Consider the following 72,089-nt stretch of genomic DNA (forward strand, 5'->3'; position numbering starts at 1 on the left):
GAGACAGGGGGCGAGAGAGAGGGAGTGTGTGAGAGACAGGGTGAAAGAGAGAGAGGGTGAGGGAGAGGAGTGAGAGAGACGGGTGAGCGAGAGGGGGTGAGACAGACGGCGAGAGAGACAGGTGGCGAGAGAGAGGGAGTGTGTGAGAGACGGGGTGAAAGAGTGAGAGGATGAGGGAGAGGGGTGTTAGAGGGGGTGAGCGAGAGCATGGGGTGAGAGAGAGGGGTGTGAGAGAGAGAGTGGTGAGGGAGAGAGGGAGAGAGAGTGACGGGGTGAGAGAGTCAGGGGGTGAGAGACAGGGGGAGAGATAGAGGGTGGAGAGAAAGAGAGAGGGGGTGAAAGAGAGAGGGGGCGAGAGAGAGGAGGTGAGACAGACAGGGGTTGAGAGAGAGACGGTGAGAGAGAGGGGTTGGGAGAGAGAGGAGGTGAGAGAGACACGGGGTGACAGAGGGGGTGAGTGGGAGGGTGAGAGAGAGTGGTGAGAGAGGGAGAGGTAAGAGAGAGGGAGAGAGAAAGAGGTGGAGAGAAAAACAGGGGGCGAGAGGGAGGGAGTGTGTGACAGACGGGGAGAAAGAGAGATGGGTGAGAGAGGGGTGAGAGAAGGCTGAGAGAGAGAGATGGGTGAGAGAGGGGTGAGAGAGTGGGGTGAGAGAGAGGGGTGACAGAGAGAGATGGCAGAGAGAGAGTGTAAGAGAAAGCGGGGTGAGAGAGAGGGGTGAGAGAGAGAGGGGTGAGAGCTAGAGAGAGAAAGAGATGTGAGAAAGAGAGGGCGTTGAGCGAGGGTTGAGAGATAGGGATGTAAGAAAGAGGGGTGGAAGAGTTGTTTGAGAGAGGGAGGTAGAGAGAGAGGGAGAGAGAGTGGTGTAAGAGAGAGAGGGGTGAGACTATAAGAGGGGTGAGAGAGAGAGGGAGGAGTCTAAGAAAGAGAGTGGTTAAGAAGGATGAGGGAGAGGGAGAGAGAGTGGCGAGAGAGAGGAGGGGTGCGAGAGAGAGGGAGCGTGTGAGGGGGTGAAAGAGAGAGAGTGGTGAGAGAGAGAGGGGTGAGAGAGAAGTGAGAGAGAGCAGTGAGAGGGAGATGGGAGAGAGAGAACGGGCGTGAGAGAGAGAGAGAAAGGAATGGGAGAGAGAGGGCTGAGAGAGAGTGGGTGAGAGAGAGGGGAGAGAGAGACAGGGGTGAGAGAGAGAGGGGCGTGAGGCAGAGAGAGAGGGGAGAGAGAGAGTGGGCGAGAGATGGAGGGAGTGAGGAAGAGAGGGGGTGAGAGAGAGAGGGGTATGACAGGGAGAGGTTCTGAGACTGGGGGTGAGAGAGGGGTGAGAGAGAGAGAGACGCTGTGAGAGACTAACAGCGTGAGAGAGAGTGGGTGAGAGAGAGAGGGAAGAGAGGGAGGGAGAGATAGAGGTGTGAGAGAGAGGGGTGAGAGAGGGGGGATGAGTGAGAGAGGAGGTGAGACAGATGGGGTTGAGAGAGAGGGGTTGAGAGAGAGAGGAGGTGGGAGAGAGAGGAGGTGAGAGACAGGGGGAGAGATAGAGGGAGTAGAGCGAGGCGGGAGACAGAGAGAGGGATGAGGGAGAGAGGGGCGAGAGAGTGAGGGGGAGAAGAAAGAGGTGGAGAGAGAAACAGGGAGCGTGAGGGAGGGAGTGTTTGAGAGTCGGGGAGAGCGGCGAGTGAGAGGGGAGAGCGAGAGCATGGGGTGAAAGAGGGGTGAGAGAGAGGGAGCGTGTGAGAGAGGGGAGTGAAAGAGAGAGAGGGTGAGTGAGAGAGGATGAGAGAGAGAGGGGTGAGAGAGAGGGGTGAGAGAGAGAGATGGGGTGAGAGAGCGAGGGGGTGAGAGAGAGGGAGTGTGTGAGAGGTGGGTTAAAAGAGAGAGAGGGTGACAGAGAGTGGTGAGGGAGAGAAGGGTGAGAGCGAGAGAGAGAAAGGGTGAGAGAGAGAAGGATGAGAGAGAGAGTGTGTGAGAGAGGGATGAGAGAGTGAGGGTGTGAGAGAAGGGGTGAGAGAGAGCGGTGAGAGAGAGGGGTGAGAGAGAGAGGGGGATGAGAGACAGAGAGGGTGTGAGGGAGAGAGGGGGAGAGAGAGAGGGGTGAGAAAGAGAGGGGTGAAAGAGAGAGGGGGTGAGAGAGAGATGGGGTGAGAGAGAGAGGGTAAGAGGGAGAGATTGAGGGATGAGAGAGAGGGTTGAGAGAGAGAGGGGGGTGAGTGAGATAGTGAAGTGAGATAGAGCGAACGGGGGAGAGAGAGAGGTGTGAGAGAGAGGGGGTGAGAGAGAGAGAGGGAGTGAGTGAGAGAGGGTGTTGGGAGAGAGGCAGTGAGAGAGAGGGGTATGAGAGAGAGAGGAGGTGAGAGAGACGGGGGTGAGAGAGAGGGTGAGAGATAGAGAGGGTCAAGATAGAAAGGGGTGAGATAGAGAGGGGTGAGAGGGGTGAGGGAGAGAAGGGTGAGAGCGAGAGAGAGAGAGAAAGATGAGAGAGAGAGAGGGTGTGAGAGAGGGGTGAGAGAGTGAGGGGGTGAGGGGGGGTGAGAGAGAGAGCGGTGAGAGACAGGGGCTAGAGAGAGATAGGGATGAGAGACAGAGAGGGAGTGAGAGAGAGAGAGTCGGATGAGGTAGACAGAGCGGGAGAGAGAGGGGTGAGAAAGCCAGGGGTGAAAGAGAGTGAGTGGTGAGAGAGAGATGGAGTGAGAGAGAGAGTGGGTAAGAGGGAGAGATAGAGGGATGAATGAGAGGGTTGAGAGAGAGAGAGGGGTGAGTGAGATAGTGAAGTGAGATAGAGAGAACGGGTGAGAGAGAGAGGAGAAGAGAAAGACGGGGGTGAGAAAGAGTGTGTGAGAGATTGAGAGGGGTGGAGAGAGAGGAGGTGAGACAATCAGGTGGTAAGATAGAGGGCGTGAGAGAGAGGGGGTGAGAGAGGGGAGTGGGAGAGGGTGAGAGAGAGTGGTGAGACAGAGAGAGGGGTGAGAGAGAGGGGGATGAGTGAGAGAGGGTGTTGAGAGCGAGGTGGTGAGAGAGAGAGTGGGAGAGAGAGTGACGAGGTGAGATAGTGAGGGGGTGAGAGATAGAGGGGCTGAGAGACAGGGAGAGAGATAGAGGGAGAGAGAGAGGCGCGAGAGAGGGGGGCGAGAGAGAGAGACGGCGAGAGAGACGGGGGTGAGAGAGAGGAAGTGTGTGAGAGACGGGGTGAAAGAGAGAGAGTGTGAGGGAGGGGGTGAGAGAGGGGGTGAGCGAGAGGATGGGGTGAGAGAGAGAGGGTGAGAGACAGAGGGGTGTGAGAGAGGGGGTGAGAGAGGGGTGAGCTAGAGAGAGACGGCGATAGAGACAGGGGGCGAGAGAGAGGGAGTTTGTGAGAGACGGGGTGAAAGAGAGAGAGGGTGAGGGAGAGGGGCGAGAGAGAAGGGTGAGCGAGAGATAGGGTGAGAGAGAGAGAGGGTGAGAGAAAGAGGGGTGAGAGACAGAGTGATGAGAGAGTGGGGGTGAGAGAGAGAGGGTGGTGAGGGAGAGAGGGGAGAGAGTTTGACGCGGTGAGAGAGTCAGGGGTGAGAGACGGGGGAGAGATGGAGGGGGAGAGAGGGGGGAGAGACAGGGGAGAGAGAGGGTGGAGAGTGTGATGTGGAGAGAGAGGGGCGAGAGAGAGAGGAGGCGAGAGAGAAAGGGGGCAACAGAGACGGGGGCGAGAGAGAGGGAGTGTGTGAGAGACGAGGTGAAAGAGATAGAGGGTGAGAGAGGGGTGAGAGAGAGAGGGGTGAGCGAGAGCATGGGGTGAGAGAGGGGTCAGAGAGAGAGGGTTGAGAGAGACGGGGCGAGAGAGAGAGAGGGGTGAGATAAAGCGGGGGCGAGAGTGAGGAAGTGTGTGGGGGGGTTAAAAGAGAGGGTGAGAGAGAGAGGGGGATCAGAGAGAGGGGGTGAGAGAGAGGGAGCGTGTGAGGGGGGGGTGAAAGAGAGAGAGATTGAGAGGGAGAGGGATGAGAGAGGGGTGAGAGAGAGGGGGGTGAGAGCGAGAGAGAGAGGCGCTGAGAGAGAGAGAGAGGGGAGAGAGAGTGACGTGGTGAGTGAGGGGGTTAGAGAGAGAGGTTTGAGAGAATGGGCAAAGATAGAGGGGGAGAGAGGGGGGAGATAGGGGGGTTGAGTGAGAGAGGGTGTTGAGAGAGAGGCGGTGAGAGAGAGAGGGTGGTGTGAGAGAGAGGGTGAGAGAGAGTGGTGAGAGAGGGAGAGGTAAGAGAGAGAGGGGTGAGAGAGGACTGAGAGAGAGATTGGTGAGAGAGAGGGGTAAGAGAGAGAGATGTCAGAGAGAGAGGGGTGAGAGCGAGAGAGAGAGAGGGCTGAGAGAGAGTGGGTGAGAGTGGTGAGAGAGAGAGGGGTGAGAGAGAGGGGCGTGAGACAGAGAGAGAGGGGTGAGAGGGAGGAGTGACAGGGAGATGGGTGAGAGAGAAGGGGTGTGAGAGAGAGAAGGGTGAGAGAGAGAGAGGGCTGAGAGAGTGGGTGAGAGAGAGAGTGGTGAGAGAGAGAGGGGTGAGAGAGAGGGGCGTGAGACAGAGAGGGAGGGGTGAGAAAGAGAGTGTGGGCGAGAGAGAGAGAGTAACCAAGAGACTGTGAGCGAGAGAGAATGTGGGTGAGAGAGTGTGGGTGAGAGAGAGTATGGGCAAGAGACGGAGTGAGTGAGGAAGAGAGGTGGTGAGAGAGAGCGGTGTGACAGGGAGACGTTCTGAGAGTGGGGGAGAGAGAGGGGGTGAGAGAGAGGCGGGGAAGAGGGGGGAGAGAGGTAGGAGAAAACGGGGGTTGAGAGGGTTGAGAGAGAGCGCGGGAGAGAGAGAGTTGATGGGATGGGGAGAGAGGGGCGAGAGAAAGGGGAGAGAGAGGGATGAGAGAGTGGGGTGAAAAACCGGTGAGAGAGAGGGGAGTGAGAGAGTGGGAGAGACAAGGGGGAGAGAGGAGTGTGAGAGAAATGGGGTGAGATAGGTGGAGAGAGAGGGGAAGCGAGAGGGGGGTGAGAGAGGGGAAGAGAGGGGTAAGAGAGGGGAGAGGTGGGGAGAGAGAGGAGGAGAGAGAGGGAGAGAGACAGTGGGAGGGGGGAGACAGGGGGGAGAGCGGGGGTCAGAGAGAGGGGGAGAGAGGGAGGGGTGAGGGAGCGGGGAGAGATGTGGCGAGAGAGAGTGGGGAGAGAGAGGTGGGAGAGAGGGGGAGAGAGAGGGGGAGAGAGGGGTAAGAGAGAGGAATGATAGAGGGGTGAGAGAGAGGGGTGAAGGGGGGTGAGGTGGGTGAGAAAGAGATGGGGGAGTGTGAGGGGTGAGAGTGGTGAGAGAGAGAGAGGGGTGAGACAGAGGGGTGAGACAGAGGAGTGAGACAGAGGGGAGGGGGAGAGTGGCGGGCGAGAGAGAGAGGTGAGAGAGAGGGAGGGGAGAGAGGGTGTGGTAGGGGAGAGAGGGGGAGAGCGGTGAGGGGGAGAGAGGGGAGAGAGGGAGCGAGAGGGGAGAGTGAGAGAGGTGGAGTGAGAGAGGGGGAAGCGAGCACAAGAGGGGCAGAGAGAGGGGGAAGAGAGAGAGAGGCCGGGAGAGAGAGAGGGTGAGAGAGAGATGGATTGAGACTGAGAGGGAGTGTGAACGACGGGTGAAAGAGAGGGGTGAGAGAAAGGGGTGAGAGAGAAGGGTGAGAGAAAGGGGTGAGAGAGGGGAGAGAGAAAGAGAGGGGAGAGAGGGGGAAGTGGGAGAGCGGGGGAGGGGGAGAGTGGTGGGGTAAGATTGGTGGGCGAGAGAGAGGTGTGAGAGAGAGGGGAGAGTGGGGGGAAGAGGGGGGGAGTGAGAGAGGTGCAGTGAGAGAGGAGTAGAGAGCACAAGAGGGGCAGAGAGAGAGGGGAAGAGAGAGGGAGAGTTGGGGGAGAGAGGGTGAGAGAGAGATGGGTTGAGAGTAAGGGGTGTGTGAGCGAGAGGGGGTGAGAGTGAGAGGGGTGATAGAGAGGTGTGAGAGAGTTGGGTAGAGAGAGGGGCAAGCAAGAGAGTGGGGCGAGAGAGGGGCGAGTGAGTTAGAGAGAGGGGGGCAAGCGAGAGAGAGGTGCAACTGAGCGGGAGGGAGGGGATGGAAATGAGAGAGCGAGTCTGAGAGAGCAAAATAGCGCACGAGAAGGGAACGAGAGAGACAGAGAGAAAGATAGATAGAGAGGGGGCAGAGCGTGATAGGGAGAGATAGAGGGCAAGCCAGAGACAGAGGGATGAGGGAGAGAGGGACACGAAGGAGAGAGGGAGTCGGGTGAGAGAGAGGGTTTGGGTGGAGAGTGAGTGAGGGGGAGGGAGAGACAGAGAGGGTGAGAAAGAGAGAATACGAGTGAGGGGGTGAGAGCAAGGGAGAGAGAGAGAGAGAGAGAGAGAGAGATGTCTCAGGGAGGACCAGTACAGAAGAGGTGAAAGCAGGACCCTCACAAGATGATGTGAATGAAGACGAGAATGTTGCTGTACCTTGCCCAGCTCTGTGTCTATGTCCTGTCTTCCAGGTCTGAATACAGAAGGTCACTAATCCCTCCCTGTGCTGTTTACTCTGAGTGATCTTACTGACTGCAGTATTTACTGAAGGCTCCAGATCTCTCTCTCTCTCCATCTCTCTCTGACTGACCAAGCGTCTTTGATGTGGTTATGGATGAGACAAGAGTTGGGAATTCGGCTGAGACAGGAACATCCTGATGACATGCAGGAGACAGAGAAATAGACAGAATGGGAAATTAGACTGATGCAGTGAGGGTTACACATGGAGAATGGCACTGAGTTCCACAGAGACCTGGAAAATCCCAGTCTCCATCCCTGGCCTGTGCTGCTGCATCGCTCTGGTGTGGAGAATTCTATTGGCTCAGGATCTGGAGTAGCTGCAAGAGTGAGTAACACTGACAGAGGCAGCAATTAGACCCACACAGTGAGGGATACTACATGGAGGGATACTGAGTGATATCACCAGAGTGCAGGAAGGTATCAGGATCACACAATGCTCATGATGAAAGGGTTCGGATTCATGGTGCACGGGGATCAGTACTCAGTGACAGGTGAGCTACGAGTGGGACACGTGATGGCCTCGTGCTATTCTTACCCAACTCTTCATCCAGATGTTAATGCCGGTGTCCAGTATAACCCATCTAACTGCTTAATATCCTTTTAGGAAGGAAATCTATAATAGACAGCGGGTCTGGCCTACACATGATCCAGACCCAGAGCGATGGGGTTGACTCTAAACTGCTCTCTGTAATATTCCAGCAAGGCACTCAGCTCAAGGGCAGCTCGGGGTGGGTATGCAATGCTGGCCAGCCAGAGACAGCAACATCCCATGAGTGAATTAAACATAACATTGTTGGGAGCAGTGTCCTGGCCAATCATGTCGGTAAGCTCACGGGCAGGACTTTAAACTGACAGAGAGGATACAGGGCCAGGGTTCAGGTGAAAGGAGCTTTCCAAATCCAAACAGAAATGGCATTGTAGCTGAAGACAAGCAGAAAGGAACAGGAAGAGACAGAGTTTAACTGAAACTGTACATCAGTGAATTGGACTGTGACAAGAAATTGTGGAAAGAGTCAATCATAATGTTCTTTTTTGGACTGGATAAAGTCTCTGCAATAAGGTGGATGGACTGTGGCACAGAGATAAATGAGATTTAGTGGTGACAGGGTGAACAAAAGGGGGAACATGAATATTTTATTGGACACCTCCTTGAGGGGTGTCAGGGAGTGCAGGATGGGTAACCCTGACAGTAATGGGTAACAAAGGCATTACAGAGAAAGCATTTGGCCTCAGATGATGAAGCTGAATCAACCTGAATGCACATTCTGGGTAACACGTGTCAAAAACACAAGCAGGAGAACAGTTGATAGGCTGCCAAACAGCATTTCATTGCTCAACCCTGTTACACATTCCAATGTATTCCTGTGTACTCCAAAGGCACTGTGATAATTCTGAGAGACTTCAGTCTTTGTATAATCTCGGACAGTCACATCGGCAAAAGTGATGTTCTCCGAACTCCTCTTTGAATGTTTCTGTCAGTGTTTCTTTGAATAACACATTGTGCAAATGGCCAGGGATGTGACTATCTCAGATCGACCGTTGGATGATGACACTGAGTGAAGGAGTAATGTCACACTGAGATATCCCCTGGGAAATTTTAGTGTAGTGGAATTCAGCGAGATGACGGATTTTTAAAGTGACCATAAAGCACACCCTACAATCACAACCAAAGCCATTGACATGTGTTTGAGAGGAGAGCTGACCAAGGTAAACAGGGGAAACAGTGAAGTGTATGGCTGGAAATGGACAGTGGAAAACATTTCCAGTCATAGAGATGTACAGCACAGAAACAGAGCCTTCGATCCACCTTATCCACGCCACCCACATATCCTAACATCATCTCATCACATTTGCCAGCACTTGGCCCAAATCCCTCTCAACCCTTCCTGTTCGTATACCCATCCAGGTGCCTTTTAAATGCAGTAATTGTACCAGTCTCCACCACTTCAACTGGCAGGTCATTCCATACACGCAACACCCTCCACATCAAATCGTTGTCCCTTACGTTCCTTTTATATCTTTCCCCTCTCATCCTGAATCTAGACCCTCCAGTTCTGGACTACCCCACCCCAGGGAAAAGACCTTGTCTGTTAAACCTAACCATGCCTCTCATGGCTTTATAAATCTCCATATGGGTTACCCCTCGGCCTCAGACATTCCAGGGTAAACAGGCCCAGCCCATTTAACCTCTCCCTTTAGCTCAAATCCTCCAATCCTGTCAGTGTCTTTGCAAATCTTTTCTGAACCCTTTCAATTTACACAGCATCATTCCAATAGGGAGGAGACAAGAATTGCACGCAATATGCCAAAACTGGCTTATCCAATGTCCTGTACAGCCACAACATGACCTTCCAACTCCTCTACTCAATGCACTGATCAGTGAACACAAGCATACCAAACACCTTCTTCACTATCCTATCGACCCACAATTCTCCATTCAAGGAACAATGAACCTGCACTCCAAGGTCTCTTTGTTCAGAAACACTCCCTGGGACCTTAACATTAAGTGTATCAGTCCTGCGAAGAGTTGCTTTTCCAAAATGCAGCACCTCCCATTTATCTAAATTAAACTCCATCTGCCACCCCTCAGCCCATTGGCCCATCAGTTCACCATCCTGTTGTCATGTGATGTAACAATCTTCACTGTCCACGACAACTACAATTTTGGTGTCGTCTGCAAACTTACTAACTACACCTGCTGTGTTCACATCCAAGTCATTTATATAATTAATGGAAAGTAGTGGACACAGCACCGATCCTTGTGGCACTCTACTGGTCACAGGTCTCCAGTCTGAAAAAACCACCCTCCATAACCACCCTCTGTCTTCTACCTTCGTGCCAGTTCTGTATCCAAATGGCTGGTTTTCCCTGTATTCCTTGAGATCTATCCTTGCTCTCCAATCTCCCTTGTGGAAACATTTCGAACACCTTACTGAAGTCCATATCACTCACATCCACCGCTGTGCCCTCATCAATCCTTTTGTTACTTCTTCAAAAAAACTCAATATCTTGAAACATGATTTCCCACGCACAATTCAATGCTGACGATCCCCAATTAGACATTGCCTTTCTCAATACATGTAACTCCTGTCCCTCATGTATCCATCTTTCCACGTGCCCATGACTGACGTCAGGTGAACCAGTCTGTAGTTCCCTTGTCCTTACCACCCGTCTTAAACAGTGGCACGACGTTAGCCCAACCTGCAGTCTTCTGGCACCTCACCTGTGTCTATCGATGATACAAATATTTCAGCAAAGGGCACAGCAATCACTTCTCTAGGTTCCCACAGAGATCGAGAGTATACCTGACAAGGTCCTGGGGATTTATCCATCTTTAACCATTTCAAGAGATCCAACACCTCCTCCTCTGTAATATGGACATTTTGCAAGATGACATCATCTACTCCCCAATGCTATTTCCCAAACCATCATTCTATTCTACATCTTCCACGTCCTTCTCGACAGGAAATACTTGTTCGCTATTTTCTCAATCTCCTGCAACTCCACGTGCAGGCTGTCCTGATCTTTGAGGGCCCTATTGTCTCCCCAGTGACCCTTTGGCCTTTATGTTTTTCTAAAAGATCTTTGGATTCTCCTTAACCCTAATTGTTAAAGCAATCTCATGTCCCCTTTTTGCCCTCCTGATTTCCCTCTAACCCTACACGACACTGCAATCTCCCCCTCCCTGAGTGATCCCTAACCAACACTGCAACCTACCCCTCCCTGACTGATTCCTCCCCAACACTGTAACCTCCCCCTCCCTGACTGACCCAAACCCAACACTGCAATCTCCCCCTCCCAGACTGATCACTACCCAACATTGCAATCTCCCCCTCCCTGACTGACCCCCACCAAACAAAGTAATCTCCCCCTCCTGACCCATCTCTCCCAGATCAGGTCAGAGGGATGCAGGTATTAATAATTAATCCTGTCCTTTGTGTATTTGTATGTATTAGAATGTATGAATGTGGACAAATCTCCTGACCAAATATATCCAACAACACTGCAAGAGGCGAGAGAAGAAATTGTGGGGTCCCTGAGTGATCTTTTTGCATCAATATTACCTACGGGTGAGGTCCCAGAATTTGGAGGGCAGCAAATGTTTTGCCCTTATTCGAGAAGGGCTGCAAAGGAAAACCTGGGAACTATAGAACATTCATGGTAAGTAAATTACTTGAGAAGATGCTCTGCATTTGGAAATACAACATTTAATTGGGAGTAGTCAGCATAGCCTTGTGTGTGGGAGACTAGGCCTCACAAATTTGTTAGCGTTCTTTGATGAAGTGATCAGGAAGTTTGACGAGGGCAGGCCTTTGATAGGGTTCCACATTGTACCTTGCTCTGGAAGGTTAGATCGCATGGAATCCAGGGTCCGTTAGCAAACTGAGTACACAATTGGCTTGATGGTAGGAAGCAGAGGGTAACAGTCAGACTGGAGGCCTGTGACTAGTGGTGTGCCTCAGCGGTCATAGAATCATATAATCTCTCTTCTGTGGAAACAGGCCCTTCGGCCCAACAAGTCCACTGGCCCACTGAAGATTAATCCACCCAAACCGATTCCCGTACCCTGTTACTCTACATTCACCCCTGACTAATGCAACTTAATTACATATCCCTGAACACTATAGGCAATTGAGCATGGCCAATTTACCTGACCTGCACATCTTTGGACTGTGGGAGGAAACCGCAGCACCCAGAGTAAACCCACGCAGACATGGGAAGAACATACAAACTCAGTTGGGTTGGCATGGTGTCTCAGTGGTTGGCACTGCTGCCTCACAGCGCCAGGGACCCGGGTTTGACCCCAGCCTCGGGTGACTGTCTGTGTGGAGTTTGCACATTCTCCCTATGTCTGCGTGGGTTTCCTCTGGGTGCTCCGGTTTCCTCCCACAATCCAAAAATGTACAGGTCAGATGAATTGGCCGTACTAAGTTGTCCATCGTGCTCGGTGCATTCGTCCAGGGCAAATATTGGGAAAGGAGAATGGCTCTCGGTGGGTTACTCTTCAGCAGGTCAGTGTGGACTTGTTGGGCCAAATGGCCTGTTTCCATACCGTAGGAAATCTAACCCGAACAGGATCTAACCCACACAGACCATCCTGTGAGGTTGGAATTGAACCCAGATTAACAGTGCTGTGAGGCATGAGTGCTAACCACTGATCCATGTGCCACTGAGCTGGTCACTGCTAGGCCCATGGCTGTTTGTTATCTATATCAATGATTTGGATGAGGATGTTTAAGGCATGATTAGAAAGTTTGCAGATTACACTAAAATAGGTGAGGAAGGTTCTTAGCAATTGCAACAGAGCCTTGATCAGCTGGGGAATTGGGCTGAGAAACGGCAAATGGAGTTTAATACAGACAAGTGCGAGATCGAGCATTTTGGAAAGTCACATCAAGACAGGGGTTTCGTGGTGAATGGTATGGCCTGAAGGAGTGTAGTGGGACAGAGGGAGCTTGGATTCCAGCAGCACGGCTCTCTGAACTCAGGGAGACAGGGCAGTGAAGAAGGCTTTTGGCACACGGTGCCCTTCATCAGTCAGGGCATGGAATATCGAAGTTGGGAAGTTCTGTTGTAGTTGTGCAGGATGTTGGTGAGGCCGCACTTGGAGTATTGTGTTCAGTTTTACCCACCTTGCTATAGGAAAGATGTTATTAAACTGGAAAGAGTGCAGAAGAAATTTACAAGGATGTTGCCGGAACTCAACTAGACAGATATAGAGAGAGGTTGGACAAGTTAGGGCATTTTCTTTCGTGCGTAGGAGACTGAGGAGGTGTCCTTATAGAGGTGTATAAGATCATGGGAGGCATGGATAGTGTGAATGCACTCAGTCTTTATCCAAGGCTTGGGGAATCAAGGATGAAAGGGCATCAGTTTAAGGTGAAAGGGGAAGATTAAAAGGGAACCTGAGGGACAATGCTTTTCCCCAGAGGGTGGTACACATACGGAATGAACTACTAGTGCAAGTGGTCGAGGAGGATATATTTAAGAACATTTAAAATGCACTTGGACAAATACATGGAGAGGAACGTATTGGAAGGATATGGGCCAAAAGCAGGGAAACGGGGTTAGTGTGGTTGGATCAGTTTGTGCCAAAGAGCCTGTCTCCATGCTGTAGAACTCTATGACTCTATGAAAATACCCAGGTGTCGCATAATACCGAAGCAGCCAAAGCAATAGGAACCCGAGCCGGTACAAATGTGAAACAGTCCTGTAGAATTTGGCAGGAAGCCAGCCTGGCCTTGCAGTGAAGGATTCCTGGCACAGGAGCTGTGGTGAGAAGCCCATAGAGAACTGGGGAGGGAAGCTGGATAGCTTACTTTTCTGCCGATAGCCTGGACGACCCCTGGCTGGGATAAGGCAGCTGGGATCCGGTCACCCCAGGGAAACCTACAGGCTGTGACAGAGCTAGGTCTCCGACACAATGAGCAGGACAGAACGGGGCAGGAAAATCGCACCCACATGGGACTACTCCAGTTACAATTGGGAAGAGCCCAATCCAGTGAAAGGAGGGTCTCTGGGGATGGGGAGGCAGCCTTAGGTTACATTGACAATCTGGAAGGACAGTGTATGGAGCTCCAAGCAGCTGCATGGGTCCTGTACACCTGCAACACGGAGCAACACACATCAGGCCCTAGTAGGAGGTGCCAGGAGCAAATACAATCCCTAGGGAACTAGGACTCCTCCCAGAGTGGGATAATGTGTGCCTTTGGGGTTCTACCTCCCCAGGGAGATAATGACAGGCCCCACACTGACACTTCCACACCAGCTCACAGATGGGGACTCCCACTGCCTTGCTCCCAGGTAACTGCACCTTTTGCCCCCAGCCCTGAGCCACAGCCGAACTCAGATTCCATGAATTATGTGGTTACCCAGTGTAAAGCAGCTTATGGTCTCACTCCGTACACAACAGCCATTCCAGGCACCCAGCTGGTGGGCAGCACCAAAAAGATCCCGTCTCTGTCACAGATACTGACTGACAGTCTGTCATACACAGAGTGGACGCTGAGGAGCAAACCAAATGAATCGCCATGTGCCTTAGTCCAGCAGGCCATTCAGCCCACCCTGAGGGACAACAGCTAGGGAGGGGCATCCAAGATGAGATGAAGACAGCGATACTCACTGCTCGAGGGCAGGATAAGGCATATCCTGCAAAGGCACTACATAACTGCAGAACAACAACCAGTGGAATGCCCCTCCCCTCCCCCCGTCAGCTTCACCCGCAGACTCTAGGTCCAATTTGTCTGGACCTTTGGGGATATGACCTGCACGTCTCTTAGCGATGAGAAACTGGGCCCGATCCTTTGTCTCCCATGCCTCAGAAAGGAGGAGGGACACCTGGGATTCGACCCCTCAATCGCGCCCGTAATGAGGCTTGGGCCCTCTGCTAATTAATTGCTGAATAAAATATTGACTTTAGGGATTTCCACATTGTGTTACAGGAGCTCAGGGATCAGAAGCGATTGGTAGGGTTTCCCCTAGAATGGGTGCATAGTAGTAGGATACCAAGCACCCTGCCTGGACGAGGGGTCATTTTCGGACAGCGATATCTCAGGAAGCCCACCAGGGCGAATTCCTCTGAAACAAAATTAAAAACGGGCTGTGACCAGGAGGGAAGGCTCCTCCCCCAGCTTGTCCCACACATACCAGGCTCTCACAATAGACTAGTTATTAAACTCACAGGGAATTCCTTGTTCACGAATATTTATCACAAACTGACACTAATCATAATGAATGTATCAGGGATACAGTAATCAGAGTGGTGTCCTTCCCCATTAAAATAATCATGTTCCCAACTGACCCACAGGATAATGGGACAAAGGACAGGGAAATTTGAGGGAAAACACAGAACCCAGAAAAGTAATTAATAGACAAAAGAAAAGGGAACTCCTTAATGATTTAGCCCAGTATATGAGTCCACCCCCAGGGCAAGAGTGTTAGTGGTCAGTACGCTGACTTGGCTAATTTAGAGAATAAACTCAGGATCCTGACCCAACAACTCTCTAATGAGCCTGAGAAAGACTGAATACAGAAAACCCAGAGGAGACCATGGGACAACTCGTGGAGAATCAGGCTAACAATCACTTAGTGACCAAACTGGATGGTCACGCCAACACGATTAACCAGATCACCCACGGCCCAATCAGAGATGACGCTGAGCAGTAAAACAGCACCCTGTGCAGTAACGGGATGATGGAACAGCTGAGGGAGGAGCTCAGGCAGTCCAGCCAAGGGAAAGTCCCATCCCGGGTTAGTGACAAATAGCATAAATATTTGTTCCAGGAGAACACCCACACCAACGTCTCTCACTATCAGTGACAGCAGTTCACCAAGATCTGGGTTAATATCAGCTGTAAGGACACTCTCGGTGGGACACCTGGGCTTGGTATGAGGAATTCCACTTAACCCAAGTGACCAAAGTTAGGATGAAGTCCAAATTATCGGTGTTGTATAAAAACGGTATTTGGATGGGCTCCCGTGATTACCTCCCCCTTACTGTGGAGATAGAGGGAACATTGCCAGGGACTATACTTACGTAAATGGGTAGGGCCAGGTCATACCCTGACATTCCCATTGCCTGTTATCCAAGAATTCGGCTCCTCTCACATCGGCTGTGGTACGAACCGCACTCACCTTGATATATCTCACGATACCGGTGGTTAGGATTTCAGGCTGCAACAGATGGGTACGATCATGGTGAATAATGCCTGGACACACCCTCAGGGACTGGAAGGTAGATGGAACTCCCCGGGTGATCACCTGAGTTTCATTCATTTGCAGTGTTTGAGTGTTCCTGGCTGGGCCAGTCTTGATTTCCTGCCCATTGTTGCCATTACGACAGATTGGCCATGTTAAATTGCCCATGGTGTCAAGGGATATTCGGGCTAGCTGGAATAGCCATAGGAAATGCAAGGTTTCGGGGATATCATCGAGGGAGTGGGTCTGAGTTGGATTCTCTTCAGAGGGTCATTGTGGACTCAATGGGCCGAAAGGTCTGATTCTGTTCTATCAAGATTTTATGGTTTCACTTATTAGCTGTAAGACTTAGGGTGTAGGTTTGCTCGGTGATAGGTTTGATATCCAGACGTTTCGTTACCTGGCAGGGTAGCATCATCAGTGGCGACCTCCAAGTGAAGCTATAAGACCATCGGTTTGGAAAACGTACACAATGGTTTTGCACAGACAGCTGGCTACTCTGACAACAAGCATAACCAGCTTTTAGAATGACATTCGTAAGTTATTGCATAAGCTTCTTTCCTTTCCATTCAAGTGGATGAGTTGGGGGGAGATGTCACAACCTCCTGGCTAAAACAGATAGACAGCCAAGGTTTATTGGCCAAGGAAATCTCCCAAATCACAAACCCACACACCAGACACAGTGCAAACACAGCATAATGTAAAAGGCAACAGTTATTCTGGACAGACGTATCTACCAAACAAATGAGGGCCCAGACAGAAAGGCACCGGGTCTTGCTACACAAAGAAACGAACAGCAACAAACCATCCAAATGATTGGCAATGCTTCAAACTATTAACGGATTCTCCTAATTGGCCACAACGATAGAAAGTTCCTGAAAACCATCCAGAAATGAACAAAGACAGGGTTTATCTACAGACTGATTGCCAGAATCTCTGGAGTCCTTCTGAGGAGACCAGCAGGGAAAGAGACAGAGACCATCTGACCATACAGAGAGAGAGAGGGCGGGAGAAAACAGTTCCACAGATCCAGAAGCAGAACCAGAGAGAGAGAGAGAGAGAGAGAGAGAGAGAGAGAGAGAGAGAGAGAGAGAGAGAGAGAGAGAGAGAGAGAGAGAGAGAGACAGGCTGAAGCAAAACCCAGGGGCATGGGAGAGAGGGAATGTGAAATCCATTGAGAGAGAGAGTTGGAACCAACTGGAATAACGAGTGTCACCCCTTCAGTCTGTCCATATTTTAACTACTCATTCTTAGTCTGACTTCCCCTTCGCTCCCTCTCTCTGTCCCCTCTCTCTCTATCCTTCGGTCTGTCTGTCTCTCTCTCACATAACACATTCTTTCTCTCCCTCTCCCTGTCTCTCTCTGTCCATCTTTCTCCCATCCCCCTTCTCCATCCCCACTCTCTCCATCTCTGTCTCTTTTTCTCACCCTCCCTTTCTGTTTTTTGCTATTTCAGACCTGAAAGATCTCACCGAATTTTGTATCCCCTCAAAAATACTGTGCCCTTCATTTTCACTGTCCTCCCAAATTTATCCCCTTTCCCAAATATCTTCCCTCCCAAATAATTGCCTCACCAAATTAGCCCCCCTCGAATATTTTGCTGCCCCCAACATTGCTGTGAGCCCCACTCCCTGGGGCAGAGGGAAATGAGTGGAAAAGTGTGGAGCTGGAAAAGCCCAGCAGGTCAGGCAAGAACCGTCGACTCTCCTGGCTGACCCGCTGTGCTTCCCCAGCTCCACACTTTGTAGCTCTGACTTTCCAGCATCTGCAGTCCTCACTTTCTCACGCAGGTAAATGAGTCTGGGTTGACTGACTGACCTGTGGCTGTTTTAATGCACAGCAAGATCCCAGTCCCAGAATTATAGAAGGCTTGTATCACAGATGGAGTCCTTTCTGCCCATTCCCCCCCTCCCCCATTAAATGATCTTTGTCCTGTTCCGGATCCTCAGGATTGTCCCCTGAATGGCCTCACTGACGATCCTTTCTGTGGAAACCTCTTCTCCGTGTTATGGTTCTGTTCGCTGAGCTGGGAATTTGTATTACAGACGTTTCGTCCCCTGTCTAGGTGACATCCTCAGTGTTTGGGACCCTCCTGTGAAGCACTTCTGTGATGTTTCCTCCAACATTTGTAGTGGTTTATCTCTGCTGCTTCCGGTTGTCAGTTCCAGCTGTCCGCTGCAGAGGCCAGTATATTGGGTCCAGGTCGATGTGACAGGGGACGAAACGTCTGCAACACAAATTCCCAGCTCGGCGAACAGAACCACAACAACGAGCACCCGAGCTACAAATCTTTTCACAAACTTTGAACACCTCTTCTCCATCCTGTCTCAGACTTTGCGTCTCATGCTGTCCCTCCCTCAATCTCTCTCTCTCTCTCACAGCAGCCCCTCCTTTCTCCACCAACGCTAAAACCCCAGCAAACAGTCCCCCGTCTCTGGCTGTCCCACTCCCCCCTTGTCCCCCAATCTCCCCCTTCCCATGTAGACCCACAGCTCCTGGGCTGGAGGACATGGTGCAGAGACTAACACACCTTTTGACTGACTGCTGTCATGCACAGAAAGATCCCACTCTGCAACCATTCCCCAGCCACACACACTGTCCTTCTCCGTCCATATGTGTCCTTCTTCCTCTCCCTGTTTCTCACTGCCCATCTCTCTCTCTCCTCAATCTCTCCATCCCCACTCTCTCCATGTCTCTCTTTCTCTTTTTGTCACCCTCCCCTTCTCTTTTTCTTCATTTCAGACTCAATGAGAAAAGTACTTTTATGTCCCTTACACTAACCCCCTCCCCACAGTTGGGGTAACGTTCGGGAGAGACCAGGAAAAGATTGATCCCCCGCATTAACTGTACAGCATTTAGCGACACAGAGAAAAACTCTTCCCATGTCCCTTCCCCAGTCATTGGGACAGGGGTCTAGGGAGACAGAGGGAGAGAAACTACAAGAGAGAAAGAGAGATGGGTAGACAGACAGTGAGAGGGAGGGAGAGAATAAGAGAAAGACGGGCAGGCAGAGGGTGGGAGAGAAAGTGAGAAGAACTGAAAAAGAGCAGGAGAGAGGCAGAGAGAGAAAGGGCGAGAGAGAGAGTAAAACCCAAGGAAGAGAAATATAATGTCAGACAGATACAAGGGGGAAAAGGGAAGGCAAAGACAGGGAGTGAAGGTCAGACAGACAGCAAGAGAGAAATCTCAGGGAGAGATATAGGGTAGAGAGAGAGAGGAGTTGCAACAGCAGCATAGAGCTGAGAGAGTGGCGGGCGGGGGGGGGGGGGGGTGGGAGGTGCTGCGATGCAACGAGAATGATTTACAGAAAAGAAAGACCAGATCCCACAGAGCTGAGAAAAAGATGCAGAGAGAGATGAGCAAGGTGTTGGTTTTGGTGGAAGATTGAATGATGAAACATTACTGAAAAACATGATGGGGTGTGAAAGGGGCAGAGTGTTGGAGGGAGGGAATCTGCAGGGAAATGGCAACAGGGCAGAGATATGAAGGATGTTGTGAGATAGGGATTGAAGGAAAAATGTGGGAGATACAGCTGGGGACACAGAAATATACATGAGAGCTCTCATGGGAGTGGGAAGCAGTGAGATCGGTGGGATCAGACTGTGCAGCTGCCCTCTCTAGCATTTTGCGCCTTTGCCTCTCCTCGGTGTCGAGCTCACATCTTGTGGTAAAATTCCCACAGACAACCTGAATCCCACAATGTGTGTGTGTGTGTGTGTGTGTGTGTGTGTGTGTGTGTGTGTGTGTGTGTGTGTTCACTCTCTCTGGTTCCCGCTCCTGTCTGATGATTCAGTATAGCAGAATAATTTGATTCTCTGTCCCTGTACTGTCTGGGTTTCAGCTCCCAAATCAAATGCTAAATCATTCACGATCCTATTGAGAGGCTGAATGGTCTCCTCCTGTTCCTATTTCGGATGGTCTTATGTTCTTAACACTACCTCCCAGCTCTTGGCCCAGACACTGGAGGTTATGACTCCACAAGGCCCTGATCTGTAGAGTGCTGCACTCTTACGTGAGTCTCGGAGGGAACCAGCCTGACTTGGATTGGAGTTGCAGCCTCTCAGTGAGAAGTGAAATCTCCTCGAGATTCCCCTCAGTCTCTCACTGTAAGGTGGAGCAGACCAGTCCCGGGGAAGCAAACAGCAGGCCCGGTCTGCCCTGTCCTCCAGCTCCATTTCAGAAGGCCACATGGGTGGGGCTTGGTTCCTTCATCAGCTTCCCGTGCTCTCCCTTCTGGGTTAGAGTGGGGGCCGAATGGCCCTGATCCTGGCTCGTGTTGAGGTGCAGGCTGGCTATGATTGGGTTATACAGGGCATGCCCCTGGAGTGAAGTCAGTTAGCTCAGTTGGCTGGACAGTTGGTTTATAATACAGAGTAAAACCAATAGCGTGTGTTCAATTCCCACACCAGCTGGGGTTACCCTGAAAGACTCGCCTTCCCAACCTCTCCCCTCAGCTGGGGCATAGTGACCGTCTGATTAAACATCACCAGACACCACTCTCTAATGAGGAGCTGTCCCATGCTCTGGTAAGACTACGGTGACATTACATTGGTTTGTACCTGGAGCTCTGTGTGCAGGACTAGTCACTGCATTGCCAGAGGGATGTTCGTGTGTGGGGAAGGTTTACTGGATGAATCCCCACTGGAATGAACAGCACTCTCTTTCTCCCAGTTAATTCACACTTGCAGCCTTTGTGTCTTTGGAGACACGAGGACCATTTCACCTGAAACAGCAGCTGGAATTTATATTCATGAGCACCCAATAAGATTGGCTAGTTTTCATGCTCACGCACGCACACACAGACACAGACACACGCTCACTGAAACACACACAGACACACTCTCACACACACATACACACACAAGCACATACTATCTCTCACACATACATACACACAGACATACGCTCCCTCAAATACACACACGGACACACTCTCTCACACATACACGCAGACACACTCTTTCACACAGAGACACACTCTCTCACACAGACACACTTTCTCTCTCACACACACAGACACTCTCTCACGCACACACAGACACACACTCTCTCTCACACAGACACACTCTGTGTCACACACACATACACAAACTCTCTCTCATTTACACACACACTCTTACACACACACACTCTCATTCTCTCACACACCCACTCACTCTCACGCACACAAACACTCTCTCTCTCACACACACACTCTGTCTCTCACACATACAGACATTCTCTCTCACACACATACACACAGACAGACACACAGACACACGATCCCTCAAACACACACAGATACACTCTCTCTCTTTCTCACACATAAACACACAGTTACTCTCTCTCACACACACATATACATGCGTCTGCACATACACGCACCCCCAAACACACACAGACACACTCTCACACACACACATAAACTCACAGTTACTCTCTCACACACACACATACACACGCAGACAAACGCTCCCTCAAACACACATAGACACACTCTCTGTCACACACACACATGGACACACATTCTCTCTCACACACACAAACTGACACACACTCTCACACAGACTTTCTCTCTCACACACACGTAAACACACAGTTACACTCTCTCTCTCACACACGTACACACGCTCCCTCAAATATGCATAGACACACTCTCTCACACACACACGGACACCCACACTCTCTCACACACACACTCTGTCTCACACACAGACACACTCACTCTCACACACACATGCACACAGACATACACTCTCATACACATACACACATACACACTATTTCTCACATAAGACACACTGTCACACACACACAGACACACAGACACATGCACACATAGTCACACACACACACATAGACACACAGACACATTCTCTCACACACACAGACACACTCTCACACACATACACACAGACACACTCTCTCTCACACACATACACACTTTCTCACACACATCCTCACTCACACACATGCACACAGAGACACACACACCCTCAAACACACACACAGCCACACACTTTCACATTAACATGCACTTTCTCTCTCACGCACATATACAGGCACACAGATATACATATGCATCCACTCTTTCACACACACAAACACGGGCAGTCTCTCTCTCTCTTTCTGTCTCTCTCTCTCTCTCTTTCTCTCGCACACACATACACAAACACACACACACACACAGACACACACACACACACACATACACACACACACACACACACACACACACACACACGGCTGTAAAGGCATGGTTGAGGTATTGCTGGAGAAATGATTTCTCCGAGGACTGAACCCTGATCTCACATGATGACTGCTCCAGGGAGACAGACAGCAGCTACAGATGACTTGTTGGATCTTCCTGTGCCCCACCTCTTGCATCGACAACGTTAGTCTGTTTGGGTGCCTGCTTTTCTAAAACGTCTCCAAGCAACAAGTAACAATAGATTGAGGAAGGTTTTCCCCCAAACCATGTTTCAGACACATGCTGATGTTATTTTTCACAGATTGTTTAAAATGATCGGAATCTTCTGAAATGGGGAGTGGCTTCCATTTCAAATTATGACACCAGAGTGTCTCGGGGACCTGAGGAAATGATCACGAAATTACATCTGTTCCTTTCTATCCTCTGCACTCTTTCCCACCAGAAAGTGCTCCCTCAGTACCACAGATAGTGCTCCCTGAATACCCCAGATAGTTCTACCTCAATACGTCAGATAGTGCTCCCTCAGTACCTCAGATATTTCGCCCTGAATACCCCAGACAGTTCTCCCTCAGTACCTCAGATAGTTCTCCCTGAATACTCCAGATAGTTCTTCCTCAATACGTCAGATAGTTCTTCCCAGTACTTCAAATAGTGCTCCCTCTATACCTCAGAAAGTGCTCCCTCAGTACCTCAGGTCGTGCTCCCTCAGTACCTCAGATAGTACTCACTTAATACCTCAGAAAGTGCTCCCTCAACAGCTTCAGGCACCTCACCCATTGTCACTTATCGGTCCATCTGACAAGGCCATTCCATCCTTCTGTAATCTAAGGCTATCATCCTCAGTATTTATCACCACACCAATCTTCATATCATTCATGAACCCATTGATTAACCCTCCACCATTCAAATCTAAATCTTTTCTATCAACCACATCAGCAAGACCCCAACAGTGAGACATGAACAGACAGAGATTTCTAACTGGGCCATCACTGTCTGCTTCCTCCCACTCAGCATTCTGCGCCAAATTCCTTGGATCTTGAGTTTTTTATGTTCACTATCAGTTTCCAATATGGGTCCTGATAAAAGCCTTACTGACCTCCAAGCAAGCCACAGGATAGTATTGCCCTTATTTACACACCTGGTCACCTCCTTAAAAAGTGCAATCCCATTGGTCAGACCTGACCCCTCCTTAACACAACCATTCTGACTGTTCTTCATGAACTCCAGTCTCTTCAAATGTTGATTAATTCTCTCTCCCAAAATTACTTTCAACAGACGTCCCACCCACGATATTAGCCTGAGTGGCCTGTAGCTGCCTGGTATATCTCATGTTCCTTCTTGAATAACAGTACCACATGGTCAGTCTGACGACACCTCTCCTGTGGCCAGAGGGGATTTGAGAATGTTTGCAAGTGTACCTGCTACTTCCTCCATCACCTCATTCGGTAAACTGAGATACATTTCCACCGTCTTTGGAGATTTATTGGGTTTTAAGAAGGTCAGACCACTCAGAACCATCTCTCTCTCTATATATGCTCATGCATTTAATTGTGTCACAGAGCATCTTCACAATTTCATATCAACCCTGTCCCAATGAGCATTGCCAAAATGCATTCATTCACTGTAGCCTCTGGGTCCATGCACAAATTCTCACAGTGTTTCTCTCATTATCAATTCACCCTTAATGTCACTGTAAGGTACATTCAGAATTCTATATCCCCTCTTAGCATTCCTCTCTCCCAAGCAATGAGCCTGCGATACGATTTGGAGGAGTGTGGGATGTCAGTCTGGATGTGGATTAGCATTGGGAAGCTCAGAAATAAGGAACACACGACTGTGCTGAGTGTGGAGCAGTGGGATTCATTTGGGATGAGCACATGGAAGCTGAGGAATAAACCTCAGCCCTGCAGCATGAAAATATCCCTTTGAGCTGGCAGGTCAGTCACACGAAACAAAAACTCCAACACTGGGAAAAGAGGGTGGTACCTCTTCGGGTTCAATATCCAATTAAAGATGATCTGTTTGAACACAGTCTCTGGAATCTGGACGTGGGAATCATTGCTGAGCAAGATATGAAGGATGCAAAGGCAGAAATATACTGAACAATTTGAGATATTCCTCTTAGACCACAAGACAAGGGAGCAAATATTAGGCCATTCAGACCATCTGATAGTATGGCATTCACTCAGTACTGACTCTCTTACAATGTAGGTATTCCCCAGACTGACCCTCTGACAGTGCAGCACTCCCTCAGTACTGACCCTCTGACAGCGCAGCCCTCCATCAGACTGACCCCTGACAGTGCAGCCCTCCCTCAGACTGACAGCTGACAGTGCAGCACTCTGTCAGTAGTGACCCCCTGACAGTGCAGCACTCCGTCAGAAATGACCCCCTCACAGTGCAGCACTCCCTCAGTAATGACCCTCTGAGAGTGCTGCACTCCCTCAGTAATGACCCTCTGACAGTGCAGCACTCCCTCAGTAATGACCCCCAGACAGTGCAGCACTTCCACAGTAATGACCATTTGACAGTGCAGCATTCCCTCAGTAATGACCCTTTGACAGTACAGCCCTCCCTCAGTAATGACCCCCTGACAGTGCAGCACTCCCTCAGTAATGACCCCCTGACAGTGCAGCACTCCCTCAGTAATGACCCTCTGACAGTGCTGCACTCCCGCAGTAATGGCCGTCTGACATTGCAGCGCTCCCTCAGTAATGACCCTCTGACATTGCAGCACTCCCTCAGTACTAACCCCTCTGACAGTGCAGCACTCCCTCAGTACTGACCCTCTGACAGTGTGCAACTCCCTCAGTACTGACCCCTCTGACAGTGTGGCACACACACAGTACTGACTCTCTGACATTACAACACTCCCTCAGTACTGACCGTCTAACATTGCAGTGCTTCCTCCGTCTTGACCCTCAGACAATGCTGCACTACTTGCATACTGATCCACTGACAGTGCAGCACTCCCTCAGTACTGAACCCTCTGACAGTGCAGCACTCCCTCAGAACTGACCCACTGACAGTGCAGCACTCCCTCAGTACTGACCCTCTGACATTGCGGAGCTCCCTCAGTACTGACCCTCTGATAGTGCAGCACTCCCTCAGTGCAGACCTTCTGACAGCGCAGCACTCCCTTAGTGCTGACCCCTCTGACAGTGCGGCACTCCCTCAGTAATGATCTTCTGACAGTGTAGCACTCCTTCAGTCCTGACTCTCTGACATTACAACACTCCCGCAGTACTGACCCTCTGACACTGCAGCACTCCCTCAGTACTGACCCTCTGACAGTGCAGCACTCCCTCAGTACTGACCCTCTGACAGTGTGGCACTATCTCAGGACTGACCCTCTGACAGTGCAGCATTCCCTCAGTACTAAACCTTTCACAGTGTAGCATTCCTCTATACTGACCCTCTGAAAGTGCAGCACTCGCTCAGTGAAGACCTGCTGACAGCGCAACACTCCCTCAGTACTGACACTCTGTCAGTGCAGCACTCCCTCAGTACTGAGACTCTAACATTGCAGCACTCCCCCAGTAATGACTCTCTGACAGTGCAGCACTCCCTCAATACTGACACTCTGATATTGCAGCACTCCCTCAGTACTGACTCTCGGACATTGCAGCACTCCCTCAATACTGACCCCTCTGACAGTGTGGCACTCCCTCAGTATTGACTCTCTGACAGTGCAGCACTCCCACAATTCTGATCCTCTGACAGTGCAGCACTCCCACAATACTCTCACTCTGACACTGTGGCACTCCCACAGTGCTGATTCTCTGATAGTGCAGCACTCCCTCAGTACTGACCCTCTGACATTGCAGCACTCCCTCAGTGCTGACCCTCTGACAGTGCAGCAGTTCCTCAGTATGAACCGCTGACAGTGCAGTACTCCCTCGAGACTGACACTTTGGCAGTGTAGCACTCCCTCAGCACTGACCCGCTGACAGTGTGGCACTCCCTCAGTGCTGACCCTGTGATAGTGTGACACTCCCTAAGTACTGACCGTCTGACAGTGCAACACTCCCTCAATGTGACGCTCCAACAGTGCAGCACTCCCCCAGTGCTGATAATCTGACATTGCAGCACTCCCTCAGCACTGACCCCTCTGACAGTGCGGCACTCCCTCAGTACTGACCCTCTGGCAATGCAGCACTCCTTCAGCACTGAACCTCTGACAGTGTGGCACACCGTCAGTGTTGATCCCCTGACAGTGTGTCACTCCCTCAGTACTAACCCTTGTAACAGTGCAGCACTCCCTCAGTACTGACCCCTGACATTGCAGCACTCCCTCAGTAATGACCCTCTGACAGTGCTGCACTCCCTCAGTAATGACCCTTTGACAGTGCAGCACTCCCTCAGTAATGACCCCCAGACAGTGCAGCACTCCCTCAGTAATAACCCTCTGACAGTGCAGCACTCCCTCAGTAATGACCACCAGACAGTGCAGCACTCCCTCAGTAATGACCATTTGACAGTGCAGCACTCCATCAGTAATGGCCCTCTGACAGTGCAGCCCTCCCTCAGACTGACCCCCTGACAGTGCAGAACTCCCACAGTAATGAGCATTTGACAGTGCAGCACTCCGTCAGTAATGACCCGCTAACAGTGCAGCTCTCCCTCAGACTGAACCCCTGACAGTGCAGCACTCCCTCAGTAGTGACCCCCTGACAGTGCAGCACTCCCTCAGTAATGACCCTCTGACAGTGCAGCATTCCCTCAGTACTAAACCTTTCACAGTGTAGCACTCCCTCAGTATGACCGTCTGACAGTGCAGCACTCCCTCAGTGAAGACCTTCTGACAGCACAACACTCCCTCAGTACTGACACTCTGACAGTGCAGCACTACCTGAGTACTGTCACTCTGACATTGCAGCACTCCCTCAGTACTGACTCTCTGACAGTGCAGCAATCCCTCAATACTGACCCCTCTGAGAGTGTGGCACTCCCTCAGTATTGACACTCTGACAGTGCGGCACTCCCTTAATTCTGTCACTCTGACACTGTGGCACTCCCACAGTGCTAACTCTATAACAGTGTGGCAATCCCTCAGTGCTGACTCTCTGACAGTGCAGCACTCACACAATACTGATCCTCTGACAGTGCAGCACTCCCTGAATACTCTCACTCTGACACTGTGGCACTCCCACAGTGCTGATTCTCTGATAGTGCAGCACTCCCTCAGTACTGACCCTCTGACATTGCAGCACTCCCTCAGTACTGACCCTCTGACAGTGCAGCACTTCCTCAGTATGAACCGCTGACAGTGCAGTACTCCCTCGAGACTGACACTTTGGCAGTGTAGCACTCCCTCAGCACTGACCCGCTGACAGTGTAGCACTCCCTCAGTACTGACCCTCTGAAAGTGCAGCATTCCCTCAGTGAAGACCTTCTGACAGCGCAACACTCCCTCAGTACTGACACTCTGTCAGTGCAGCACTCGCTCAGTACTGACTCTCGGACAGTGCAGCACTCCATCAATACTGACCCCTCTGACAGTGTGGCACTCCCTCAGTATTGACACTCTGACAGTGCGGCACTCCCTTAATTCTGTCACTCTGACACTGTGGCATTCCCACAGAGCTAACTCTCTGACAGTGTGGTAATCCCGCAGTGCTGACTCTCTGACAGTGCAGCACTCCCACAATACTGATCCTCAGACAGTGCAGAACTCCCTCAATACTCTCACTCTGACACTGTGGCACTCCCACAGTGCTGATTCTCTGATAGTGCAGCACTCCCTCAGTACTGACCCTCTGACATTGCAGCACTCCCTCAGTGCTGACCCTCTGACAGTGCAGCAGTTCCTCAGTATGAACCGCTGACAGTGCAGTACTCCCTCGAGACTGACACTTTGGCAGTGTAGCACTCCCTCAGCACTGACCCGCTGACAGTGTGGCACTCCCTCAGTGCTGACCCTGTGATAGTGTGACACTCCCTAAGTACTGAACATCTGACAGTGCAGCATTCCCTAAGTACTGACCTTCTGACAGTGCAGCACTCCCTCAGTACTGACCCTCTGACAGTGCAGCACTCCCTCAATGTGACCCTCCAACAGTGCAGCACTCCCCCAGTGCTGATAATCTGACATTGCCGCACTCCCTCAGCACTGACCCCTCTGACAGTGCGGCACTCCCTCAGTACTGACCCTCTGGCAATGCAGCACTCCTTCAGCACTGAACCTCCGACAGTGTGGCACTCCGTCAGTGTTGATCCCCTGACAGTGTGACACTCCCTCAGTACTGACCCCTGACAGTGCAGCACTCCCTCAGTAGTGACCCCCTGACAGTGCAGCACTCCCTCAGTAATGACCCTCTGACAGTGCTGCACTTCCTCAGTAATGACCCTCTGACTGTGCAGCACTCCCTCAGTAATGACCTCCAGACAGTGCAGCACTCCCTCAGTAATAACCCTCTGACATTGCAGCACCCCCTCAGTAATGACCACCAGACAGTGCAGCACTCCCTCAGTAATGACCATTTGACAGTGCAGCACTCACTCAGTACTAACCCTCTGGCAATGCAGCACTCCTTCAGCACTGAACCTCCGACAGTGTGGCACTCCGTCAGTGTTGATCCCCTGACAGTGTGACACTCCCTCAGTACTGACCCTTCTGACAGTGCAGCACTCCCTCAGTACTGACCCCTGACAGTGCAGCACTCCCTCGGTAGTGACCCCCTGACAGTGCAGCACTCCCTCGGTAGTGACCCCCTGACAGTGCAGCACTCCCTCAGTAATGACCCACTGACAGTGCAGCCCTCCCTCAGACTGACCCCCTGACAGTGCGGAACTCCCTCAGTAATGACCATTTGACAGTGCAGCACTCCCTCAGTAATGACCCGTTGACAGTGCAGCACTCCCTCAGTAATGACCCTCTGACAGTGCAGCACTCCCTCAGTACTAACCCTCTGACAGTGCAGCACTCCCTCAGTAATGACCCCTCTGACAGTTTGCAACTCCCTCAGTACTGACCCCTCTGACAGTGTGCAACTCCCTCAGTACTGACCCCTCTGACAGTGTGGCACACCGTCAGTACTGACTCTCTGACATTACAACACTCCCTCAGTACTGACCGTCTAACATTGCAGTGCTTCCTCCGTCCTGACCTTTAGACAATGCTGCACTCATTGCATACTGATCCACTGACAGCGCAGGACTCCCTCGGTACTGAACCCTCTGACAGTGCAGCACTCCCTCAGAACTGACCCTCTTACAGTGCAGCACTCCCTCAGTACTGACCCTCTGACATTGCGGAGCTCCCTCAGTACTGACCCGCTGATTGTGGAACGCTCCGTCGGTACTGACCCACTGTCAGTGCAGCACTCCCTTAGTGCAGACCTTCTGACACTGCAGCACTCCCTCAGTGCAGACCTTCTGACAGCGCAGCACTCCCTTAGTGCTGACCCTCTGGCAGTGTAGCACTCCCTCAGTACTGACCTTCTGACAGTGTGGCAATCCCTCAGTCCTGACTCTCTGACATTACAACACTCCCGCAGTACTGACCCTCTGACACTGCAGCACTCCCTAAGTACTGACCCTCTGATAGTGCAGCACTCCCTCAGTACTGACCCACTGACAGTGTGGCACTATCTCAGGACTGACCCTCTGACAGTGCAGCATTCCCTCAGTACTAAACCTTTCACAGTGCAGCACTACCTGAGTACTGTCACTCTGACATTGCAGCACTCCCTCAGTACTGACTCTCTGACAGTGCAGCACTCCCTCAATACTGACCCCTCTGACAGTGTGGCACTCCCTCAGTATTGACACTCTGACAGTGCGGCACTCCCTTAATTCTGTCACTCTGACACTGTGGCACTCCCACAGTGCTAACTCTCTGACAGTGTGGCAATCCCACAATACTCTCACTCTGACACTGTGGCACTCCCACAGTGCTGATTCTCTGATAGTGCAGCACTCCCTCAGTACTGACCCTCTGACATTGCAGCACTCCCTCAGTGCTGACCCTCTGACAGTGCAGCAGTTCCTCAGTATGAACCGCTGACAGTGCAGTACTCCCTCGAGACTGACACTTTGGCAGTGTAGCACTCCCTCAGCACTGACCCGCTGACAGTGTGGCACTCCCTCAGTGCTGACCCTGTGATAGTGTGACACTCCCTAAGTACTGACCATCTGACAGTGCAGCACTCCCTCAATGTGACCTTCTGACAGTGCAGCACTCCCCCAGTGCTGATAATCTGACATTGCAGCACTCCCTCAGCACTCACCCCTCTGACAGTGCGGCACTCCCTCATTACTGACCCTCTGGCAATGCAGCACTCCCTCAGCATTGATACTCCGACAGTGTGGCACTCCCTCAGTACTGAACCGCTGACAGTGCAGCACTCTCTCTGTTCTGACCCTTTTCCAGTGTAGCACTCCCTCAGCACTGACTGTTTGGAAGTGTAGCGCTCCCTCAGTACTGACCCTCTGACAGTTTGACACTCCCTCAGTACTGACCCTCTCACAGTGTGGCACTCTCTCATTACTGACCGTCCGACAGTGCAGCACTCCCTCAGTGCTGAAACTGTGATAGTGTGGCACTCCCTCAGTACTGACCATCGGACATTGTGGCACTCCCGCAGTACTGACCCTCAGACAGTGCAGCACTCCCTCAGTACTGACTCTCAGACAGTGCAGCACTCCCTCATTACATATTCCTCTGACATTGTAGCACTCCCTCAGTACTGACCCTCTGAATTTACAACACTCCCTCAGTACTGACCCTCTGACAGAGCAGCACTCCCTCAGGACTGACCCTCAGACAGTGCAGCACTCCCTCAGTACAGATCCTCTGACAGTGTGGCACTGCCTCAGTACTGACTCTCTGACAGTGCAGCACTCATTCAGTACTGACTCTTTGGCAATGTAGCACTCACTCAGGTACTGACCCTCTGACAGTGTGTCACTCCCTCAGTACTGACTCTCTGACAGTGTAGCACTCATTCAGTACTGACTCTTTGGCAGTGTCGCACTCACTCAGCGCTGACACTTTGGCAGTGCACAACTCCGTCTGTACTGACCCTCTGACAGTGCAGAACTCCGTCAGTACTGACCCTCTCACAGTCTAGCACTCCCTCAGAACTGACCATCTGACAGTGTGGCACTCCCTCAGTACTGACTCTTTGGCAGAGTAGCAGTCCCTCAGCACCCATGCTCTGACAGTGCGACACACCCTCAGTACTGAACCTCTGACAGTGTGGCACTTCCGCTGTACTGACAATCTGACAGTGCACTACTCCCTCGGTATTGACCCTCTGACAGTGTGACTCTCCCTCAGTACTGACACTCTGACAGTGTGTCACTCCCTCAGTAGTGACCCTCTGACATTGCAGCACTCCCTCAGAGCTGACCCTCTGACAGTGTTACACTCCCTCATGACTGACCCTCTGACAGTGTGACTCTCCCTCAGTACTGACACTCTGACAGTGTGTCACTCCCTCAGTAGTGACCCTCTGACATTGCAGCACTCCCTCAGCGCTGACCCTTTGACAGTGTGACACTCCCTCAGTACTGACCCTCTGACAGTGTGACACTCCCTCAGTAATGACGCCTCTGACAGTGCAACACTCCATTAGTACTGACACTCTGACAGTGCAACACTCCCTCAGTACTGACCCCTCTGACAGTGCAGCATTCCCTCAGTACTGACACTCTGACAGTGCAACACTCCCTCAGTACTGTCACTCTGACAGTGCAGCACTCCCTGAGTACTGACACTCTGACAGTGCGGCACTCCTTCAGTACTGACACTCTAAAAGTTCAGCACTCCTTCAGTACTGACACTCTGACAGTGCAGCAGTCCCTCAGTACTGACCCTTTGGCAGTGCAGCACTCCCTCAGTACTGACACTCTGACAGTGCAGCAATCCCTCAGTACTGACCCTTTGGCAGTGCAGCAGTCCCACGGTACTGACCATTTGGTAGTGCCGCACTCCCTCAGTACTGACCCTCCGACAGTGCAGCACTCTCTCAGTAGTGACCCTCTGACAGTGCAGCACTCCATCAGTACTAACCCTCTGACAGTGCAGTACTCCCTCTGACAGCACACACTCTCTCTGTACTGACCCTCTCACAGTTCCGCTCTCTCTCGCTAATTACCCTCTGAATTTCAGCGCTTCCCAAATCCAAACCCTCTGACAATGCTGCACTCCCTCTATACTGTCTCTCTGGCTATGCAGCAATCCCTCAGTCCTGACCCTGTGACAGTGCAGCACTCCCTCGGTACTGACCATCTGGCAGTGCACACTCTCTCAGTTCTGACCCTCTCACAGTTCAGCTCTCTCTCAGTAATTACCCTCTGACATTTCAGCACTTCCTGCGTCCCGACCCTCTGACAATGCTGATCTCCCTCTATACTGACTCTTTGGCAATGCAGCACTCACTCAGTACTGACACTTTGACAGTGCAGCACTCCCTCAGTACTGACCCTTTGGCAGTGCACTACTCCCTCGGTATTGACCCTCTGACAGTGTGACTCTCCCTCAGTACTGACACTCCGGCAGTGTGGCACTCCCTCTGTGCTGACCCCCTGACAGTGTGACACACCCTCAGTACTGACCCTCTGACATTGCAGCAATCCCTCATTATGAATCGCTGACAGTGCAGTACTCCCTCTGTACTGACCCTTTGGCAGTGTAGCACTCCCTCAGCACTGACCCACTGACAGTGTGACTCTCCCTCAGTGCTGACACGTTGATAGTGTGACACTCCCTAAGTACTGACCCTCTGACATTGCAGCACTCCCTCAGCACTGACCCCTCTGACATTGTGGCACTCTCTCAGTACTGAACCGCTGACAGTGCAACACTGTCTCTGTACTGACCCTTTTGCAGTGTAGCACTTACTCAGCACTGACTGTTTGGAAGAGTAGCACTCCCTCAGTACTGACCCTCTGACAGTGTGACACTCCCTCAGTACTGACCTTCTGACCTTGCAGCAATCCCTCAGTACTGACCCCTCTGATAGTGCAGCACTCCCTCAGTACTGACCCCTCTGATAGTGCGCCCTCTCTCAGTTCTAACCCTCTCACAGTTCAGCTCTCTCAGTAATTACACTCTGACATTTCAGCGCTTCCTGCATCACCCTCTGACAATGCGGCACTCCCTCTATACTGACTCTCTGGCTTTGCAGGAATCCCTCCATACTGACCTTCTGACAGTGCAGCACTCCCACAGCACTGACCCTTTGGCAGTGTAGCACTTCCCCAGCACTGAGCCTCTGACAGTGTAACACTCCCTCAGAACTGATGCTCTGACAGTGTGGCACTCCCTCAGTAATAACCCCTCTGACAATACAGCACTCCTTCAGTACTTACCCTTTGGTATTGCTGCACTCCCTGAGTACTGACCCTCTGACAGTGCAGCACTCCCTCAGAAATGACCCTCCAACAGTGTGGCACTACCTCAGTACTGACCCTCTGACATTGCAGCTCTCCCTCAGTGCTGACCCTCTGACGTTGCAGCACACCCTCAGTGCTGACCCTCTGACAGTGCAGCAATCCCTCACTATTGACCCTCTGACAATGCAGCACTCGCTCAGTACTGACCATCTGACAGTGCATCACTCCCTCAGTACTGACCCTCTGACATTGCAGCACTCCCTCAGGACTGACCCTCTGAAAGTGCAGCACTCCCTCACTATTGACCCTCTGACAGTGCAGCACTCCCTCAGTACTGACTCTCTGACAGTGTGACAATCCTGCAGTACTGATCATCTGACATTCCTGCACTCCCTCAGCACTTACTATTTTGCAGTGTAGCACTCCCTCAGCACTCACGCTCTGACAGTGTGAGTCTCCCTCAGGACTGATGCTCCTGCAGTGTGGCAATCCCTCAGTACTGACCCTCTGACAGTGCAGCACTCCCTCAGTACAGATCCTCTGACAGTGTGGCACTCCCTCAGTACTGACAATCAGACATTGTGGCAATCCCGCAGTTCTGACACTCTGACAGTGCAGCACTCCCTCAGTACTGACCCACTGACAGTGCAGCACTCCCTCAGGACTGACCCTCTGACAGTGCAGTGCTCCCTCAGTACTGACCGTCTGACAGTGCAGCACTCCCTCAGTACAGACCCTCTGACACTGCAGCACTCCCTCAGTACTGACCCTCTGACAATTCAGCACTCCCTCAGTACTGACCCTCTGACACTGCAGCGCTCCCTCATTCCTGACCCTCTGACATTTCAGCGTCTCCTCCGTCCCTACCCTCTGACAATGCTGCACTCCCTTAATACTGACTCTCTGGCAATGCAGCAGGCCCTCAGTACTGAATGTCCAACAGTGTGGTGATCTCTCATGACCGATTCATGACAGTGTGAACCTGACTCCGTACTGACCCTCTGATAGTGCAGCATTCCCTCAGTCGAGCATTCCTGACAGTGCAATATCCACTCAGTACTGACCCTCTGACAGTATGACACTCACGCAATACAGACCATCTGACAGTACAGTACTCCCTCAGTACTGACCCTCTGACAGTGTGACACTCGCGCAGTACTGACCATCTGACAGTGCAGTATTCCCTCAGTACTGACTCTCAGACAGTGTGACAGTCCCGCAGTCCTGACCATCTGACAGTGCAGTACTCCTTCAGTACTGACCCTCTGACAGTGTGACACTCCCGCAGTACTGACCATCTGATAGTGTGACACTCCAGCAGTACTGACCCTCTGATAGTGCAGTACTCCCTCAGTCCAGCTTTCCTGACAGTGCAGCATCCACTCAGTACTGACACTCTGACAGTGTGACACACGCTGAGTACTGACCCTCTGACAGTGTGACAGTCCCGCAGTACTGACCATCTGATAGAGTGGCACTCCCTCAGTCCAGATCCTCTGACAGTGCAGCACTCCTTCAGTACTGACGCTCTGACATTGCAGCACTCCCTCAATGCTGACCCTTTGACGTTGCAGCACTCCCTCAGTACTGACCCTCTGACAGTGCAGCACTTCCTCAGTACTGACCCTCTGACAGTGTAGCACTCCGTCAGTATTGACGCTTTGGCAGTGTAGCACCCCTCAGCTCTCACGCTCTGACAGTGCAAGTCTCCTTCAGTACTGATTCTCCTCCAGTGTGGCACTCCCTCAGTACTGACCCTCGGACAGTGCAGCAATCCCTCAGTACTGACCCTTTGGCAGTGCAGAACTCCCATGGTACTGACCATTTGGCAGTGTATCACTTCCTCAGCACTGAGCCTCTGACAGTGTAACACTCCCTCAGATCTGATGGTCTGAAAGTGTGGAACTCCCTCAGTAATAACCCCTCTGACAGTACAGCACTCCTTCAGGACTTACCCTTTGTTATTGCAGCACTCCCTCAGTATTGTCCCTCCGGCAGTGTGACATTCCAGCAGTACTGACCCTCTGACAGTGCAGCACTCCCTCAGTACTGACCCTCCGACAGTGCAGCACTCCCTCAGTGCTGACCCTCTGACAGTGTGACACTCCCTCAGTACTGACCCTCTGACAGTGCAGCACTCCCTCAGTCCAGATCCTCTGACAGTGCAGCACTCCTTCAGTACTGACGCTCCGACATTGCAGCACTCCCTCAATGCTGACCCTTTGACGTTGCAGCACTCCCTCAGTACTGACCCTCTGACAGTGCAGCACTTCCTCAGTCCTGACCCTCTGACAGTGTAGCACCCCCTCAGTATTGACGCTTTGGCAGTGTAGCACCCCTCAGCTCTCACGCTCTGACAGTGCAAGTCTCCCTCAGTACTGATTCTCCTCCAGTGTGGCACTCCCTCAGTACTGACCCTCGGACAGTGCAGCAATCCCTCAGTACTGACCCTTTGGCAGTGCAGAACTCCCATGGTACTGACCATTTGGCAGTGGCGCACTCCCTCAGTACTGACCCACTGACAGTGCAGCACTCCCTCAGTACTGATCCTCTGACAGTGCAGCTCTCCCTCAATACTGACCCTCTGACAGTGCAGCACTCTCTCAGGACTGACCCTCTCACAGTTCAGCTCTCTCAGTAATTACCCTCTGATAGTTCAGCGTTTCCTGCGTCCCGACCCTCTGACAATGCTGCACTCCCTCTGTACTGACTCTCTGGCAATGCAGGAATCCCTCAGTACTGACCCTCTGACAGTGCAGCACTCCCTCCGTACTGACCCTCTGACAGTGCATCACTCCGTCAGTACTGACCCTTTGGCAGTGTATCACTTCCTCAGCACTGAGCCTCTGACAGTGTAACACTCCCTCAGAACTGATGGTCTGAAAGTGTGGAACTCCCTCAGTAATAACCCCTCTGACAGTACAACACTCCTTCAGTACTTACCCTTTGTTATTGCAGCACTCCCTCAGTATTGTCCCTCCGGCAGTGTGACAATCCAGCAGTACTGACCCTCCGACAGTGCAGCACTCCCTCAGTGCTGACCCTCTGACAGTGCAGCACTCCCTCAGTACAGATCCTCTGACAGTGCAGCACTCCTTCAGTACTGACGCTCTGACATTGCAGCACTCCCTCAATGCTGACCCTTTGACGTTGCAGCACTCCCTCAATACTGACCCTCTGACAGTGCAGCACTTCCTCAGTACTGACCCTCTGACAGTGTAGCACTCCCTCAGTATTGACGCTTTGGCAGTGTAGCACCCCTCAGCTCTCACGCTCTGACAGTGCAAGTCTCCCTCAGTACTGATTCTCCTCCAGTGTGGCACTCCCTCAGTACTGACCCTCGGACAGTGCAGCACTCCCTCAGGACTGACCCTCTGCCTGTGTGGCATGCCTGCAGTACTGACTGTCTGACAGTGCACTACTTCCTCAGAATTGACCTTCTGACAGTGCGGCATTCCTCAGAACTGACCTCTGACAGTGCAGCACTCCCTCAGTACTGACTCTCGGACAGTGTGACAATCCTGCAGTACTGATCATCTGACATTGCAGCACTCCCTCAGCACTTACTATTTGGCAGTGTAGCACTTCCGCAGCACTCACGATCTGACAGTGTGAGTCTCCCTCAGGACTGATCCTCCTCCAGTGTGGCACTCCCTCAGTACTGAGACCTCTGACAGTGCAGCATTCCCTCAGTACTGACCCTCTAACAGTGCAGCACTCCCTCAGTACTGACCCTCTGACAGTGCAGCACTCTGTCAGTACTGACCCTCTGACAGTGCAGCACTCCCTCAGTACTGATCCTCTGACATTGCAGCACTCCTTCAGTGCTGACCCTCTAACATTGCAGCACTCCCTCAATGCTGAACCTCTGACAGTGCAGCACCCCTCCGCACTTACTATTTTGCAGTGTAGCACTCCCTCAACACTCACACTCTGACAGTGTCAGTCTCCCTCAGGACTGATCCTCCTACAGTGTGGCACTCCATCAGTACTGACACCTCTGACAGTGCAGCACTCCCTCAGTACTGACCCACTGACAGTGCAACACTCCCTCAGTACTGACCTTCTGACAGTGCAGCACTCTCTCAGGACTGACCCTCTCACAGTTCAGCTCTCTCAGTAATTACCCTCTGATATTTCAGCGCTTCCTGCGTCCCGACCCTCTGACAATGCTGCACTCCCTCTGTACCTACTCTGGCAATGCAGGAATCCCTCAGTACTGACCCTCTGACAGTGCAGCACTCCCTCCGTACTGACCATCTGACAGTGCATCACTCCGTCAGTACTGACCCTTTGGCAGTGTATCACTTCCTCAGCACTGAGCCTCTGACAGTGTAACACTCCCTCAGAACTGATGGTCTGAAAGTGTGGAACTCCCTCAGTAATAACCCCTCTGACAGTACAGCACTCCTTCAGTACTTACCCTTTGTTATTGCAGCACTCCCTCAGTATTGTCCCTCCGGCAGTGTGACAATCCAGCAGTACTGACCCTCTGACAGTGCAGCACTCCCTCAGTACTGACCCTCCGACAGTGCAGCACTCCCTCAGTGCTGACCCTCTGACAGTGTGACACTCCCTCAGTACTGACCCTCTGACAGTGCAGCACTCCCTCAGTCCAGATCCTCTGACAGTGCAGCACTCCCTCAGTACTGACGCTCTGACATTGCAGCACTCCCTCAATGCTGACCCTTTGACGTTGCAGCACTCCCTCAGTACTGACCCTCTGACAGTGCAGCACTTCCTCAGTACTGACCCTCTGACAGTGCAAGTCTCCCTCAGTACTGATTCTCCTCCAGTGTGGCACTCCCACAGTACTGACCCTCGGACAGTGCAGCAATCCCTCAGTACTGACCCTTTGGCAGTGCAGAACTCCCATGGTACTGACCATTTGGCAGTGGCGCACTCCCTCAGTACTGATCCTCTGACAGTGCAGCACTCCCTCAATACTGACCCTCTGACAGTGCAGCACTCTCTCAGGACTGACCCTCTCACAGTTCAGCTCTCTCAGTAATTACCCTCTGATAGTTCAGCGTTTCCTGCGTCCCGACCCTCTGACAATGCTGCACTCCCTCTGTACTGACTCTCTGGCAATGCAGGAATCCCTCAGTACTGACCCTCTGACAGTGCAGCACTCCCTCCGTACTGAGCCTCTGACTGTGCATCACTCCGTCAGTACTGACCCTTAGGCAGTGTATCACTTCCTCAGCACTGAGCCTCTGACAGTGTAACACTCCCTCAGAACTGATGGTCTGAAAGTGTGGAACTCCCTCAGTAATAACCCCTCTGACAGTACAACACTCCTTCAGTACTTACCCTTTGTTATTGCAGCACTACCTCAGTATTGTCCCTCCGGCAGTGTGACAATCCAGCAGTACTGACCCTCTGACAGTGCAGCACTCCCTCAGTACTGACCTTCTGACAGTGCAGCACTCCCTCAGTACTGACCCTCCGACAGTGCAGCACTCCCTCAGTGCTGACTCTCTGACAGTGTGACACTCCCTCAGTACTGACCCTCTGACAGTGCAGCACTCCCTCAGTACAGATCCTCTGACAGTGCAGCACTCCTTCAGTACTGACGCTCTGACATTGCAGCACTCCCTCAATGCTGACCCTTTGACGTTGCAGCACTCCCTCAGTACTGACCCTCTGACAGTGCAGCACTTCCTCAGTACTGACCCTCTGACAGTGTAGCACTCCCTCAGTATTGACGCTTTGGCAGTGTAGCACCCCTCAGCTCTCACGCTCTGACAGTGCAAGTCTCCCTCAGTACTGATTCTCCTCCAGTGTGGCACTCCCTCAGTACTGACCCTCGGACAGTGCAGCACTCCCTCAGGACTGACCCTCTGCCTGTGTGGCATGCCTGCAGTACTGACTGTCTGACAGTGCACTACTTCCTCAGAATTGACCTTCTGACAGTGCGGCATTCCTCAGAACTGACCTCTGACAGTGCAGCACTCCCTCAGTACTGACTCTCGGACAGTGTGACAATCCTGCAGTACTGATCATCTGACATTGCAGCACTCCCTCAGCACTTACTATTTGGCAGTGTAGCACTTCCACAGCACTCACGATCTGACAGTGTGAGTCTCCCTCAGGACTGATCCTCCTCCAGTGTGGCACTCCCTCAGTACTGAGACCTCTGACAGTGCAGCATTCCCTCAGTACTGACCCTCTAACAGTGCAGCACTCCCTCAGTACTGACCCTCTGACAGTGCAGCACTCTATCAGTACTGACCCTCTGACAGTGCAGCACTCCCTCAGTACTGATCCTCTGACATTGCAGCACTCCTTCAGTGCTGACCCTCTAACATTGCAGCACTCCCTCAATGCTGAACCTCTGACAGTGCAGCACCCCTCCGCACTTACTATTTTGCAGTGTAGCACTCCCTCAACACTCACACTCTGACAGTGTCAGTCTCCCTCAGGACTGATCCTCCTACAGTGTGGCACTCCATCAGTACTGACACCTCTGACAGTGCAGCACTCCCTCAGTACTGACCCACTGACAGTGCAACACTCCCTCAGTACTGACCCTCTGACAGTGCAGCACTCTCTCAGGACTGACCCTCTCACAGTTCAGCTCTCTCAGTAATTACCCTCTGATATTTCAGCGCTTCCTGCGTCCCGACCCTCTGACAATGCTGCACTCCCTCTGTACCTATTCTGGCAATGCAGGAATCCCTCAGTACTGACCCTCTGACAGTGCAGCACTCCCTCCGTACTGACCATCTGACAGTGCATCACTCCGTCAGTACTGACCCTTTGGCAGTGTATCACTTCCTCAGCACTGAGCCTCTGACAGTGTAACACTCCCTCAGAACTGATGGTCTGAAAGTGTGGAACTCCCTCAGTAATAACCCCTCTGAGAGTACAGCACTCCTTCAGTACTTACCCTTTGTTATTGCAGCACTCCCTCAGTATTGTCCCTCCGGCAGTGTGACAATCCAGCAGTACTGACCCTCTGACAGTGCAGCACTCCCTCAGTACTGACCTTCTGACAGTACAGCACTCCTTCAGTACTTACCCTTTGTTATTGCAGCACTCCCTCAGTATTGTCCCTCCGGCAGTGTGACAATCCAGCAGTACTGACCCTCTGACAGTGCAGCACTCCCTCAGTACTGACCCTCCGACAGTGCAGCACTCCCTCAGTGCTGACCCTCTGACAGTGTGACACTCCCTCAGTCCAGATCCTCTGACAGTGCAGCACTCCTTCAGTACTGACGCTCTGACATTGCAGCACTCCCTCAATGCTGACCCTTTGACGTTGCAGCACTCCCTCAGTACTGACCCTCTGACAGTGCAGCACTTCCTCAGTACTGACCCTCTGACAGTGTAGCACTCCCTCAGTATTGACGCTTTGGCAGTGTAGCACCCCTCAGCTCTCACGCTCTGACAGTGCAAGTCTCCCTCAGTACTGATTCTCCTCCAGTGTGGCACTCCCACAGTACTGACCCTCGGACAGTGCAGCAATCCCTCAGTACTGACCCTTTGGCAGTGCAGAACTCCCATGGTACTGACCATTTGGCAGTGGCGCACTCCCTCAGTACTGACCCACTGACAGTGCAGCACTCCCTCAATACTGACCCTCTGACAGTGCAGCACTCTCTCAGGAATGACCCTCTCACAGTTCAGCTCTCTCAGTAATTACCCTCTGATAGTTCAGCGTTTCCTGCGTCCCGACCCTCTGACAATGCTGCACTCCCTCTGTACTGACTCTCTGGCAATGCAGGAATCCCTCAGTACTGACCCTCTGACAGTGCAGCACTCCCTCCGTACTGAGCGTCTGACTGTGCATCACTCCGTCAGTACTGACCCTTTGGCAGTGTATCACTTCCTCAGCACTGAGCCTCTGACAGTGTAACACTCCCTCAGAACTGATGGTCTGAAAGTGTGGAACTCCCTCAGTAATAACCCCTCTGACAGTACAACACTCCTTCAGTACTTACCCTTTGTTATTGCAGCACTCCCTCAGTATTGTCCCTCCGGCAGTGTGACAATCCAGAAATACTGACCCTCTGACAGTGCAGCACTCCCTCAGTACTGACCTTCTGACAGTGCAGCACTCCCTCAGTACTGACCCTCCGACTGTGCAGCACTCCCTCAGTGCTGACCCTCTGACAGTGTGACACTCCCTCTGTACTGACCCTCTGACAGTGCAGCACTCCCTCAGTACAGATCCTCTGACAGTGCAGCACTCCTTCAGTACTGACGCTCTGACATTGCAGCACTCCCTCAATGCTGACCCTTTGACGTTGCAGCACTCCCTCAGTACTGACCCTCTGACAGTGCAGCACTTCCTGAGTACTGACCCTCTGACAGTGTAGCACTCCCTCAGTATTGACGCTTTGGCAGTGTAGCACCCCTCAGCTCTCACGCTCTGACAGTGCAAGTCTCCCTCAGTACTGATTCTCCTCCAGTGTGGCACTCCCTCAGTACTGACCCTCGGACAGTGCAGCACTCCCTCAGGACTGACCCTCTGCCTGTGTGGCATGCCTGCAGTACTGACTGTCTGACAGTGCACTACTTCCTCAGAATTGACCCTCTGACAGTGCGGCATTCCTCAGAACTGACCTCTGACAGTGCAGCACTCCCTCAGTACTGACCTTCTGACAGTGCAGCACTCCCTCAGTACTGACCCTCCGACTGTGCAGCACTCCCTCAGTGCTGACCCTCTGACAGTGTGACACTCCCTCTGTACTGACCCTCTGACAGTGCAGCACTCCCTCAGTACAGATCCTCTGACAGTGCAGCACTCCTTCAGTACTGACGCTCTGACATTGCAGCACTCCCTCAATGCTGACCCTTTGACGTTGCAGCACTCCCTCAGTACTGACCCTCTGACAGTGCAGCACTTCCTGAGTACTGACCCTCTGACAGTGTAGCACTCCCTCAGTATTGACGCTTTGGCAGTGTAGCACCCCTCAGCTCTCACGCTCTGACAGTGCAAGTCTCCCTCAGTACTGATTCTCCTCCAGTGTGGCACTCCCTCAGTACTGACCCTCGGACAGTGCAGCACTCCCTCAGGACTGACCCTCTGCCTGTGTGGCATGCCTGCAGTACTGACTGTCTGACAGTGCACTACTTCCTCAGAATTGACCCTCTGACAGTGCGGCATTCCTCAGAACTGACCTCTGACAGTGCAGCACTCCCTCAGTACTGACTCTCGGACAGTGTGACAATCCTGCAGTACTGATCATCTGACATTGCAGCACTCCCTCAGCACTTACTATTTGGCAGTGTAGCACTTCCTCAGCACTCACGATCTGACAGTGTGAGTCTCCCTCAGGACTGATCCTCCTCCAGTGTGGCACTCCCTCAGTACTGAGACCTCTGACAGTGCAGCATTCCCTCAGTACTGACCCTCTAACAGTGCAGCACTCCCTCAGTACTGACCCTCTGACAGTGCAGCACTCTGTCAGTACTGACCCTCTGACAGTGCAGCACTCCCTCAGTACTGATCCTCTGACATTGCAGCACTCCTTCAGTGCTGACCCTCTAACATTGCAGCACTCCCTCAATGCTGAACCTCTGACAGTGCAGCACCCCTCCGCACTTACTATTTTGCAGTGTAGCACTCCCTCAACACTCACACTCTGACAGTGTCAGTCTCCCTCAGGACTGATCCTCCTACAGTGTGGCACTCCATCAGTACTGACACCTCTGACAGTGCAGCACTCCCTCAGTACTGACCCACTGACAGTGCAACACTCCCTCAGTACTGACCCTCTGACAGTGCAGCACTCTCTCAGGACTGACCCTCTCACAGTTCAGCTCTCTCAGTAATTACCCTCTGATATTTCAGCGCTTCCTGCGTCCCGACCCTCTGACAATGCTGCACTCCCTCTATACCTACTCTGGCAATGCAGGAATCCCTCAGTACTGACCCTCTGACAGTGCAGCACTCCCTCCGTACTGACCATCTGACAGTGCATCACTCCGTCAGTACTGACCCTTTGGCAGTGTATCACTTCCTCAGCACTGAGCCTCTGACAGTGTAACACTCCCTCAGAACTGATGGTCTGAAAGTGTGGAACTCCCTCAGTAATAACCCTCTGACAGTACAACACTCCTTCAGTACTTACCCTTTGTTATTGCAGCACTCCCTCAGTATTATCCCTCCGGCAGTGTGACAATCCAGCAGTACTGACCCTCTGACAGTGCAGCACTCCCTCAGTACTGACCTTCTGACAGTGCAGCACTCCCTCAGTACTGACCCTCCGACAGTGCAGCACTCCCTCAGTGCTGACCCTCTGACAGTGTGACACTCTCTCAGTACTGACCCTCTGACAGTGCAGCACTCCCTCAGTACAGATCCTCTGACAGTGCAGCACTCCCTCAGTACTGACCCTCTGACATTGCAGCACTCCCTCAATGCTGACCCTTTGACGTTGCAGCACTCCCTCAGTACTGACCCCCTGACAGTGCAGCACTTCCTCAGTACTGACCCTCTGACAGTGTAGCACTCCTTCAGTACTGACGCTTTGGCAGTGTAGCACCCCTCAGCTCTCACGCTCTGACAGTGCAAGTCTCCCTCAGTACTGATTCTCCTCCAGTGTGGCACTCCCTCAGTACTGACCCTCGGACAGTGCAGCACACCCTCAGTACTGACACTCTGACAGTGCAGCACTCTGTCAGTACTGACCCTCTGACAGTGCAGCACTCTCTCAGTACTGATCCTCTGACATTGCAGCACTCCTTCAGTGCTGACCCTCTAACATTGCAGCACTCCCTCAATGCTGAACGTCTGACAGTGCAGCACTCCCTCCGCACTCACGCTATGACAGTGTGAGTCTCCCTCAGGACTGATCCTCCTACAGAGTGGCACTCCATCAGTACTGACCCTCTGACAGTGCAGCACTCCCCCAGTACAGGCCCTCTGACAGTGTGACACTCCCTCAGTACTGACCCTCTGACAGTGCAGCACACCCTCAGTACTGACCCTCTGACATTGCAGCACTCCCACAGTACTGACCCTCTGACAATGCAGCACTCCCTCAGTACTGACCCTCTGACAGTGCAGCACCCTCTCAGTGCTGACCCTCTGACAGTGTGACACTCCCTCAGTACTGACGCTCTGACAGTACAGCACTCCCTCAGTACTGACCCTCTGACATTGCAGCACTCCCTCAATGCTGACCCTCTGACCTTGCAGCACTCCCTCAGTACTGACCCTGTGACAGTGCAGCACTCCCTCAGTACTGACCCACTGACAGTGCAGCACTCCCTCAGTACTGACCCTCTGACATTGCAGCACTCCCTCAATGCTGACCCTTTGACGTTGCAGCACTCCCTCAGTACTGACCCCCTGACAGTGCAGCACTTCCTCAGTACTGACCCTCTGACAGTGTAGCACTCCTTCAGTATTGACGCTTTGGCAGTGTAGCACCCCTCAGTACTGATCATCTGACATTGCAGCACTCCCTCAGCACTTACTATTCGGCAGTGTACCACTTCCTCAGCACTCACGCTCTGACAGTGTGAGTCTCCCTCAGGACTGATCCTCCTACAGTGTGGCACTCCCTCAGTACTGGCACCTCTGACAGTGCAGCATTCCGTCAGTACTGATCCTCAGAGAGTGCAGCACGCCCTCAGTATTGACCCTCTGACAGTGCAGCACTCCCTCAATACTGACCCTCTGACAGTGCAGCACTCCCTCAGTGCAGATCCTCTGACAGTGTGGCACTCCCTCAGTACTGACCATCGGACATTGCAGCACTCCCTCAGTGCTGACCCTCTGACAGAGCAGCACTCCCTCACTACTGACCCTGTGACAGTTCAGCAATCCCTCAGAACTGACTCTCTGAGAGTGCAGCATTCCCTCAGTACTGACTCTCTCACAGTGCAATATTCCCTCAGTACTGACACTCTGACAATGCAGCACTCCCTCTTTATTGAACCTCTGACAATGTGGCTCTCTCCCAGTACTGACCCTGTGACATTGCAGCACTCCCTCAGTACAGACCCTTTGGCAGTGCTGCACCCCCTCAGTACTGACCCTCTAACAGTGCAGCACTCCCTCAGTACTGACCCTCTGACAGTGCAGCATTCCCTCAGTACTGACCCTCTAACAGTGCAGCACTCCCTTGGTACTGACCCTCTGGCAGTGCTGCACTCCCTCAGTACTGACCCTCTAACAGTGCAGCACTCCCTCAGTACAGACCTTTTGGCAGTGCTGCACTCCCTCAGTACTGACCCTCTAACAGTGCAGCACTCCCTCAGTACTGACCCTCTGACAGTGCAGCATTCCCTCAGTACTGACCCTCTAACAGTGCAGCACTCCCTTGGTACTGACCCTCTGGCAGTGCTGCACTCCCTCAGTACTGACCCTCTAACAATGCAGCACTCCCTCAGTACTGACTCTCTGACTGTGCAGCACTCTCTCAGGACTGATCCTCTGACATTGCAGCACTCCTTCTCTGCTGACCCTCTAACATTGCAGCACTCCCTCAATGCTGAACCTCTGACAGTGTAGCACTCCCTCAGCACTTACTATTTTGCAGTGTAGCACTCCCTCAACACTCACGCTCTGAGAGTGTGAATCTCCCTCAGGACTGATCCTCCTACAGTGTGGCACTCCCTCAGTACTGACCCTCTGACAGTGCAGCACTCCCTCAGTACTGACCCTCTGACAGTGCAGCACTCCCCCAGTACAGATCCTCTGACAGTGAGGCACTCCCTCATTACTGACCATCGTGCACTGTGGCACAGTTCAACTCTGTCAGTAATTACCATCTGACATTTCAGCGCTTCCTGCGTCCCGACCCTCTGACAATGCTGATCTCCCTCTATACTGACTCTGGCTTTGCAGGAATCCCTCAGTACTGACACTCTGACTGTGTAGCACTCCCGCAGTACTGACCCTCTGACAGTGCAGCACTCCCTCAGCCCTGACCCTCTGACAGTGCCGCACTCCCTCAGTACTGACCCTCTGGCAGTGCAGCACTCCCTCAGTACTGACCCTCTTAAAGTGTAACACTCCCTCAGTACTGATGGTCTGACAGTGCAGCACTCCCTCAGTACTGACCCTCTGACAGTGTGGCACGCCGTCAGTACTGACCCTCTGACGTTGCAGCACTCCTTCAATACTGACCACTTTGGCAGTGCAGCACTCCCTCAGTCCTGACCCTCTGACAGTGTGGCACTTCCTCAGTACTGACCCCTCTGACAGTGCTGCACTCCTTCAGGACTGACACTCTGACAGTGCAGCACTCCCTCAGTACCGACAGTCTGACAGTGTAGCACTCCCTCAGTCCTGACCCTCTGGCAGTGTGGCACTCCCTCAGTACTGACCCTCTGACATTGCAGCACCCCCTCAGTCATGACTGCTTTGAATGTGTGGCAATCCCTCTGTACTGACCCTCTGACAGTTTGGCACTCCTCTGTACTGACAGTGCAGCACTACCTCAGTACTCACCCTTTGGGAGTGTAGCACTCCCTCAGCACGGACTCTTTTGCTGTTTGATCTCCCTCAGCTCTGAGCTCTTGACAGTGTGGCACTACCTCGGTAATGATCCTATGACAGTGCCACACTCCCTCAGTACTGACACTCTGACAGTGCAGCACTCCCTCAGTACTGTCCCACTGAGAGTGTGGCTTTACCTCAGTACTGACCCTCTGACTGTGCAGCCCTCCCTCAGTACTGACCATCTGACAGTGTGGCACTCCCTCTGTCAGGACACTATGACAGTGCAGCGCTCCTATAGTAAAGACCCTCTGAGAATCTGGCACTCCCTCAGTACTGACCCCTCCGACAGTACATTACTCCCTCAGTACTGACCCTGTGACAGTTCAGCACTCCCTCTGTACTGACCCTCTGATATTGCAGCACTCTCTCAGTACTGACCCACCGACAGTGCAGCACTCCCTCAGTACTGACCCTTTCACAGTGTGGCACTCCCTCGGTACTGACCCCCTGACAGTGCCGCACTGCCTCTGTACTGACACTCTCATAGTGCAGAACTCCCTCATTACCAACCCTCTGACAGTGTGGCACTCCCCCGGTACTGTCACTCTGACAGTGCGGCATTCCCTCAGGACTGACCCTCTGACTGTGCAGCACTCCCTCAGTACTCACCCTCTGACATTGCAGCACTCCCTTAATACTGTTCCTCTGACAGTGTGGCACTCCCTCAATACTGTCCCTCTGACAGTGTGGCACTCCCTCAGAACTGACCTTCTGACAGTGCAGCACTCCCTCATTACTGACCCTTTGAGATTGTAGCACTCCCTCACCACGGACTCTTTGGCAGGGTAGACCTCACTCAGCTCTGAGATTCTGACAGTGTGGCACTACCTCGGTAATGATCCTCTGACAGTGTGGGACACCCTTAGTACTGACCCCTCTGACAGTGCCACACTCCATCAGTACTGTCACTCTGACATTGCAGCACTCCCTCATTAATGACCCTCTGACAGTGTGGCACTCCCTCAGTACTGACCCTCTGACTGTACAGCACTCCCTCAGTACTGACACTCTGACAGTGCTGCAATCCCTCAGTACTGACCCCTTTGACAGTGCAGCACTCCCTCAGTACTGACACTCTGACTGGGCAGCACAACCTCAATACTGACCCTCTGACAGTGCTGCATTCCCTCAGTACTGACCCCTCTGACAATGCAGCACTCTCTCAGTACTGACCCATTTGACAGTGCAGCACTGCCTCGGTACTGACCCTCTTTATTTCTTGGGAAATATGGAGACATAGGGTTTGCTGATTCTGAGGAAGCATGAGAGAGACACACGAACCAAGCCCCATCTGAAATCTGCAATAGACTATTCAGAGGTTCAGAGGTACAGAGTCACAGAGATGCACAGCATGGAACCAGACCCTCCTGTCCAACTCGTCCATACCAACCAGATATTCTCATCTCATTTCATTCCATTTGCTAGCACTTGGCTGATATCCCTCTATTCCCTTCCTATTCACATACTCATCCTGATGCCATTTTAATGTCGCAATTATACCAGCCCCCATCACTTCCTCTGGCAGCTACCTGCATGCCCTTGAATAAGTGTTCAAACATTCATACTGTCGACACAAATTCTAATAAACACCAACCTACAAAAGGCTATTATTGTCATTTTCAACCCACCCTTAGCTTCTTCATTATGCTGATTTCAACTGAGGTAAAGAAACAGATTTAGTGACCATCCACCGTGACTCTGTCATAAAACCTATTTTCAAATGTGGCTTGCATGTAATTCCCACACTCTCTAATAGTTGCCTGGAAGGTGGGGTTGGGGTGTCCTCTCCTGCTGCAGTCCTTGGGTGTCCCACAGTGATGTTAGGGAGGGTGCTCCAGGATTTTGACCTGAACCATGTAAAGAGCTCTCTTACTGGAGTGCCTTTTTAAAGTTGGGAAGTTATTATAGACCAGGAGGACCCGAGAGCTGCTGTCTTGTCAGAGAGAGAGGCCTGGTGGGTCACACACCTCAGGCGAGGGGCGAGGTTGAGAAGCTGGGGCCTTCATGGTCATTTCAGACATGATAGAGAATGAGCCAACAATGTTGGCATCACGAACGTGTTAGCTGAGGTAACTGACCCCGCTTTGTAGCAGAGGGATTCAATCCCTTTAATAGATCAAGCTTGAGAATTCAACACTAAATTCAATCTGTACGGACACGCTGGAGACCTGAAACATCAATACAGAGATTGCTGAAGAAGGTAAACTTGTCCGGCAGCATCTCTGAAGGGAGAGGGAGAAAGAGACAGAGAGTTCACCTTTTAACCCAGTGATTTCTGCGAGCAGTTCCTTCAGAACAAACCGTTTTGAGGAAGGGCCACTTGAGAAAGGCACTTCACAAAGATCCTGATCAATATAACTTTGTGATGTTAGCTCAGAAGGAACAGCTCAGACCTAACATTTCGGTGTGCCTTTGTTCTGTATCTGTTCTCCCATGTAGCCCGCCCACCGAATACAATACCTTACACAGCCTTAAACCTGTTTGTCAACTTTTAACAGTAGCAGCCTCAGGGCATTGAACACAGACTTAATTACTCAGTGACGCTTGAATGAGGTCAAGTTCTCAAGTCAACAGATGGTGAGGAAATTCAGCACAATTCAGCAGGAAGCAACGGTGAGGGGAGAGAGGAACAATTCGCATTTCAAGTGACTCTTCCTCAAAACGGTCTGTTCTGAAGGAACTTTCCCGCAGAAATCACTGGATTGAAAGGTGAACTCTCTCTCTCTTTCTCCCTCTCCCTTCAGAGATGCTGCCGGACATGCTTAGCTTCTTCAGCAATCTCTGTATTGATGTTTCAGGTCTCCAGCGCGTCCGGACAGATTGATTTTAATGTTGAATTCTCAAGCTTGCTCTGTTCAAGGGATTGAATCCCTCTGCCATAAAAGAGGATCAGTTACCACAGCGAACAGGTTCGTGATGCCAACATTCTTGGCTCAATCTCTATCATGTCTGAAATGACCATGAAGGTCCCAGCTTCTAACCTCTCCCCTCACCTGAGGTGTGTGACCCACCAGGCCTCTCTCTCTGACAAGACAGCAGCTCTCGGGTCCTCCTGGTCTATAATAACTTCCCAACTTTAAAAAGGCACTCCAGTAAGAGAGCTCTTTACATGGTTCAGGTCAAACTCCCGGAGCTCCCTCCCTAACATCACTGTGGGACACCCAAGGACTGCAGCAGGAGAGTACAGCTCACCCCCACCTTCCAGGCAACTATTAGAGGGTGTGGTAATCACATGCAAGCCACATTTGAAAATAAGTTTTATTACAGGGTCACGGTGGATGGTCACTAACTCTTTTTCTTTACCTCTGTTCAAATCAGCGTAATGAAGAAGCTAAGGGTCGGTTGAAAATGACAGAGTGTCAGTACTGAGGGAGCACCATACTGTCAGAGTCAGTACAGAGAGAGTGCCACACTGTCAGAGGGTCAGTACAGAGAGAGTACTAAACTGTCAGAGGGTCAGTACTGAGGCACTGCTGGACTGTCAGAGGTGCAGGACCGAGCCAGAGGGTTAGCACTGAGGGAGTGCAACACTGTTAATGGGTCAGTACTGAAGGAGTGCTACACTGTCAATGGGTCAGTGCTGAGGGAGTGCTAAACTGTCAATGGGTCAGTACTGAGGGAGTGCTACATTGTCAATGAGTCAGTACTGAGGGAGTGCTGTACTGTCAGAGGTTTTGTCCTGAGATTGGGCCACATTGTCGGAGGGTCAGTATAGGGCCACTTCCACACTGTCAGAGAGTCAGTACTGATGGAGTACATCACTATTCAGAGGATCAGTTTGGACGGAGTGCAGCATTGACAGAGAATCAGTGTGGAGGGAGTGCAGCATTGTCAGAGGATCAGTATGGAGGGAGTGCAGCATTGTCAGGGGATCAGTGTGGAGGGAGTGCAGCATTGTCCGAGGGTCAGTGTGGAGGGAGTGCAGCATTGTCAGAGAGTCAGGACGGAGGGATTGCTGTTCAGTGAGAGAGTCAATAATGATGAAGTGCGCGCTCTCTGTCGGTTAGTACTAATGGATGGTCATGCTGTCAGAGTGTCGCACTGTGAGAGGGTTACTACTGAGGGAGCGCTGCACTGTGAAAGGGTTAGAACTGAGGGATCACCGCAGTCTGAAGGGATTAGTACTGAGGGATCACCGCGATGTGAGAGGGTCAGTACTGAGGGAGCACCACACTGTGAGGGGGTCAGTACTGAGGGATTACCGCGATGTGAGGGGGTCAGTACTGAGGGATCACCGCACTCTGAGGGGTTTAGTACTGAGGGATCACCGCGATGTGAGGGGGTCAGTACTGAGGGATCACCGCACTGTGAGGGGTTCAGTACTGAGGGACCACCACACTATGTGTCGGACAGTCAGTACTGAGTGATTGCTGCATTGCCAGAGAGTCAGTACTGAGAGAGTGATGCACACTCAAACGATCATTACTGAGGGAGCGCTACACGGTCAGTGTGTCAGTACTGAGGGAGTGTTGTTTCAGAGGGTCAGTACTGAGTGAGTTCTGCTCTGTCGGAGGGTCAGTACCGAGGTAATGCCACACTTTAGAAATGTCAATGCTGAGGGAATGTTATTGTGTCAGAATGTCATTTCTGAGGGTGTGCTGCAGTGTCAAAGGAGCAGTGCTGAGGGAGAGCTGCACTGTCAGAGGGTCAGTACTGAGGGATTGCAGCACCATCAGGGGCCAAAGGGCTGTTGCAGTGTCAGAGGGTCAGTTCTGAGGGAATACTGAATGATCAGAGGACGCGCCGCACTGTCTGAAAGTCAGTATGAAGGTGCGCCACACTGTGGGAGGGTCAGTATACGTGCAATGCCTCACTGTCGGAGGGTCAGTACAGAGGGAGTGCTGCAGTGTCATAGGAACAGTACTGAGGGAGAGTCGCACTGACAGAGGGCCAATACCAAGGCCAATACCAATACCAATACAGAGGGTCTGTACGGAGAGAGTCCTGCACTGTCACAGGGTCTTTACTGTGGGAGAGCTGCATTGTCAGAGGGTCTGTACTGAGGGAGCACTGCACTGTCAGAGGGTCAGTACGGAGGGAGTGCTGCACTGTGAGAGAGTCAGTACTGAGAGAACGCTGTACAGTCAGAGGGTCAGTAGTGAGAGAGCACTGCACTGTCAGAGGGTCAGTACTGAGGGATTGCAGCACCGTCAGGGGCCAAGGGGCTGTTGCACTGTCAGATGGTCAGTACTGAGGGAGTGTTGCACTGTCAGAGGGTCAGTACGGAGGTAGTGCTGCACTTTAGAAATGTTAATACAAAGAGAGTGCTGCAGTGTCTGAGGGTCAGTATTGAGGGAATGCTGTGGCGTTACGGCTCTCTTCTGAGGGAGTGCTGCAGTGTGAAAGGATCAGTGCTGAGGGAGTGCTGCACTGTCAGAGGGTCAGTACAGAAGATCGCTGCACTATCAGGGGACCAGGACCAATGGAGTGCTGCACTGCCACATTGTCAGCATGGAGGCAGTGCTGCACCGTCAGAGGGTCAGTCCTGTCTCTCTCTCTCTGTCCCCCACTCTCTGTCCCCCCTCTCTCTGTCCCCCTCTCTACATAGCCATCTCTCTGTCCGCCTCTCTCTGTCCCCCTCTCTCTGTATGCCTCTCTCTCCCCCTCGCCCTCCCCGACTCTGTACACCTCTCTCTGTCCCCCTCTCTCTGATCCCCTCTCTCTGATCTCCTCTATCTCCCCCGCGCTCTGCCCCCTCTCTCTGTCCCCCTCCCTTTGTCGCCCTCTCTCTGTCCCCCTCTCTCTTTCTCCCTCTCTCTGTCCCCCACTCTCTGCCCCCCTCTCTGTCCTTCTCTCTCTGTCCCCCTCTCTCTCTGCCCCCTCGCTCTCTGTTCCCCCCTCTTTCTGCCCACCTCTCTCTGCCCCTCTCTCTGTTGCATTCTCTCTGCCCACTCTCTGCCCCCCTCTCTCTGCCCTCCTCTCTCTCTACCACTCTGTACCCCTCTCTCTGTCCCCCACTCTCTGTGCCCCCTCAGTCTGACCCCCCTCTATCACCCGCATCTCTGACCCCGTCTACCTCCCCCATTTCTGTCGCCCTCTCTCTGCCCCGCTCTCCCTCCCACCCGCCTCTCTCTGTCCCCCTTCTCTGTCCCACTCTCTCTCTGTCTCCCCACTCTCTGTCCTCCTCTCTTTGTCCTCCTCTCTCGGTCCCCCTCTATCTCTGTCCCCCTCTCTCTGCCCACTCTCTCTTCGGCCTCTCTCTCTGTCCCCCCTCTCTCTCTGTCTCCCCCTCTCTGTCCGCCCTCTCTTTCCCCCTCTCTCTCTGTCCCCCTCTCTCTCTGTCCCCCTCTCTGTCTCCCCCCTCTCTTTCCCCTTCTCTCTCTGTCCCCCTCTCTCTCTGTCCGCCCTCTCTGTCCCCTCTCTCTCTGACCCCCTCTCTCTCTGTCCCCCTCTCTGTCTGTCCCCCCCTCTGCCCCCCTCGCTCTGTAGGCCTCTCTCTCCCCCTCGCTCTCCCCCACTCTGTACACCTCTCCCTGTCCCCCACTCTCTGTCCCCCCTCTCTCTAACCACCTCTATCTCCCCCTCTCTCTCTGTCCCCCTCTCTCTGATCCGCTCTCTCTGATCCCCTCTCTCTCTCCCCCGCGCTTTGTGCCCCTCTCTCTGTCCCCTCTCCTTGCCGCCCTCTCTCTGTCCCCCTCTATCTCTGTCCCCCTCTCTCTGCCCACTCTCTCTTCCCCCTCTCTCTCTGTCCCCCTCTCTCTCTGTCTCCCCCTCTCTGTCCGCCCTCTCTTTCCCCCCTCTCTCTGTCCCCCTCTCTCTCTATCTCCATCTCTCTCTGACTCCCTCTCTCTGACTCGCTCTCTGTCCCGCTCTCTCTTTCGCCCTCTCTCTGTCCCATACTCTCTGTCGCCCCTCTCTGCCCCTCGCTCTGTCCCCCTCGCTCTCTGACCCCTCGCTCTCTGTTCCCCCATCTCTCTGTCCTCCTCTCTCTGTCCCTCTCTCTGTTGTCTTCTCTCTGCCCACTCTCTGTCCCCCTCTCTCTGCCCCCCTCTCTCTCTCCCACTCTGTACCCCTCTCTCTGTCCCCCACTCTCTGTGCCCCCTCCGTCTGACCCCCCTCTATCTCCCGCCTCTCTGACCCCGTCTACCTCTCCCTATTTCCGTCCCGCTCTCTCTGACCCCCTCTATCTCCCTCACTCTCTGTGTCCCTCTCTCTGTCGCCCTCTCTCTGCCCCGCTCTCCCTCCCACCCGCCTCTCTCTGTCCCCCCTCTCTGTCCCACTCTCTCTGTGTCCCCCCACTCTCTGTCCTCCTCTCTTTATCCACCTCTCTCGGTCCCCCTCTATCTCTGTCCCCCTCTCTCTCTGCCCACTCTCTCTTTCCCCCTCTCTCTCTGCCCCCACTCTCTCTGTCCCACCTCTCTTTCCCCCTCTCTCTCTGACCCCCTCTCTCTGTCCCCATCACTCTGTCCCCGTGCTCTCTCTGTCCCCATCTCTCACTGCCCCCCCCTGTCCCTCCTCTCTCTGTCCGTCCCTCCCGCCCCCCTCTGTCCCCCACTCTCTCCATCCCCCACTCACTGTCCCCCTTTCTTTGTCCCCCTCTCTCTGATCCCTTCTCTCTGACACCCTCTCTGTCACCTCTCTCTGTGTCCCCGTCTCTCTGTCCAACTCTCTGTGTTCCCTCTCTCTCTGTCCTCAACTCTGTCCCCACTCCCTCTGAAACCGCCTCTCTGTCCCCCTCTCTCTGTCCCCCTCTTTATGACCTCCTCTATGTCCCCCACTCTCTGTGCCTCTCTCTCTTTCCCCACTCTCTCTGTCCCCCTCTCTCTGTCCCCTCTCTCGCTGCCCCCTCTCTCTGTCCCCCGCTCTCTGTAGGCCTCTCTCTCCAACTCTCTCTCCCCCACTCTGTACTCCTCTCTCTGTCCCCTACTCTCTTTCCCCCCTCCCTCTGACCCCCTCTATCTCCCCATCTCTCTCTGTCCCCTCTCTCTGACCCCCACTCTCTGATCCCCTCTATCTCCCCCGCGCTCTGTCCCGCTCTCTCTGTCCCCTCTCTCTGTCCCCCTCTGTCTGTCCCCCTCTCTTTGTAGCCCTCTCTCTGTCCCCCTCTCTCTCTGACTGCCTCTCACTGAAGCCCTCTATCGCCCCCGCTCTCTGTCCCCCCTCTCTGTCCCGCTCTGCCTCTGTCACCCCCTCTCTGGTCCCATCTCTCTCTGTCCCCCTCTATCTCTGCCCCCCTCTCTCTGTCCCCCTCTCCCTGACCCCCTCTCTCTACACCACTCTGTACCCCTCTCTCTGTCCCCCCTCCATCTGTCCCCCTCTCTCTGTTACCCTCTTTCTGCCCCCTCTCTGTCCGCTCTCTCTCTGTCCCCGTCTCTCTGTCCCTCCCTCTCTGTCCCTCTCACTCTGACCCCGTGCTCTCTCTGTCCCCATCTCTTACTGTCCCCCCTCTGTCCCTCCTCTCTCTGTCCTCTCCCTCTCCGTCCCCCCGCCCCCCGTCCCCCACTCTCTCCATCCCCCCACTCACTGTTCCCCTCTCTTTGTCCCCCTCTCTCTGACCCCCTCTTTCTGACACCCTCTCTGTCACCTCTCTCTGTGTCCCCGTCTCTCTGTCCAACTCTCTCTGTTCCCTCTCTCTCTGACCTCCACTCTCTGTCCCCACTCCCTCTGACCCCGCCTCTCTGTCCCCTCTCTCTGTCCCCCGCTTTATTACCCCCTCTATCTCCCCCACTCTCTGTGCCACTCTCTCTGTCCCCACTCTCCCTGTCCCCCTCTCTCTGTCCCACCTTTCACTGCCCCCTCTCTCTGTAGGCCTCTCTCTCCCTCTCTCTCTTCCCCACTCTGTACCCCTCTCTCTGTCCTCCCACTCTCTGTCCACCTCCCTCTGATCCCTCTATCTCCCCATCTCTCTCTGTCCATCTCTCTCTGACCCCCGCTCTCTGATCCCCTCTATCTCCCCCGCGCTCTGTCCCCCTCTCTCTGTCCCCCTCTCTCTGTCCCCTCTCTCTGTCCCTCTCTCTCTGTCCCCCTCTCTCTCTGACCGCCTCTGACTGAAGCCCTCTATCGTCCCCGCTCACTGTCCCCCAATCTCTGCCCCCCTCTCTCTCTCCCACTCTGTACCCCTCTCTCTGTCCCCCACTCTCTGTGCCCCCTCCGTCTGACCCCCCTCTATCTCCCGCCTCTCTGACCCCGTCTACATCTCCCTATTTCCGTCCCCCTCTCTCTGACCCCCTCTATCTCCCTCACTCTCTGTGTCCCTCTCTCTGTCGCCCTCTCTCTGCCCCGCTCTCCCTCCCACCCGCCTCTCTCTGTCCCCCCTCTCTGTCCCACTCTCTCTGTGTCCCCCCACTCTCTGTCCTCCTCTCTTTATCCACCTCTCTCGGTCCCCCTCTATCTCTGTCCCCCTCTCTCTCTGCCCACTCTCTCTTTCCCCCTCTCTCTCTGCCCCCACTCTCTCTGTCCCACCTCTCTTTCCCCCTCTCTCTCTGACCCCCTCTCTCTGTCCCCATCACTCTGTCCCCGTGCTCTCTCTGTCCCCATCTCTCACTGCCCCCCCCTGTCCCTCCTCTCTCTGTCCGTCCCTCCCGCCCCCCTCTGTCCCCCACTCTCTCCATCCCCCACTCACTGTCCCCCTTTCTTTGTCCCCCTCTCTCTGATCCCTTCTCTCTGACACCCTCTCTGTCACCTCTCTCTGTGTCCCCGTCTCTCTGTCCAACTCTCTGTGTTCCCTCTCTCTCTGTCCTCAACTCTGTCCCCACTCCCTCTGAAACCGCCTCTCTGTCCCCCTCTCTCTGTCCCCCTCTTTATGACCCCCTCTATGTCCCCCACTCTCTGTGCCTCTCTCTCTGTCCCCACTCTCCCTGTCCCGCTCTCTCTGTCCCCTCTCTCTCTGCCCCCTCTCTCTGTCCCCCGCTCTCTGTAGGCCTCTCTCTCCAACTCTCTCTCCCCCACTCTGTACTCCTCTCTCTGTCCCCTACTCTCTTTCCCCCCTCCCTCTGACCCCCTCTATCTCCCCATCTCTCTCTGTCCCCTCTCTCTGACCCCCACTCTCTGATCCCCTCTATCTCCCCCGCGCTCTGTCCCCCTCTCTCTGTCCCCTCTCTCTCTGTCCCCCTCTGTCTGTCCCCCTCTCTTTGTCGCCCTCTCTCTGTCCCCCTCTCTCTCTGACTGCCTCTCACTGAAGCCCTCTATCGCCCCCGCTCTCTGTCCCCCCCTCTCTGTCACCCTCTCTCTGTCCCCAACTCTTTGTCATCCTGTCTCTGTCCCCCACTCTCTGTCCCCCCTCTCTGTCCCGCTCTGCCTCTGTCACCCCCTCTCTGGTCCCATCTCTCTCTGTCCCCCTCTATCTCTGCCCCCCTCTCTCTGTCCCCCTCTCCCTGACCCCCTCTCTCTACCCCACTCTGTACCCCTCTCTCTGTCCCCCCTCCATCTGTCCCCCTCTCTCTGTTACCCTCTTTCTGCCCCCTCTCTGTCCGCTCTCTCTCTGTCCCCGTCTCTCTGTCCCCCCCTCTCTGTCCCCCTCACTCTGACCCCGTGCTCTCTCTGTCCCCATCTCTTACTGTCCCCCCTCTGTCCCTCCTCTCTCTGTCCTCTCCCTCTCCGTCCCCCCGCCCCCCGTCCCCCACTCTCTCCATCCCCCCACTCACTGTCCCCCTCTCTTTGTCCCCCTCTCTCTGACCCCCTCTTTCTGACACCCTCTCTGTCACCTCTCTCTGTGTCCCCGTCTCTCTGTCCAACTCTCTCTGTTCCCTCTCTCTCTGACCTCCACTCTCTGTCCCCACTCCCTCTGACCCCGCCTCTCTGTCCCCTCTCTCTGTCCCCCGCTTTATTACCCCCTCTATCTCCCCCACTCTCTGTGCCACTCTCTCTGTCCCCACTCTCCCTGTCCCCCTCTCTCTGTCCCACCTTTCACTGCCCCCTCTCTCTGTAGGCCTCTCTCTCCCTCTCTCTCTTCCCCACTCTGTACCCCTCTCTCTGTCCTCCCACTCTCTGTCCACCTCCCTCTGACCCCTCTATCTCCCCATCTCTCTCTGTCCCGCTCTCTCTGACCCCCGCTCTCTGATCCCCTCTATCTCCCCCGCGCTCTGTCCCCCTCTCTCTGTTCCCCTCTCTCTGTCCCCTCTCTCTGTCCCTCTCTCTCTGTCCCCCTCTATCTCTGACCGCCTCTGACTGAAGCCCTCTATCGTCCCCGCTCACTGTCCCCCAATCTCTGTCACCCTCTCTCTGTCCCCCAGTCTCTGTCCCCCCTCTCTGTCCCCATTTCTCTCTGTCCCCCTCTATCTCTGCCCCCCCTCTGTCCCCCTCTCTCTCCCCCATTCTGTACCCCTCTCTCTGTCCCCCACTCTCTGTTCACCCTGTCTCTGACCCCCTCTATATCCCCCTGTCTCTGACCCACTCTCTCTGACCCTGTCTATCTACCCCCACTCTCTGTCCCCTCTCCCTCTCTCCCCCTCTCTCTGTTCCCCCCTCTCTGACCCCCTCTATCTCCCCGTCTGTCCGTTCCGCCCTGCTCTCTGTGCCCCCTATCTCTGTCCCCCTCTCTCTCTTCCCCCTCTCTCTGTCAACCCTCTTTGTCCCCCCCCCACTGTTCCCCCTCTGTCTGTCCCCCCTCTGTCTCTCTCTCTGTCCTCCCCTCTCTCTCGTTCCCTCTCTCTCTGTTCCCCCCCTCTGTTCCCCCTCTCTCTGACCCACTCTCTCTGTGCCCACCTCGCTCTGCCTCCCTCTCTCCCCGCTCTCTGTCCCCCTCTCTCTGTCGCCCTCTCTCTGACCCCGTCTCTCTATACCCCCTCTCTCTGTCCCCCTCCGTCTGTTCCCCCTCTCTCTATCCCCCCTCTCTCTGTCCCCTCTCTCCCTGTCGCCCTCTCTCTGCCCCCTCTCTCTGGCCCCGTCTCTCTGTACCCCCCTCTCTGTTGCCCTCTCTGTCACTGTCTCTCTGTCCACCCCTCTCTCTGTCCCCCTCTCTTTGTCCCCGTCTCTCTGTTCCCCATCTCTCTGTCCCCTCTCTCTCCGCCGCTCTCTTCCCCCTCTCTCTGTTGCCCTCTCTGTCACCGTCTCTCTGTCCCCCCTCTGTCCCTTCTGTCCTCTCTCTCTGCCTCTCCTCTCTCTGTCCCTCTCTCTGCCCCCCTCCTTCTGTCCCCCTCTCTCTGTCCCCCTCTCTCTTCCCCCCCAACTGTCCCCCTCTCTCCGCCCCCCTGCCTCCGCTCTGTCACCGTCTCTCTGTCCCCCCTCCCTCTGCCCTCTCTCTCTGCCCCCCTCTGTCGCCCCTGTCTCTGTCCCCCTCCTTCTCTCTCCCCCTCTCTCGATCCCCCGATCTCTGTCCTCCTCTCTCTGTCCGCCCACGCTCTGTCCCCCCTCTCTCTCTCTGCCCCCTCTCTGTCACCGTCTCTCTGTCCCCCCTCTCTCTGTTCCCCTCTCTCTGCTTCCTCTCCCTCTCTCCCACTCTCTCTTTCATCCTCTCTCTGCCCCCCTCTATCACCCTCCTCTCTGTCCCCCCTCTCTCTATTAGCCCCTCTCTCTGTCCCCTCTCTCTGTCGCCCTCTTTCTGCCCTCTCTCTGTCACTGTCTGTTTGTCCCCCTCCCACTGTCCCCTCTCTCTGTCCCCCCTCTCTGTCGCCCTCTTTCTGCCCCCTCCCTCTCTGTCACCCCTCCCTCTGTCCTCCTCTCTCTGTCCACCCTCTCTCTGTCCCCCCTCTCTGTATCCCTCTCTCTGTTCCCCCTCTCTCTGTCCCCCTATCTCTGTCCCCTTCTCTCTGTCCCCCTCTCTTTCTGTCCCACCTGTCTCTGTCCCCCCTCTCTCTGCGCCCTCTCTCTCCCCTGCCCTCTGTCCCTACTCTCTCTGTCACCCTCTCTCTGTCCCCTCTCAGTCACCGTCTCTCTGTCCTCCCCTCTCTCAGTCACCCTCTCTCTGTCCCCCTCTCTCCCCCACTCTGTACCCCTCTCTCTGTCCCCCACTCTCTCTCCCCCCTCCCTCTGACCCCCTCTCTTCCCCCCCAACTGTCCCACCTCCCTCTGTCTTCTCTCTCTGCCCCACCTCTCTTTGTCCCCCCTCTCTCAGTCCCGCCTCTCTGTACCCCTCTCTCTGTCTCCATCTCTCTGTCCCCCATTCTGTCTGTCCCTCCTCCCTCTGTCCCCTTCCCTCTGTCCCCCCTCTCTCTGTTCCCCTCTCTCTGTCCCCCCCTCTCTGTCCCTCTCTTTCTGACCCCCCTCTCACTGTCCCTTCTCTTTGTCACCCTCTCTCTGCCCCCTCTCTGTCACCGTCTCTCTGTCCCCGCTTCTTCTGTCCCCGTCTCTCTGCCCCCCCTGTCGCCCCTCTCTCTGTACACCGTCTCTCTGTCCCCCCTCCATCTCTCTCCCCCTCTCTCTATACCCCTTCTCTCTGTCCACCTCTCTCTGACCCCCTCTATCTCCCCACTCTCTGTTGCCCTCCCTCTGTCCCCCTCTCTCTGCACCCCCCGTCGACCCTCTCTCTGTCGCCCCTCTCTCTGTCCCCCCTCCTTCTCTCTCCCCCCTCTCTATCCCCCCTCTCTCTGTCCACCTCTTTCTGACCCCCTCTATCTCCCCCTCTCTCTGTCCCCTCTCTCTGTCCTCCTCTCTCTGGAGCCCTCTCTCTCCCCTCTCTCTGCCCCACTCTGTAACCCTCTCTCTGTCCTCCACTCGCTGTCCTCCACTCGCGGCGTCCCACTCTCTGTCCGTCTCTCTCTGTCCCTCTCTCTCTGTCCCCCTCTCTCTCTGTCCCCCCTCTCACTGACGCCCTCTATCTCCCCCGCTCTGTCCCCCTCTCTGTCGCCCTCTCTCTGTCCCCCACTCTCTGACCCATCTCTCTGTTCCCCACTCTGTGCCCCCCTCTCTCTGTCCCTCTCTCTCTCTGTCCTCCTCTCTTTCTGTCCCGCTCTCATTCTGTCCCCTCCTCTCTGTCCCCATCTCTCTCTGTCCCCCTCTCTCTGTCCCCCCCTATCCCCCTCGCTCTCTGTCCCGCTCTCACTCTGCCCCCCCTCTCTGTCCCCATCTCTCTCTGTCTCCCTCTCTCTGTTCTGCTCTCTCTGTCCCCCTCTCTCTGAGCTCCTCTCTCTGCCCCACTCTGTAGCCCTCTCTCTGTCCCCCACTCTCTGTTCATCCTCCCTCTGACCCCCTCTTTATCCCCCCTCTCTGACCTACTCTCTCTACCCCCACTGTCTGTCCCCTCTCTCTGTCCCCCCTCTCTCTGTTCCCCCTCTCCATGTCCCCCTCTCTCTGCCCCCTTTCTCTGCACCCCCCTCTTTCTCTGCCCCCCCTACAGCTTTTCCCCTCTCTCTGTCCCCACTCTCTCTGTCCCCCCACTTTCTGCGCCCTCTCTCTCCCCCGCTCTCTGTCCCCCCCTCTCTCTCTCCCCTCTCTGTCACCGTCGCTCTGTCCCCCCTCTCTCTGTCTCCCCTCTCTCTGTCCACCCTCTCTCTGTCCCACCTTCTCTCTGACCCCACCTGTCTCTGCATCCCTCTCAGTCCCCTTCTCTCTGCCCCCTCACTCTCCTCCCCTCCCTCTGACCTCCTCTATCTCCCCCACTCTGTCCCCCACTCTCTATCCCCCCCTCTGTCCCCTCTCTCTGACCCCCTCTCTCTGATACCCTATCTTTCCCCCACTCTATACCCCTCTCTCTGTCCCCACTCTCTCTGTCGTCCTCTCTCTGTCCGCCACTCTCTCTCGCCCGCTCTCGGTCCCCCACTCTCTGTCCGACCTCTCTGTCCCTCTCTCTCTGTCGCACTCTCTCTGTCCCCCACTCTCTGTCCCCCCTCTATGTCCCTCCTCTCTCTGTCCCCCACTCTCTGTCCCCCTTTCTCTGTCCCCCTCTCTCTGTCACCCTGTCTCTCTGACCCCCTCTCACTGATGCCCTCTTTCTACCCCGCTCTCTGTCCCCCACCTCTGTAACCCTCTCTCTCTGTCCCGCACTCTCTGTTCCTCTCTTTCTGTCCCCCCTCTCTCTGTCCTCCTCTCTCTGTCCCCCTCTCTCTGTCCCCCTCTCTCTCACCCCCTCTCTCTGCCTCCTCTCCCTCTGACCCGCTCTCTCTTTCACCCTCTCTCTGTTCCCCCCTCTCTGTCCCCCCTGTCTCTGTTCCCCCTCTCACTGCACTCTCTCTCTGCCCAGCTCTCTGTCCCCCCTCTCTGTCCCCAATGTCTCTGTCCCCCCTCTCTGTTCCCCCTCTCTCTGCCCCCTCTCTCTGTCACCCTCTCTCTGCCCCCTCTCTCTGCCCCCTCTCTCTGTTCCCCCCTCTCTGTCCCCCCTCTCTGTCCCCCTCTCTTTGTCCCCGTCTCTCTGTCCCCCTCTCTCTGTCCCCCCTCTCTCTGTCCCCAACCCTCTGACCCCCACTATCTCTGTCACCCTCTCTTTGCCCCCTCTCTGTTACCGTCTCTCTGTGCCCCCTCTCTCTGCCCCCCGTCCCCCCTCTCTCTGTCCCCCTAACTCTGTCCCCCATCTCCCTGTAGCCCCTCTCTCTTCCCCGTCCCTCTGCCACCTCTCTCTCCCCCGCTCTCTGCCCCCCTCTCTCTGTCCTTCTCTCTGTGCACCCCCTTTCTGTCGTCATTTCTCTGCCCCCTCTCTGTCAGCGTCTCTCTGTCCCCACTCCCTCTATCCCCCTCCCTCTGTCCCCCCTCTCTCTGTCTCCCTCTCTCTGCCAGCCCTCTCTCTCTGTCGCTCCTCTCTCTGTCCCCCCTCCCTGTCCGCCTTCCTTCTCTCTCCCTCTATCTCTATCTCCCCTCTCTCTGTCCCCCTCCCTCTGTACCCCTCTCTCTGTCCCCCCGCTCTGTCACCCTCTCTCTCTGTCCAGCCTCTCTCTTTCCCCCTCTCTCTGCCCCCTCTCCCTCTGTCCTGCTCTCTCCTTCACACTCTCTCTGTCGCCATCTCTCTGCCCCCTCTCTGTCACCGTCTCTCTGTCCCTCCTCCCTCTGTCTCCCTCCCTCTGTCCCCCCCCTCTCTGTCTTTCTCTCTATGCCCACCCTGTCTCTCTGTCGCCCCTCTCTCTGTCCCCCTGCCTCTTTGTCCCCGCCTCTCTCTCTGTTCCCGTCTCTCTCTGCCTCCTCTCTCTGTCCCCCTCTCTCTCTGTCCCCCACTCTGTCCCCCTCTCTCTCTGCCCCCTCTCTCTGCCCCCCTTTTCTGTCGCCATCTCTCTGCCCCCTCTCTCTCTCTCTGCCCCCACTCTCTCTGTCCCCCTCTCTCTCTCTCTCCCCCCCTCTCTGACCCTCCCTCTCTCTTCCTCCTCTCTCTGTCCCCCTCTCTCTGTTCCCTCCCTCTGTCACCGCCTCTCTGCCCCCCTCTCTCTCTGCCCCCCACTCTCTCTGTCCCAATCTCTCTCTGTCCCCCTTTCTCTCTGTCCCCCACCTCATTGTCCCCCTCTCTCTCTGTCCCCTCTCTCTCTGTCCCTCTCTCTCTGTCCCCCCTCTCTCTGTTCCACCTCTCTCTCTGTCCCCCTCTCTCTCTGTCCCCCTCTCTCTCTGTCCCCCACCTCTTTGTCCCCCCCTCTCTCTGTCCCCTCTCTCTCTGTCCCCACTCTCTCTAACCCCCTCTATCTCCCCCTCTCTCTGTCACCCTCTCTCTGTCGCCATCTCTCTGCCCCGCTCTCTCTGTCCCCCTCTCTCTCTCTGACTCCCTCTCTCTGTCGCTCTCTCTCTGTCCGCTCTCTCTGACCCTTCTCTCATTATGTCCTCCCCTATTTCTCTCTCTCCCTGCTGCTTCGCTCTCTCTCTCCATCTTCTCTCACTCTCGATCCCCCTACCTTGGTCTTGCTCTCCCCACTGCCCTCCGTTTCTTTCTGACGGAATATCTCTCCCTCCTGTGCCGCCCTTCCTCTATCTCTGACACACTCTGTCTCCCTGGTCCTTCTCTCTCCCTCTGACCCAGAGACTGGGTGTTGGTGGTGAGTCTGCGTGTGTGACGGGGGGGGGGGGGGGTGAAATGATCGAGAGATGTAGAAAGTGGTGGGTGGGGAAAATGGGGTAGAGAAGGAATTGTAGGAGGAAGACAGAGACGGCAAGAGAGAGAGAGTGAGGGTGACGGGGAGAGAGAAGAATGGAGGCAGGTGGAGAAACTCATATTGGGGGTGTGAGAGAAAGAGGGGGAGAGTGAGGCAGAAAGAATAGTGGAGGTAGGTGGAGAAACCGGGGTTGGGGGGGATGTCTGAGAGGGGACGAGAGAGAGTGAAAGGGAGAGGTGGTGAGAAAGAGAGAGAGTGCAGAAATAGAGAGAGAGGGAGAGAATTGAGGGGGAAAAGTGGGGGAGAGGTAATGGGGAGGCCAGGTTGGAGTGGGGGGGGGGGGTGACAGAGCGAGTTAAACCCAGCTCCTGGGCTCAGTGGACGGTCCCCTTCCCTTCCCTGAGGACCAGGACTTGGGGCTGAGTCTGTCTCTCTCCAGCTCAGCTTCTCCAACACAAAGACACACAACAACATCGGTCACTCTGCTGCTCGGCACGCTTGAATCAACATTTTTATTGTTTACAAATGGAAGTGATGGATCCAGTCAGTGGGATGGTGCCTTTTCTCACTGGCCGCTGAGTTGTGAGAAACATTGAAATGTTTCCCTGTAACCCCCCTGTGGGATAAGGATGGACAAACCAGTGCTACCCTCAGTCTGTTACCATAGCGACAGGCTACTCCATCGCTAAAACACTGAACTGAAATGAGAAAATCCCGGATGGATTGATTAATGAGGGAATTTGATGGATGGATGGATTTGGGTGAAGGGATATTTCAGCACATTCTTCAGCTGCTGCCTGAACTTAGTCTGGGTCACGGCATAAATCGCGGTGTTTGTGCAGCAACTGAGGAGCTGCAGCATGAAGCCCAATTCCTGAACAAAGGGATAGAGAGACACAGGGGTATCCACAATCCAATAAATCCGTCTCCATATAGAATACAGCATTAACATTGACCATAACAGTATAAAATTGGCAGAGATCACAAACAGTAAAATGATGGATTTTTTTCGGTTTCTCATTTTAGTGTCAGACTGAGCGTCCCCATCGGTGTGAGCGCGGAGTCTCCTGCGGGCTTTGCTGGTCACTAAAATGTGTCTGACGGTGAGAACATTGAGCAGCAGAATCAGGAGAAATGGGACACACGGGGTGAGAATGTGGTGGAGGAACTCGATTGTGACACAGAAAATGGAGTCACGAACAGCGAATGTTACATCACAAAACCAAGGGCGGTTCCCCAGCCAATACCGAGCCGTGAACATAAAATACCAGGAAATGTTCTTTAAACAGCTCAGCACAGTCACTACTCCCAGAACCACAGCCGCCGTTTTCTCACTGCAATATTTAGTTTTCATCTTCTGGCAACAAATGGCCACAAACCGATCAAAGGTGAAAGTGACGGTGAACCAGACAGAGCAGTCAGTGGCTGCATAAAGCAGGACGGCGTGGATATTACACACGGGGACGGAGTCCCTCAGGAAATAAAACTGTTCCCAATAAACAATGGGAATGTGTCTCAGGATCAGGTCGAGGATAATGACCAAGAGATCCGCCGCTGCCATGGCCCCCAGGTAACGTCTGACACATGGAGACAATCCACAATCTTTATACAGCAGGACGTAGATGGTCACTACGTTAACTGTGAGGAAGGAAAACAAACCCATTATCCATCAGCCTGGAGGCAAAGGGACCCGTTTGATCGGGGACCCAGTGAGATTTTCAAATGTGTCCCTGTATTCAGGGATTTATAAAAATAATTGGAGCTGGAATAACAAATGGGAAGATCGGAATTACTGACAAAAATGTGACATAAATCACAAGAAACCCTCCAACCCCAAACACACAGAGACACATCCATAAGGACAAGTGGTTTCTAGAACATTCCCACACACTCGATCACTCGGGAGCAGACACAGGTCACTCCTTCCCAGTTCCTAATACGGAGGCTGGAAATGTTGCTGTCCTGAAGGATTCCCTCCCAGTTTCCTGAAGACAAATGGAGTTTGGGAATTTCTGTATTTTGGTCAAAATTGTGGTCGATCCTGTGTCGGGAAGAAATGTAAATGCAGGGAAAACGTATTCCCCCCTTTAACTGCCTGAGGGGCCATTGGAACAGTCTCCTTCTCCCTGGAACGGGACAGAGAGAGGGGGAAGTCCGGCCGTTCACAAACAATGTCAGGGACAGAACTTTCCAGGGAATGTCAGTTTTAGAATGTCAGGGACAGAGCGTTTCGGGGAGCTCCTTGACCTGTCCATCACCTTTCCCCCCTCCCCACCCCACCAACATGATGTCCATTGCCTGGACACACTGTAACATTAATGGGGTGAGAGACGGAGGGTCCAATCACAGGAATGGGAACTAAAGGCATTGCCAGATCAGCTGAAAGGGTGAGATATACCACATTCTGAATCCACCTCACAGAACCAGCCCAGACACCATACACCCAGAGGAGATATCTGTTCACCGTGGAACACTGTGTAGACCAGACCAGTGTCCTGCTCAGTACAACCCAGCAATCTGTCCAGATTCATCCATTACACTGGTCAATACAATCCAGCAATCTGTCCAGAGGGGAACAATGCACAGACCACAGCAGTACATTGATCAATAAACCCAGACCATATATCTGTCCAGCACCGGAGCTGTGTAGACCACAGTAGTGCATTAATATATAAACCCGGACGAGATATCTGTCCAGCACCGAGAGCTGTGCAGACCACAGCAGTGCATTGATCTATAACCCCGGATCAGATATCTGTCCAGCACGGGGAGCTGTGCAGACCACAGAAGTGCAGTATTTATAAACCTCAACGAGAATGACTGACCAGCACAGCGAACTGTGCAGTGATCACCCGTGAATTAATTTGCAAACCTGGAGCAGTTACCCTCTAAGTGAGTAGGACTGTGTACCCCACCCAACTGCATTGATCTGTAAACCAGGAGCGGTTACCCTCCCAGAATGTAGAGCTGTGTACACCACCCCAGTGCAAGCTCAGTAACACTATGTTAGATCCCTGCCCAGTGAGGGGAAACTAGCAGCCCGCGCTGGAAGTGACAGGATGTGCAGCTCCATATCTGCGTTGTGCCCTAACAAGGGTGTGCTGTGGGTGTGAACATCACTGCCAGCGATAGATGTCGGGGGAATCAGTTTAAATATCACCACATGGGAGGGTTTTGGGAAGTAGACAGAGATGGGGAGACTGAGAGATAGTGTCATGGAAGGATGTGTTCCCAGGTTTCAGAATGCTGAAAGCTAGACACTTCAATAACATCCTGTAACAAGAGCCTGTCTTCCCAGGAAAGATGGGAAAAAGGGATATTGGTGTGAGGTCAGATGATGGAGAGTTTTGGATGAGCATTTGTTCTACAGCACTGTAAGTGGAGTCCTTCATGGCTGGAGGTACACCCCATCACCCAGATGCCCCTGGATATTCCGTGATCCCTGACACTGGGGCCATCTTTAAAAGCCCAATGGGCACACGGTTGAGCTTTCTCTGTTGGTAGCTGCCCTGCACGGTTTACCCTGAGCATGGCAGATAAGGGGTAATTACACCACGGTTTGACGACAGGGGCACTGAGGTCCTGGTGGATGGGCTAGTACAGAGGGGGACCATTCTCTTCCCAGAGGAGGCCAAACCACCAGACCCATCGCGCATGGTCTGAGCTCACCACCCAGCTCAGTGCAGTATCTGGGGTCTGAAGAAATGTCCAGCTATACAGGACAAGCATCAATAACTTCCCCACTCTGTCAGGATAAGGGTCACCGTATTCTCTCTGCTCCCTCACAATCACTGTATATCTGTTATAGCACCGACCCCCGAACAAGGCTCATGGTCCACCACTCTCACTGCCGCATGCTGCACCTTCTCTCTCTGTCTCTGTCTCTCTGTCTCTGTCTCTTTGTCTCTCCCACTCTCCCTCCCTCCCTCCCTCCACTTCACACCCACACTAATAACACTGCATGGATACAACACTGTGGACTGACTCCCTCCGGACACCTCACCATGACCCCCTCCCCACCTACACTAACACTAACAGTTGACAACACCCACCCCCTCCCTCGCTCCCTCCCTCTCTTCCTCCCATTCCAGGAGAAACAGCCTGGAATAGGATAGAAAGGGCCTATCCGGGTGGTAGAGTGCCCAATATCCGTTCCCTCACCCCCCACCCCCCGCCATGTGGGGAGGACCCTGGTACAAGCCGGAGAGGACCGGGACACCTCGTGTGGAGATTCTGAAACATCCACGTCCCACCGACGGAGTAAGGAGCAAAGTTCAGTGAAGGGCAATTCTCACTTTAAACACACTGGCAGCTCCGTTTTCCCCCTGCCACAATTTAGAAGCCATGGCCCTAATGCCATCTCCCTTTTGTGTGGAGCTGGTCAAATGGAATCTCCACGGTCTCGGTGGGCAGGAGGGTGGGCTCACAACACATCGTCACCAGCACCTCCCAGGAAGGGAGCACGGAGACTCCCTCCTACACCTCCTCCTGTAAACAGCTCAGATACTGAAACTATTCTGTGATAGTTACTGCTCTCCCCACTTGCCCTGATAGCGTCAATAATCTGTGCTCATATACACCCAGGGCTCTCTGCTCGTGCACTCCCTTTATAACGGTATAGTCTGTTTTAAACTGTCTTTCATTGTCTTTCCTACGAAAGTATATCACCTCAAACTGCTCTGCATTGATCCCCATCTGCCTTACACCTGAACACTACACCAATGTGTGATTGTCCTGTTAGAGTTCCACACTCTCCTCCATAGACTTCAGAGTACTTCCAGGTTCGGTGCCATCTACAAACATTGAGATTGTTATAGTGTCACAGTCCCCATGACACAACTGAAATCCTGCCCCATACTTACGAGTGTGAGCAAGTGAAATACTGATATATTCCTATGGACAGGGTCGAATAATGACATGCTGGCAATGGAGCAACAAAAGTCCTGACACACACCAGACGCAGTAAATGAAATATTAACAAACCACAGAGCAAAAGAAATCGGATAGGTGCCACTTATCGATATTCATCATGGTATAATGTGATGAAGTTGAAAGTGTGTACTGTACCTTTAAGAGAGAGGGAATGCTGTTCTGAACTGAGACCTTACAAGCACCTGTGATATGAGAGGATGGCAGACCCAGACACAGTGTATTGTATAGAGCTGGAGTCGGGTAATAAGCAGTTAAGAGAAAGGGGGTCCCAGAATTGTGAATAGTTGATGTAAAATGTTCACTTTCAGAGTGAAAAAAAATGATGTTTTTATTTAAACAGTGGAATTTGGGAGTTCTCTGTCACTCATATTTTAATAGTTTACGAGGCGTATTGAGCATTTCTTTATATTTCATTTAAATTACCAGATGAGCTTCACGCCGTGTCCTCACCATCCCCGTGTGTGCATCTGTGTGTCTCTGTGTGGGGCAGGTCTGGCAGTCTCTGTGGTGCTTAAAGTGATGCAATGCCACCCTCTGCTGGCCTCCACACGCCACTGCACAGACATTGGCAGAGGGTGAAAACCATCAGGGATTCATTCAGAGAGGGGGAGGGAGAGGGCAGCTGCTCACAGCACCATCCAAACTGATGTATTATCCATGTACTGATCTAAATGTCCTTTAAACGTTGAAACTGTCCCTGCTTTCACCACTTCCTCTGGAAGTTCATTCCACACACAAGCCAGCTTCTGTCTCACATAATTATCTCTCATGACTATTGTGAATCTTTTTTCCTCGCACCTTAAAAATCCCTCAGTTTTGAATCCTCAACTCTAGAGAAAAGACACCAGCCCTTCAACTTCTCTGTAACTCTCATTATTTTATAAACCTCTGTAAAGTTACTGCTTAATCTCATATTCTTCAGTGAAAAAAGTCCCAGCCGATCCAGCCTCTCCTTATAGCTCACTCCCTCCTCTCCCAGCAACATCCAGGTTAATTTCTTCTCAATCTTCTCCAGCTTAAAAATGTCAATGTCAGTAATATCAAAGTGAAGAGTCAAGGTATTTTCTAAGGGTACGGGGAGTCCAAAACTAGAGGACATAGGCTTAAGGTGAGAGGGGAAACATTTAAAAGTGACCTACGGGACAGCTTTTTCTCCCAGAGGGTGGTGTGCCTATGGAATGAGCGGGCAGGGTGACGAAACTAGACACACCATTACAGAAGAGGTCTCACCAATGTCCTGTACAACCACAACATGGCATCCCCACTCTGATACTCAAAGTTCTGTCCTATGAAGACATTTGTGTTAAACACCTTCTTAACCACACTATCTGTATGAGATGCAAATTTTAAAGAATTAAACCTGACGGCTGAGGTTTCTGTACTACAACACTGCCAAAGACTCTTCTTTTAATTGTATAGGTCCTGCTCTTGTTTGATTTACCAAACCCAATCCCTCGCATTAATCCAAACTAAACTCCAACCGCCACCCCTCAGCCCAGTGAGTGATATTACTGTCACCTCACCCTCCCCCTTCAATTTTAAAATGCCCATCCCTCTCCAGGATGCCTGCACACTCTGGCCTTGAGTTTCACAAAGACCCTGAGCTTGGTTTGCCTTGTATGGTTAGGGGGAGGAGGAACAGATTGCAGACACAGTCAGTGGGGAGGAGAGGCTGGACAGTAATCAGTGGCCTGATATCATTTCATGGTTTTAGGAAAAGGGGAGTCGCACGTGGGAGTTGGGTAAGAGTGATCGGTGTTTTGGGGTCAGAAATTAAGCTCTTCCTTTGTCTCTGGTGTTCAGTAATAAATATCTATTTGAGACCCTTCATTGGGCAGAGTGTGTCTGCAGAATTTCTTTCCCTAATATTGTAGACTACAGATAATAGCAATTAAAGAGGTTTATAGTTAATTTCAATGGCATAGCACGTACACTCAATATCCTACAGTTGAGACAAATATCTTGAGTGTGCTTAACAATACAAAGTGTTTTGTGTGGTTCAGTAATGGTAACCTGATTATAATAAATCCACACAGATCTAAAAGTGGGCACTAAAATATGACCCAAAATCTGGATATGGTAGTGTAGTTGGTAGTGTCCCTGTCTCTGAGCCAGAGATCTGGATTTGATTCCAATTCCTGTACTTGTGTGGTAGTGTTCCTAGCTCTGGACTAGAAGGCCTGGATTCAAGTCCTGCCTGTTGCAGAGGTATGTCCCAGCATGTCAGGACAGTCGGATGGACAAACACACAGGAGAATAATGTTACAGCTTTACGGGTATTGCTGAGTGATGCAAGGCCCTACCTCCGGGGCACAAAGGTCCAGGTGTAAAGCTCACAGAGGTGTCTCAGGATACATCTGAACAACTGATTAAAATGGATTTAGAATTGGGACTTGATGGAGAAGGAAGATGGTTTGTTACCCGTGCCACGTGATAGAGAGTCGAGGAATAGGGAGAGAGAACAGTTAAATGCGTGGCTACAGGGATGGTGCAGGAGGGAGGGATTTCGGTACTTGGATAACTGGGGTTCTTTCTGGGGAAGGTGGGACCTCTATAAACAGGATGGTCTGCACCTGAACCTGAGGGGCACAAGTATCCTTGGGGGGAGGTTTGCTAGTGCTCTTGGGGGGGGTTTAAACTAACTTTGCAGGGGCATGGGAACCTAGACTGTAGCTTTAGGGAGCAGGACCTGGAGTGTAGGGAGGTTAGGAATATGGCATCAATCTTAAAGGAGGGTGCCTGTAAACAGAAGAGTGGCTTGAAGTGTGTATACTTTAATGCCAGAAGTATACGAGATAAGGTAGGTGAACTCGCAGCGTGGGTTGGTACCTGGGACTTCGATGTTGTGGCTATTACGGAGACGTGGCTAGATCAGGGACAGGATTGGCTGTTGCAGGTTCCAGGGTTAAAATGTTTTAGTAGGGTCAGAGGTGGGGGTAAAAGAGTGGGGGGTGTGGCTTTGCTTGTCAAAGATAGTATTACAGCGGTGGAAAGGAAGATGGACGAAGATTTGTCATCTGAGGTAGTTTGGGTTGAGGTTAGGAATAGGAGAGGTGAGGTCACCCTGTTAGGAGTCTTTTACAGGCCTCCTAATAGTCTTAGAATCGTTGAAGAAAGGATTCCGAAGATGATTCAGGAGAAGAGTGACAGTAATAGGGTGATTGTTATGGGAGACTTTAACTTTCCTGATATTGATTGGGAAAGCTATAGCTCCAGTTCGTTAGATGGGTCAGTGTTTGTGCAATGTGTGCAGGAGAGTTTCCTGATACAATATGTAGATAAGCCAACAAGAGGTGAGGCCATACTGGATTTGGTTCTGGGTAACGAACCAGGCCAGGTATTAGAACTAGAGGTAGGTGAGCACTTTGGGGACAGTGACCACAATTCGGTGATTTTTACTCTAGTGATGGAGAGGGATAAGTGTGTACTACAGGGCAAGAGTTATAGCTGGGGGCAGGGAAATTATGATGCGTTGAGGCATGATTTAGGATGTGTGGTTTGGAAAAGTAGATTCCAAGGCAAGAGCGTAATTGATATGTGGAACATGTTCAAGGAGCAACTATTGAGTGTCCTTGATAAGTACGTACCTATCAGGCAGGGAGGAAAGGGTCGTGTGAGGGAGCCGTGGTTTAATAAGGAATTGGAATCCCTTGTTAAATGGAAGAGGGCGGCCTTTGTAAAGATGAGGCGTGAAGGTTCAATAGGGGCATTGAGACGTATAAGGTAGCCCGGAAGGACCTGAAGAGAGAGCTAAGAGCAGCAAGGAGGGGACATGAAAGGTCCTTAGTGGGTAGGATTAGGGAAAACCCTAAGGCTTTCTATAGGTATGTTAGGAATAAAAGAATGACGAGGGAATGAATAGGTCCAATCAAGGATAGTAATGGGAAGTTGCGTGTGGAGGCTGAAGAGATTGGGGAGGCGCTGAATGAATACTTTTCGTCAGTATTCACTCAGGAACAGGACATTGTTGTCGATATGAATACTGAGGCACGGATAAGTAGAATGGATGGCTTTGAGATATGTAGAGAAGAGGTGTTGGAAATTCTGGCAAGGGTGAAAATA

The sequence above is a fragment of the Chiloscyllium punctatum genome, chromosome 28 (assembly GCF_047496795.1).
Source record: "Chiloscyllium punctatum isolate Juve2018m chromosome 28, sChiPun1.3, whole genome shotgun sequence".
Taxonomy (NCBI): domain Eukaryota; kingdom Metazoa; phylum Chordata; class Chondrichthyes; order Orectolobiformes; family Hemiscylliidae; genus Chiloscyllium; species Chiloscyllium punctatum.